Consider the following 72,089-nt stretch of genomic DNA (forward strand, 5'->3'; position numbering starts at 1 on the left):
TCGCATTTTCCTCACTGGGTATTGCGTCCTTAATTAGAAACATGGAAATCTCATCTTCATCTGGTGTAGACAATATTAACTCGAAACTTCTAAAGAACACTAATGATATTTGTGCCGAGTTCTTATGCTTACTTTTTACCCAGTCACTCTCAACAGGACAACTACCGGACGATTGGAAAACTGGAAAGGTCGTTCCAGTCTACAAATCAGGTAACAAAGATTCGCCGTTAAATTACCGACCCATTTCCCTTACTAGTGTGCCCTGCAAACTAATTGAACACGTCATCTATACTCATATTATAAACTTCCTCGACTCGAACAATTTTTTCCATTCGTCTCAACACGGTTTTCGGAAAGGTTTTTCTTGTGAAACGCAGCTAGCCCTATTCATTCTTGATTTACATGCTAATCTCGATTCTAACCTACAGACCGACGCCATTTTCCTGGATTTTGCAAAAGCGTTTGACAAGGTACCTCATAAACGCTTAATCCTAAAACTTTCCCGTTTGAACTTGCCCCCCGACATAGTAAAATGGATAGAAGAATTCCTGACTAATCGCTCACAGTTTGTCGTTGTTAACAATCAAAATTCCAATCCGCTACCAGTAACATCAGGCATCCCTCAAGGTTCTGTACTAGGCCCGCTTCTATTCCTAATTTATATTAATGACTTACCGACCAATGTGTGCTCTAATATTCGCATGTTTGCGTACGACTGCGTCGTTTATCGCACAGTTACTAACGCCTCCGACCCAACATACCTTCAAGATGACCTAAACCGCATACAGGAATGGTGCGACCGTTGGCTAATGGAACTGAACCCTCATAAATGTAAACGTTTGTCCATCCACCGCCGCCGTAACCCGCTCGATTTCCCATATTTAGTCGCTAACGTTCACCTGCAGTCCGTTTCATCATACAAATACCTAGGCGTCACACTGTGTAACAACTTATCATGGGCTACACACGTTACTAACGTCATTTCCTCGGCTAATAAAACTCTCGGATTCTTACGACGTCATCTTCGCCACGCCCCACAACAGGTAAAATTACTAGCATATAAAACTCTTGTCAGGTCAAAGTTAGATTACGCATCGCCAGTTTGGAACCCTCATAAAGTTTACCTTATCAATGCGCTCGAGTCACTTCAAAAAAGAGCAGCCAGATTCATTCATTCCTCCTATTCGTACGATATCAGTGTAACATCTTTAAAAGCGGAATCCAGTTTAGCGCCCCTTTCACTTCGTCGTCGTATTTCTAGCCTCTGCCTATACCATAAATTTTTCCATAGTTCGCTGCGCTGCGCTCCCTACATTTCCCCGCCAGCCGGCATATCCCACCACATTCGTCATCCTTTCCAAGTTTTTCGCCCCCGTGCCCGTACTGTTACCTGTGCCGCTTCTTTTTTTCACCGTGTTTCTGTAGACTGGAATGACCTCTCCAATTACATCGCTACCATCTCATGCTCATCCACATTCGCCGAAGCTGTTACCAACCATTTTTCAACATAACACTTGTTCATTTGACTGTATGTACCCACCCCTTATGTAATACCCCCAGTGGGTCTTTAAGGTATTAAAATGAAATGAAATGAAATGAATGCGGGAAGGTGCACATCGCCAAGAGCACGTGGTCGGAGAACTTACTTCCTCTCCTTCCGTGCGAGGCGGTTGAAGTGGTGGCTCGCCTCTCACGGAAAGATGTGTGATGACTACGAGAAGAAAAAAAAGCACTGCTTAGAAAGTACTGGCTTCCTGCTGAGGCCTTTAGGCAGCGATTCAGGCAGGCAAAGAAAGGCGGAGAGTCGCATACTGACTTCGCGTACCGCCTTAAAGTCAACTTAAACGAGTGGCTTAAGACCGCTGAGGTGCACGGAAGTCATGACAAGGTACTGGAGTGCATCGCCCTAGAGCAGTACTATAGCGCGATTCCTGAAGATCTGAGGATATGGCTGCAAGATAGGCTAACAGATATAGACCTAGACAAAGCGGCACAGCTCGCAGACGAGTATTACGTTCGCTGAAACCTCCAAAGCTAGGAAGGGTACGATAACAAGTTAGGAAAGGGAGAAACCTATTTAAAGAGAATCCCCGACCGAAGGGTGCCACCAGCACGCCAGGATCACCGAGCAGAGGATACGGGATCAAAAGGAGGAGGTAGCAAAAAAAGATTGAGTCACCAAAATCTGCCGATTGGCCGAAACAGCAAGCACCTGGAGTTCGCGCGTTTGAAGCGCGAAAGCCGATTGTCTGCTATAATTGCAACAAGGAGGGTCATATCTGATTGAAGTGTAAACAGCAAAATATGGCGCCCACGTGCATGCGAGAGTCGGATTAAAACGTTCAATTGCTGGAGCCATACATGCGGAACGTGGTGATAAATGGCAAGAAATTCAGAGCACTGCGGAATTCAGCGCTACCATGGATGTTGCTCACCCGTCCTGTGTTTCCTCCACGGACTACACCGGTGAATGCGCCTGGATTACGCAGGTCTCCGAAGAACAGAGTGCATGCTTGCCTATAGCGAAGGTGACTCTAGAGGGGAGTTTTGGCAGGCTAGACGCAGAAGGAGCAGTTGGCGCAAACTTGCCGACACACTTTCCCTGACAGTTTTAGAACAAATCCGAGCAGCTGCTGAAAGAGAAAGGCCTCTCTTTCACCTCTGGGTTGACTTGCATGGCGCTAGCACGTTCTCGAGCGCGAGAGCTCGCAAATGAACTCGACTGCGCTCCGATAAATGAGCAGGTACCGAACCATTCTCCCGAACAGCCGGGGGATGCTTGCAGGAAACCTGATCCGTATAATCCGCATGAGCGTGACCAAGAAGGTGTGCCCGAACCAGTGGTAGCTCATTAAATCTAAGGAACTGCCGATTCCGTAGAGAATGGGCAACAGAAACCAACGCGAAGGGTTCGACATTAACACCTGCTTCGACTTGTTGGGAGGAGTTGACTAAGGTTGGTAGGAAAGCACTGATTGCAGAGCAGAAAAGCGACCCATCGTTAAGAGCTCTAAGCAGTAATGTGAGAAAGGGATTCGCCAGAAAGAACACCAGCTTTTATGAAAATCAGGCCCTCACTACCGGAAATACTGCGACCCAAAGGGACGCGCATATGAGCAACTCCTGGTGCCTGAGAAGTACCGGCGGTAGCTTCTAGAGCTCGCTCCCCGAAATGCATGGGCGGGCCACCTGGGCATAAAGAAAACAAAAGCTAGATTATTCTTCGAATATCACAGGCCTCGCTGCTGGAAAGATGTGGAACAGCTTGTTAGATCTTGCGACACCTGCCAGTGGGTCGGCAAGTCGACGGATAAATGGAAAGCGCTCATGAGACTAGTTCCCATCATTACAGATCCCTTTTCACGTCTTGTAATAGATACTGTCGGCCCACTGCCAGCGTCCATCTTTGGTTGTCGCTACATTCTGACCTCACTGTGCGTGGCAACAGAAGTTCCCGAGGCCATTAGCTTGAAACAGCTAAGTTCGGCATGTGTTGTTGACGCCCTTTATTCAATTTTCCCTCGCGTGGGGTTCCCTGGAGATACAAAGCGATAACGGGAGCGTGTTCACAAGCTGCTTGACAACAACGTTATTTGAACGGTGTGGGATTAAAATAATCTGCAGTTCCATTCACCACCCTCAGTCCAATCCAGTCGAGCATATGCACTCAGTGCTAAAGCGGATACTTAGGTCTCTGTGTTTTGAGCATAAGGGAGATTGGGAAGGCTGTATTCCTGCAGCACTCTTTGTAATGAGATCCGTCCCCCACGAAGGCGCACGATTTAGCCCCGCTGATCTAGTCTACAGGCGTGACTTGAGGACCCCGTTGCGCATGCTGAGGGACTTATGGGAGTGTTACGGACAGGATCCCTGTGTAGTGGAATATGCCCGGAAGCTACTGGAAAGACTTGCGAAAACCAGAGACCTTCTGGAAGCAAACGTCACAGCAGAGCAGTCACTGTCTTAAGTGTACTACGACAAATCGGCGCGCAAGCGCACCTTTCAACCTAGCGACCAGGTGATGTTGCTGCGTCCGTCAGAAAGGAACAAGCTTGAGGTGCAATGGAAAGGGCCAGATAAGGTGGTGTCCAAGCTTTCGGACATCAACTATGAGGTAAAATTTAAGAACAATCACAGTCGGATAATTCACAGTAATTTGATGAAGATTTATGTGCAGTGTCAGGATATGGTTAACATGGCGCTGAACATGCCAGAGGAAGAGATCTCAGACATACCTTATGTCCAACATGAGGGCGAGCAAGCAGCTAATAAGCTGCTAAATTCAATCGACAGAGAGCCATGTTTGATGGAAAGTCAAAGAGGAGACATGAAAAATGTCGCCCGCGACTTTGAGGCGGTGTTTTAAAACAAGAAAGGAAAAAGAACCCTCATCGAACACGACATTCAGCTGTCCAGCGAACAGCCGATCAGGAGCAAACCATGCCCTGTCTTTCCAAGACAAAAGAAAATCGTTGAGACACAGATCCGCCATATGTGCGAACTTGCGTCATAGTGCCCTGAGAATGTAGCTAAACGTCACTAATCCTTATTGTAGAGGTTAAAGGCAAGGAGCCGAGACCTTACGTGGACTACCGGAGACTGAATTCAATCACAGTGGACCAGACCTATTCCATTCCGTACATCGACTAGAGGGTTGAAACAGTCGCTAAATCAGAATATATATCCACACTGGATTTAGTTCGTGGTTACTGGCAGGTGCCACTCACTGAGCGCGCCAGCAGGTACGCAGCATTCGTGCCCCCGCGGGCACGTTTCGCCCTGTAATGTTGAGCATCGGCTTTAAAAATGCTCCGTACTGTTTTTCAAAGTTAATGACCAAGTGCTGCAGCAACTTGCAGACTTCGCTCTCCCCTACCTTGGCGACGTGGCCGTTTCCTAAAAAAACTGGGAGGAGCACATTGAATACCTACGTATTGTGTTGAGCCGACTCCTTGAGGCTGGTTTAACGGTAAGGGCGGGAAAATGCCACCTGGGTTGCGCCGAAGTGAACTATCTTGGGCACGTGGTTGGACGAGGCCAGCACAGACCTGCAGAACTTAAAGTGGCTGCCGTGGTGGAGTACCGTCGCCCAACCACAAAATCGGAGGTCAGAGCTTTTCTTGGCCTGGCAGGCTATTATCAGCATTATGTAAAGGGCTACTCTGATTTAGCCAGCCCCCTGACCGACGCGCTGAGAAAAAGTGAGCCTTCCAATCTTTCTTGTCACCAAAAGAAAGAGAAGGCATTTCAGAGTCTGAAAACGGTCCTAAGCGAGCGCCCAATACTGGCAGCGCCAGATTTCTCGAAAACCTTTATCACACAATGTGATGCCAGCGACCACAGGTTAGGCGCTATTCTTTGCAAGGAAAGCGATGGTTGGCATACACGGCCTGTCCTTTACATGAGCCGCTAGCTCAGCACGCGGGAATAGGCATATAGCACGTCTGAAAAAGAATGCGCATGCCTCGTTTGGGCTAAAGACAAACTGGCATGCTACGTCTCCGGGCCCCGTTTCACAGTAGAAACGAACAATTGCCCTTTGACTTGGCTGCACAATATGTAGCCCAAAAATGGTCGTCTACTGAGGCGGAGCCTGGCACTCCAGCACCACAGCTTCGAAGTTGGCTACAAGAAAGGCAAGCTCCACAGAAATGCCGACGGGCTAAGCCGAGCCCTTTAGCTAATAAAGATTTTACCGAAAAAGGATATGCTCAAAATTTAATTTTGGAGATTTAGTTCATATTCTCTTCCTAATAGAGAGCGTATATCTCCCACTTTCTTTGCAGTAATGTTGTTCATAATCAGGAAACATACACAGGAGTACGTTTTCCATATTTTGGCCAAGGATAAGTAAGAGCGAGTGGTGTAACGTGCCTTGACTGTGAGATATTGGGGGGGGGGGGAATTGAACGCCACGTTGGACAAATCCAGTCACCTATTCCCGTACCGCTTGTCCGCTAAGCACCAACCTGATTTCATTTAGCGAATTTTTTCCCTTCCAAGTGTGCCGCGAGCGGAAGCAATCGCCTTGGGCAGGTGTCCTGTCTAAACTCCTCATCGGGAGACACCATGTGTTCATTCAGGCAGAACATTTGATCTCTTCAAATTTTAGTTGAAGTTTTTTTTTGCTAAGTGCAGCTTTGGCCCTGAGTTTTTGTCTGGCGGGATGAGTGGGCTCTGCGGGTACTTGCTTTTGTCGGGTGTGGTTTGGCGTCTGTGATCCCTTTTGCTAGCATTGCAGAGAATTACCCAAAACGGCCATCTGACGAGGGGAAGCAATGCCGAGCTTCGGCACTGAAGGTCATCCGAAGTCTCCCAGAGAGCATCTGGTTCCTGGCACGACCGGTCATCCGAGCTACGTGTGAGCAGTTCATCTTCCGGGCGTAATATCTGGCAGCGGGGGTGCTGTTGTGCTCGCGCTTCCTTCCTGCTGTTGAGTTCGGCGAATTTGGACATGGGGAGGATTCCCTGAGGATCACCGGGAGGGTAGGTGAGCCCTTTGGGGGAGACGTGGCTGGAATGCCGGAAGCAGCGACGATAACAGCGTCCCCACGTGTTCGTTCTGGTCATCAGACGACGAAGTACAAGATCAGTGTTGCCCTCTTCAGTCACGCTGGGGTTGAACAATTGCCCGAGTGCCGCGCCTTCGAGACAGGTTACGTGTTCCGGTAATCAGTACAAGATCTTTCAAGCCCTTCTGGGAGACAGCCTGCATTCCTGTGTCACGCAGGCGCCTTCCGGGTCCACATGGGCACGGTCTGGACACACGTGCGCGCCCACCTGGAGGCCGCGTGGACGACAACATGACCGGGTCCTGTTCCCTTTCCCTCGACCGTGGTGTGAGAGAACATCAGGACCGCCCTGCCGTGGGTGGTATCATCAGTGCCATCGTGTGATTGGACATCATTCTTCGAACTGTATTCCCCAGCTAGGGATCTGGGGAATACGAAGTTTTTAACGAGCTGCTGTTTTGGTACCAGAAGACAGCCCCCTTCTTGAGAGATAACAGAGACTCCCGACTGCTAAGAAGCTCTCTTTGCTGAGAAGCACGCTCAATTGCCCTACTTGAACATTATGTAAATAGTCTTTGTATAAAGTTTTCCAAGTTTTCTTCCTCCGAACGTTCTCGTCTCTTCTACGGCCCAGTCACGCTACCTAAATCCCAACACCGTGCGTGTGAGCGGCTCCCGCCAGAAGACAAGCGGGTCACAGGAGAACCGCGCGACGGCGCCTTCTCCCGGGATGTGGTGAGAAGGTCTCTCCGTGCTAAGAGGGGAAAGAGGGAAAGTCTCCGCGGCGGCGTCACTTCGGGGCGCGAAAGGAAGCGGGGGCGGCGTGAGTGCACTCTCTCGCAAACCTCCCGAACGGCGCGCGCATAACATCTTGTGATAATTACGCGCGGACGTTACTATGGGACAGGGGATTCGCGTGTATCCCCATAGGTTCGAACCCGACCGCGTCGGCTGAGTTTTTATGGAGTGTCAAGCCCCACTTTTGTCTGCGTCTGAAGCATCCAGCTGCCGGGGCAGTGGCGCATCGCTTAAACGCTGCACTACTGCGCCAGTAGTGAAATGAGGACTTCTCGCGGCCTATGAAAGCGATTGAGAGGGTCGTGACGTTATCAACATCACGTGACCATCAGTGTACCAATGATAGGAGTCCGCCAAATTTGAATACCTGACCCCCAAAATTAGAAGTTGAACCACCCCCTGATTTTCCAAAGAACCCCCAACACTTCGAAAGTAAGCCCACCCCAGCAAATGTATTCAGGTGGATAGGTGGGTTACACTAGAATAATCCGTTATGATAATTCAGCGGAAGGTACTGTAACGTTTTAGAAGGCGATGACTCTTGCATACTAATTACGGACAATAGAACCGGTTTCAGCCGGTGTTTTGGCAGGAAAATCGCTAAAACAATATTAGAGTTCTGTTGCAGAGAACGCAGCGGGCAACCTAAACTCTGTCGCCGTTTCACCTTGAAGAATGTGGTTAAGAAGGCGCCCAATTTTTTCTACTAGCTTCGTTCGTGCGTCGCTTACCAGACTAGCTACGTTTATGACTTCAACACTCATGAAAAAGATGACAAAATACCACGTAATTAGCAAAAAAATTGGCTACAAATTACGGGGATGCCATCAAAAAACAAGGGGGTGTATGCTCCCCACTGAGGAGAGTGCAGGGAACTCAATTAGCCCGCGTTTGATTTGTGACGGCTATCGATGTGGCTCATTTCAGCCTGGGTCATAAAAGCTTGAAAAAGCGCTTTGGCGTGGCAAGCACGGAGGAGACGACGGAAGAAAACTCATCACGAGAGCGTGTTTTCTTCCTTTGAGTCGTAACTATTTACCTCACCGAAACGCTTTCTCAATATGGATCATCTGGCCTACAATAGCTGCTTACAATGCAGAAAGATAGCATACTTCAGCATGAACCCGGGTGTCACGTGCTTGTGGTAGGACAGCCTTCCGCTTCCTTAAAAATTTTTTTCTTCGAGAAACCTGTAAGCACAGACTCGGCATATCCACCTTAGAAGACTACATCCGGCAATGAACACTGGGGTTCCGCGTGGCATTTCACGGTATCATTTATTCCTGATGCATAGACTGTATTTCGACGTCACTTTCACTCCAAGTACTTACACCGAATTGGACTAGCGGACACCCCGGACTGTTCGACTTGCGGCATAGCCTAGACTGTGGAGCATGTATAAGTGGTGTGTCAGCATTTGCGCGCGAAAGGCTAACGTTGGCTGCTTTCTTGAAGCGTTTAGGCAGCACGCCATTCTTGGAAGACTTACTGCCTAGGCGTTTGGCCGCAGATTTGGAAAGCAGTCAAGGCAACGGGGGTGTTTTCACGGTTTTTGAGCGGCGATGTCCTCGAGTCGCGCTTGTGATGCAAACATACGTGCGTGCATACCTTCTCATCTCTTTTCTCACTACATCGTCACCCATCACGACCCTCTTTCTTCATCTCTTCCCCTTCCCAAGCGCAGAGTAGTAGGCTATACATTCCTCTTTCCGGCCGAACTCTTTGCCCTTGTTATCATTAAACTTCTCTCTCTCTCTTTAAGTGCAGCGCCAGGACATGGTCATAGCCGGTACTTTGCACGCTCAGGCAAGTTTCTCATAGAAGGGTAAGAATTCTTTCATGTTTCTCGTGGCGCGAACATAGGCGCGAACCGGCAACAGCAGGCTACACGAGAGAGACGTTTTCATTTTTCACAATGCCAAAATGGCAGCTTCCGAAATGTAGTTCTAAGTGTTTTAAAACGCATATTTTGCTTGAAAAGTGTGTCTGTGAAACTCAAATAATTCCTTTCGATGGTTAGTTATATTTGGCGAGATGAGGAGAATCCCGCTCTCGCCGCAAGCAAATTCGGTACTTGTTTAGACCTGTCTCCTTTTATACTAGTTTATTGCACAGTAGAATATGCCGATTTTATTTGAGGGTATTTTGATTATACAACTTTTCTTCGGAATATTTTTGCGAAAAAATGTATTTCTGTAGCAATGTTTATCTTTTACGCCTAACACTAGCCCAGCGAAATTAAATACCTTGTCCTCCCGGCATTCCCTCGGTGAATGAAGTGTTTTTAAGTGGGGAAACTCGCACAGGCGGTGGCCCCAGCTTTCCCTGTAGTTGAAATTAGATACTCGGTAGGCATCAAGGAAGGCATTGTGTAAGGGGGTTGAATACAGCAGCCTGTGTAAAGTAAGTTAGAAATCAAAGGCATGATGGTAGGTACAGCAAAACAATGGTAGGTGCACAAAACGAGCGAGCTTATGTAATAGATCACAAGATATTACAGTTCACAATATATTTAATGAAGTACAAGACAGCAACTAATCGTCGTAGAACACAGTAGGGGAAATGCAGAAAGTATTGTACACACGCAAAAAAAATTGACCGATGATTAAGGTGCTCCACAATGCGATATTTTTACGCAGCTCTTGTTTTAGTATTTATTCATCTTCGTAATCTCCTCCTTCCAAACTTACCTGCGTGACTGGTGTTTTCTGCACGCATGGGTCTAAGAATGTATACGCAAATAAATTTCTGCGTTAAAGTTACATGGGTGCACAAGCACTACCGAACTGTTGGCAGCATCTTTCCTTGCCAACACGCAAAAAGAACAAGATGCAGGAGACAAGAAAGAAAATTCAGTGGTCTTCGTTTTCGTCCACTCCGCTGGACATCGAATGAGCGCCATGTTCAAGTGTCCTTTCTGGAGACATCGCGCGGTCATGCGCGTTCCCCCAGACTATTCCGACGAACCCGACGAGCACATCCTCAGTATTTTCTCCCGACGCCAAAGCGGTTTGAGAAGCATGCACGAACATGGAGGCGGCTGTGGTGAGTGCTGCCGGCATAGCAGTACCTCGGCCAAGGGACCATATGGACAGCCAGCGATCGCGAAGCTTGGTGAGCGCTTCGCAACCTCGATACAAAACCGCAACAGCATCCACGGAACGTAACCCGTCCGTGACTACCTGCTCCTCCATGGTCAGGGCCATGGAGCGCTCAAGCTCGGTAAAGCACCCACAAGGCATCACACACTTCCGGGCACAGCCGCCAGCCGTCCTTCCAGCGTCCTGCAAGGTAGCTTTGCTTCTAAATCTTACCCGCAAAATCCTCAAGACGCAGAGCCTTGATTTTGTAAATACCTTTCCTTCATCTTCTGTTCAAGATATTCCGTCAATGAGCGAGTTTGGAAAGATTCTGCCTGCTCTCCGGCCAGGTTATGCGCAGCAATAGTCCGAAAGCAACCAGACTTTAATGCATCAGTGGGATGCCCTGGCGAGGCAATGCCAAATATCTTACTGCGTTTTGTGCTCGACCCTCTCTTCTCGGTTCCAATGAGTGCTTGGTGAATGCACTGACATGGGTGGAACATGGTTTGATGTAGAGGAAAACTTCGTGGCTTATTGAGTTCTGAAGACGTGCGGGTGAAGGCAGCGACCGACCCATAAGTACAAAGAAGAGGAAAGTCGCCTCCCTCGGGATTTTATGCGAAGAACAAATTTCAAGCAGTTGAGTTTGCAACGCGAAATTTATAATCGTAATTTTTGGTAGTGTGACGACAAAAATTGCGGCATTCTCTCACAATATTTCTTGTACACTGGAACATGGGTGGGAACATATTTGGTGGCAAGCTGGTGTAATACATTTCTGAGCAGTAATTATTGTTGCTTAAAATATTTAGCATAATTATACCGAAAGCTTAAATTTTGTTACTAATCAGGAAGCAAAGTCTTAGAGTTTTGCATTAACTATTTTTAACTTAGAAAGTGACAATTACATTTCACTACACTCTGCTTGTGGTATGCACTTGTGTGTCCTAGCAAAGGATAAAACTTCAATTTTTTTATTGAGATGTAAGCGAGACCACAGCGTTCGTTTCACCCAAGTTCTCAATTTTGAAAGAAAAATGTACTCCGTTACTCTCATAGTGAATTACTTCTCCGAGCTGTCAGTGTCGGAGTCTGTGAGATAACATATTTAATGCCATTAAATGCACAATCCAATGTGTTCAAAGAAATAACCGAAGGTGTAGTGATTATAATACAGTTATTACTTATTAGCTTCCTCCTTATAGCAGACATCAGGCTACAAAAAAAGCTGTAGCGTGTCCTTCGCAGCTAAAAACTTCTTCGCATTCTGGAACTCGAAGAGGGGAGCACTGCTTTCTGGGGCATTTTATCTGCCAACTAAGTTAAAAAGGCGGCTAGCATTTGGCAGGGCAATGCCGAATCGATTAACGTCTCTAAGCGGCAGCGGTGTTAGCTTGATGCTGAGGTGGACACTAAAGATCTCACTTTTTGAAATGTACTGAAACAAAGATAACCGCGAAGTCATTGAAGAATTTGCTGGATATGCAGACTGCTGTTTTACTCAGATGCACCCGCTCGCACCCACAAGGGTGACAGATGGCTCCGCGCAACTATATGCGCCGAGCCAATGCGGGCAGTAGGACTCGCAAGGCCCATGACCAGACAATTAGATTCCAGGATATATATTTCGCTTTTTTCTGTGCTGGACAGCTGTATTCACATAAATACGTTCCCGTTAACTTAACATCGTTCCCGTTAAGACTTAATGATGAAATCAGCCTCGCCGTGCTACCTGCTAGCCCTCCTGGTTTGTTTAGTTTAGATGGGCGACTGCCCAGAAAAGCGGTGGTTCTGGGTTCACGGCCAGAACCAGCGCGAAAACTCATTCAACTGCAAAATTTATGAAGAAGCTACAAACTTCCTTTTTTTCTATATACATGCGCAGAGGTAGATTTTAGACAGTAGTTACTCTTTTAAGTGTAAAACCTTCAGTAATTATTCTTCATAGAAAACTGACAAGAATGGTGTGTACGTCCTTCTTAGCGCTGTTATTTGGAACCCTTTAGTATAGAAGAATGCATCCTGCTTTTACGAACTTAAAAAAATTTCTTCGTTTTTTCGCATGAATATGTACTACATCACACCTCATGACGTCTCAGGTACTTCCAACGACGTATCGCTGGCAACTGGTGTCAGTAGTGGAGGACTTGCCCCTAGCTGTACTCTTGCCCACCTGAGTGGTGGTGCCTCCGCAGGCGGCTTTAGGAGCGACCATCGCCACCGCTATGGCAATGAGCTGCTGCGGCATCGCAATTGACTGTCAACTGTGCGGTGACGCAGCGAGGAGACTCTCAGATGATTCAGTAAGTGATAGGCGGAAGCTCTCTGCTTGCCTTTACACCGTTCCCCGCAAAGACGCGGACTAAATTATTTTAAGAGAGGCAAGTGGAAGCCAAGGTGCTGCGCAGCTGCAGCACTGGTTGGGGCACTACAGGATTTCTGGCGGCGTGGGGGGGGGTCTCGACTGCATTGAATCGACTGGGCCGCAGAAAAAATGGCGCTGTCAGCCACTTCAGCCGCAGAAAACGCAAGACCACATTGTCGACAATCGCAGAAGCACGTTTCACTTATAACATTCCTTGCCTAGGCGTTTTCGACGTAACCCAGTTACCTGACGCTCGTCACACGTGGCTTCAAGAGAGCGCGGAAGCTCGTGCCCATTAGCGCAGGCAGGTGTCGTAGAAAAGCCCTACTGGTTCCACAGGTGGCCTAAAAACGCTTCCTCTTCTCTCTAGGCTTTGCGTCATGGTGCTACGATTTAAACTGCGATCGGCACGGCAAACGGCATCGCTGGCTTTTTATTGACGTCTTGATTTTCTGTGACGGAAGGGGTTCGGTGAACGAGTGTAAAAATTGGCGATTTTGGTGATGGTTGAAAAGGTCGGGGAAACTAACGCGTTCAACATAAATTTTATTTTGCAAATGTTTAATGGCAAGTGCCAAATGTCACAATTCTCACACAATGCTAAAAAGCACCAAAATCTCGCAATGCAAAAAGAAATGCCCTCCAGTGCAGTCGAGCATATCTACTCGGCAGTTCTACTTTGTTTTCTGAGTTGCAAACTAAAAACTGCTCTTTCTTGTTTATTCACACTGCTATTGTGCACGCGGCTAGATATTTGCACACATATTGAGTTGAGTTTTGTTTAGCGGCTAGCCCGTACTAAATAATCGCATTTAAAGCATTTCGTGGAATGTGCGAAGACCACCACGCAAGTTGGGAGGGCTACAATGAGTACAAGCAGAAACTCACAGATGATAGAATAATTCCTTAGCAAAATAAACCCTGCAAATTGAAACCTCTAGGGGACACTTGGCCACTAAATGTTACAAGTTACACGTCCTTTCCGCCTAGTTATCGCGTAAAGCTCGACAGCCCGGCTTGCACCAGGATCGTCTGAGCGGCTTCCTGCAGAGCGGTTGGAGGCAGTACCTTCCGGAAGATTGACGGGGCAACATCTTGGTGAGAAGCCCCGGGGGCCAAAGTCCAAGTGAGGCGATGCCCTTGTGCGAGGCCTCGGAGTCAAGGCTCCACGTCAGCGCTGACACCGCGAGAGAAGCGAACCGACGGAGCGGAGCACGGCGACTTCGGTGGCATCTGTGGCTGGCGACTTCATCGGCCTGGAGGACATGACGGGCACCGCAGTGAGCACCGGTGGAACTCCCACCCCTTCCGCCAACAGCTGAACGTGGACAGCGGAAAGACAATACCGCCCCAGCGCAGCACGAACAAGAAGTCTGCAGAAGACAGGTGGGTCATTTCCCGTTTTCTCCGGGAACGCGATGTCAGTCACTACCCGAGCACAGAAGCTGCGCGTGGGAAGTCAAAACACTGGTGACACGGACTCTGACGAGGAAGACACGGAGAACGTGACGATTATGGATGGGCAGAGCGCTAACACCCCGGCGAGTGACAGCAGCCAGGGTTTCACGCGCTTGAGGGAGCAGGAGCTCGAGATTGAAGCTTAGGCTAAAAATCCAGCTCCGGACGCTGATTCAGAAAGATCAGGGCACCTCGGGAAATGGCAGCAGAAGGAAAAAATTGGGTCGGCACGCGGATGATCTAAGGGCAGTCCTCGCGTAAATGCCACAGTAGGAACACCTCACTACTGCATGGTTCAAAAGCGCCGAAAATATGATAAGGGCCTGCGAGATGATGAATGACGTCGCGAGGCCAATTATAATGCCCTTCCTGAATGAAAAAACTCGGCCACACGTGGCTAACCAGTCGGTCGACACGGTAATGAGTTTTGAGAAAATTCGGGAGCTAGTACTCGCGGAGCTCAGATTAATTGCTGAAGAATACAAGCGGAGGTTCTACACTTGTAGAAAGGATGCCGAAAGCTGTTGTCAGTTTGTCACCAAATTGGACGTAACGCTGAGTTACTACTTGCAAAGTAGGAAAGTTAGAACATTAGAGGACGTTCGGGCCTTGATGGTGGCAGACCGTGCTAAGCAGACTCTGCAGGACAAAATGCGCGAGTATGTTCTCCAACAGGAGACAGATAAGTGTTTGAAACCCAAGGAGCTTGCTCAACTTGCCGTACAATATGAAGACAGTAGGCGTGGGCGCCGTTAAAGGGCTGCAGAGGGGCCGAAAAAGTATGAGGCAAAGCCGCGCGAGCCACGGAACCAAGGAAATAGATCGAAGGACGAGCACAGGGAACCGACAAAATGATATGGCTGTGGATCGAATTCTTGGGACGAGTGCGCCGAGTCTCAAGCTCGGCCGTTTTTAACAGCCTTTTTTTATCAGCCTTTTTTTAAACTGCCCGTTTTAAACTGCATTTTGCTCGGCTGCCTTTTTATGTCAGTGCCGTCTTTAATAAATACGTTTTGTCATAAGAAGTTCGAATTGCTGCCCCAACCGGCAACATGTCGCTAGACGAGCGGACGAAGACCCGAAGTGCTCTTCGTACCGCTAACCGCCGTAGATTCGATCACCGGCCAGCGTGCCATCATCATTCACCGCTCGCGAGGAGCAACCGACTAGCCCAATCCGGCCATCCTATCAGTAAAAGGACAAGAAGTTAACTGGTTTGCCATGAAACTGCGTTAAAGACGGATAGTTGAACTGTCTGTCGCCTTTTTAAGGAATGCCAGAAACACGTCTTAGGGTGCAACTGAATGGCAGATGCCATATCCATGGGACATATCCTCTTTTTGGCTCGCGCAATCTCTCAAGCTACAACAATCTCATGCATTTGAAGAAATCGCATTTTCTGCGCTGAAATGAACCAAACTGCTTACCTTAGTCGCGGGGTGCAGCCGATTGGTACTAACGGCAAGTGAGGCCGCTGTTACAGTACTCGGCTACTGACTATACTACGCTGCCAAGCGTATGGTGCTTTTGATTACGCGAGTGCTTTTGCGTGTTCTTGCTACCGGCTGTAACAGAGCCGCCGGAATATGATTGAGTGGGGTGCGCAGATTTTTGTCCTGCAACTCATCCTTTTCTAGAAAATTGGGCTCTTTTTTCAAAGCCTTTGTTTGGTCTCCCAATATTGTCGGCTTCTCACGACATTTATTAAATGTGCACCTCTCATTCCGGCTAAAGTTGCGCCAAAAATAAACAAACAAGTGAACTTGCTTGTGCCCTTCGAAATACTTGTACTACGTGCCAATGTTAGCACAGTATGAAATGTCGCAGAGTTTGGCTGGTGAAAACAGTTCCATTGCCGCAATACGGAGGAGGTTAGCCACAAACTAGCCGCCGGCGTTTCTCAGGCCATCTCTTTCTGACGGTGCCTGTACTTCCGTGTCTCGCTTTGGATAAATTTACATGGGTTTGAAACGTCGCCGATAAAATATTTCTTGTTTTATACACTATTTTTGAGTCACTGCAGTGTTGTCCACCCAGGCTGACTCACCACCTTCGTTCATTTCTTTCTCGTTTTTCCAGAATACCCAGCTTAAGGTCCCTGGCCTCCCTGGGTGCACGCGATGGATTTTCAGCAGCCGCGATGAGAGCTGGCGGGAGCTTCGATTTTTATAGGTGTGGCACTTTTCGTACAATAGCGAACTGGATGGAGTTGGGGATAGTGATGTAATTTATTAAACATAAAAATGCATGAGCCGTCTCTTCCTTCGCCTCCACCTTAGCAGAACTATGACAACTTATGCACCGTTAACTGATTTTTCAGAATAGGTTGAAACAGACAGCACCGCTTTGTTTTTTAGTTTCATTGAAAGATGCTGTCAGCCCCTAATTAGAACTGTTACAGGAGTGGGTTGATGTACAGGAGTCGAATACAAAGAGACATACGAGCACAATCAGAGCAAGGAAATAAAAACAAAAGGGAAATCACCTGGCAATCTTATACAGACAAATTCAAAGGCACGATAGCAAACAATGCAATCAGTTTTGGCTAGTTGATAGCATAGCTATCACGGTAAATTATACAAAATTTTCAGTGAAGGCTGTGAAGTAACCAACTTTAGACAGTTCCATTCGCGTATTGCCCGCAGGAAGAAGAAAAGTATTGCACATTTTTAGCACAAGTGTACTCCTCAAGCGTGAATTCGTGCTTGAATGGTTGAAAGGGACATATGTATTATTGCATGTCAAAGGCTTTGTATAAGAATTAGAAAGTGCAAGGTTGCACGGCTTGCTAGCGTAGCTAGGTGGGCTCGGAGAAGCAGTTATAAAGTACACTCAATAGGGATTGATAACATCACTCGAGGTGCTCGAGGCAGGAAAATTAATGGATTCCGTGTGGGACAAGAAGAGTCATCATTGACAGCTTCGAGCATGGCCGTTATCGCGTGGTTACCGAACCTTCAACTCCGGCTGGCGATTACAGCTCCAAAAGGGGCAGCCAGCAGTCTCAACCCTTATAAAAACAGTCTATAGACATTTGTAAGAATCCATTGCCATTCTATAGACATTTGCTTTTGTTGGTAGACAATCTATAGACTAAAGACTATAAGAGCCTTAATGACCTTTTTCAATTGATGTTTACACACTAAAGTGTATAAGACTAGAACTCTAAGAGCCTTATTATCTTTGTTATATGACTATCTACAGAGGGAAGTGTACAACACCTTTAATTTTCTTTGTCTATAAACTACCTCAAAACCAGCCGGGAGCAGCTTCAATTTCCTTTCTATATAGAAGATCTATAGACTTTTTTTGGCCTAAAATCTACAATTTCAATTTTCTTTTGTCTATAAACGGTGTAAAGACTGCCTTTTAAATAAAATCCACAATTTCATTTTTTTTCGTACTTTCAAGGTCTACGGTACTACATAGACTCAAGTTGATAAGAAAGCCGGTTGGCAGAACCACTGGTGATGTCTGTTGGAGCTGTTATGGATAATGTACTACGGCTGCATTCTGCAGCCATATTGAAGTAAGACGTGATGTTGGGCTAGACGGTTCATAGGGAACGCCAAAAAAGACTGCGGGAAGACGACGGGTGTTGTGCTCGCGCTTCCTTCCTGCTGTGGAATTCGGCGAAGTTGGGCATGGGGAGGATTTCCTGAAGACCACCGCGTGGGTGGGTGAGCCCGCTCGGGGAGATGTGACTGCAGGACTGCCAAAGGGAACGACGACAATAGCGTCCCCACGTGTTCGAACAGGAATGCCGGAAGCAGCGACGATAGCGTCCCCACGTGTTCAACAGGAATGCCAGCGACGACCATAAGCATATTCGTTCCGGTCCTCGCCACGACGAAGTGCGGTATCAGTGTGGTCCCCTTCAGTCACGCTGGATTTGAACAATTGCCCGAGTGCCGCACCTTCGACAGAGCTTCCGTGTTCCGGTCACCAGTGCAGGATCTTTCGACATCTGCTGGGAGACAGCCTGCATTCCTGTGTCACGCAGGTGCCTTCCGGGTCCACATGGGAGCGGTCCGCACCCACGTGCGCGGCCACCTGGAGGCCGCGAGGACGACAACGTGACCGGGTCCTGTTCTCTTTCTCTCGACCGAGCTGCGAAGAAACATCAGGACCGCCCTGCCGTGGGTGGTATCATCAGTGCCATCGTGTGATTGGTCATCATTCTTCCAACTGTATTCCCCAGCTATGGATCTGGGGAATACGAAGAGTATTTAAGGAGCTGCTGGTTTGATCCCAGGAGGGAGCCCCCTTCTTGAGAGGTACCAGAGACTCCCGACTCCTAAGAAGCTCTCTTTACTGAGAAGCACTCACAGTTGCCCGTACTTGTACATAATGTAAATTGTTCTTGTATAAAGTTTTCCAAGTTTTCTTCCTCCGATCATCCTCATCTCTTCTCCGGCCCAGTCACGCTACCTGAATCCCAACAACTGGTGGCAGCGGTGGGGTGCTGCTACCTGAATTCCAACTACTGGTGGCAGCGGTGGGACGCTGCTACCTGAATCCCAACAACTGGTGGCAGCGGTGGGGTGCTGCTACTTGAATTCCAACAACTGGTGGCAGCGGTGGGACGCTGCTACCTGAATTCCAACAACTGGATGTCAGCTGTGGGACGTCCACTAGAAGTTACCGGCTCCAACGGACCTCGGCAGCTACAGGACTGACAGGCATCAGCATACCTTGGCAGGGTGAGTGCCCAATGCTTTCCGTTCATTTCGCCAGACCGTACTAGCACAGGCAGATGCTAGGTGCGGATTCCTGTTGTCTGGAAAATTGATATAAGGAAACTGCTTTGTCCACTTCAAGGTAGGGCTTTTGTTTAGTGGGCTTGCTAACGCATGGTGGAACTCACGATGGAGAAGAGTAAAGTGCAGGAACTGCTCAAAATTTGCCAGGAGGTGGGGATTTCGCTATGTTCAGTGAAAAGAAAAAAAGAAATTCTCGAGGTTATGCGGCAGGAGGAGGTGACTACTCAGGAGGTCGACGAAGCTTTGGAAACGGTTGTTGGACGCAAGAAAGAAAACGAAGAGCTTCGGTTGCCTCAAGAAAGACGGTAATTGTGCGAGCAGAAAGAAAAAGAAGAGCTTCGGTTGGCTCAAGAAAGACGGGAATTGTGCGAGCGAGAAAGAAAAAGAAGAACTTCGGTTGGCTCAAGAGAGACGGGAGGTCCGTGAGGCAGAGGAAGAAGCGAGAGAACATGCTCGAAAAATGAAGGAGCTCGAAATCGCGTCGAACGGAGGGAATATGGCGCGTCTTAGCCCTGTAGCTTCGGTAGAGGAGCAAGAGAGGCAGAGATTGCAGGATCTCGTCTCACCATACCACGTAGGAGGCAATATTGCACTATTTTTGGTAAATTTCGAACGCGCAAGCGGGAAGGTGTACATCGACAAGAGCGCTTGGTCTGAAAAGTTACTTCCTCTCCTTCCGTGCGAGGCGGCCGAAGTGGTGGCTCGCCTCTCACGGGAAGAGAGTGATGACTACGAGAAGGTAAAGAGCGCACTGCTTAGAAAGTACCGGCTTTCTGCTGAAGCCTTTAGGCAGGAATTCAGGCAGGCAAAGAAAGGCAGAGAGTCGCATACTGACTTCGCGTACCGGCTGGCTTAAATATACTTAAACGAGTGGCTTAAGACCACTGAGGTGCACGGAAGTCATGACAAGGTACTGGAGTGCATTGCACTAGAGCAGTAGTATAGCGCGATTCCTGAAGATTTGAGGATATGGCTGCAAGATAGGCTAAGAGATAGAGACCTAGACAAAACAGCACAGCTCGCAGACGAGTATTACGTTTGCCGAAACCTCTAAGCCAAGGCAGGGTACGATAAAACGTTAAGAAAGTGAGAAGAACCTATTTAAAGCGAATCCCCGACCGAAGGGGGCCACCAGCACGCGGAGATCACCTAACAGAGGAAGCGGGATCAAAAGGAGGAGGTAGCTAAAACAACATGGAGTCACCCAAATCTGCCGATTCGCGGAAACAGCAGGCACCTGGAGCTCGCGCGTTTGAGGCGCGAAAGCCCATTGTCTGCTATAATTGCAACCAGGAGGGTCACATCTCAGTGAACTGCAAACAGCAAAAGATGGCGTTCGCGTGCATGCGAGAGTCGGAGGAAAACCTTAAATTGCTGGAGCCAGACGTGCGGGACGGGGTTATAAATGGCAAGAAATTCAGGGCACAGCGGGATTCAGCGGCTACCATGGATGTTACTCACCCGTCCTGTGTTTCCTCCATGGACTACACAGGCGAATGCGCCTGGATTAAGCAAGTTGCCGAAGGACAGAGTGCATGCTTGCCTATAGCGAAGGTGACCCTAAAGGGGACTTTTGGCAGGCTAGACACAGAAGCGGCAGTTAGCGCAAACTTGTCGACACACTTGCCCTACCGGTTTTCGAACCAATCCGAGCAGCTGCTGAAAGAGAAACGTCTCTCTTTCACCTAGGACTTGGCTTGCATGGCGCTAACACGTTCTTGAGCGCGAAACCTCGCAAAGAAACTCGACTGCCCTCCGATAAACGAGCAGTCACCTAACCACTGTCCCGACCAGCCGCAGAAAAACTGATCCGTCTAAACCGCATGAGCATGACCATGAAGGGGTTCCCGAAAAAGCGGTAGCTCATGAAATCCAAGGAACTGCCGATTCCGTAGAGAATGGGGCAACAGGAACCAACGCGAAGGGTTCGATATTAACACCTGCTGCGACTTGTTGGGAGGAGTTGACTAAGGTTGATAGGGAAGCACTCATTGCAGCACAGAAAAGCGACCCATCGTTAAGAGCTCTAAGCAATAATGTGAGAGAGGGATTCGCCAGAAACAACATCAGGTTCCATGATAAATCAGGCCTTCAGTATCGGAAATAATGCGACTCAAAGGGACGCGCATATGAGCAACTACTACTGCCTGAAAAGTACCGGCGGCAGCTTCTAGAGGTCGTACACGAAAATGCATGGGCGGGCCGCCTGGGCATAAAGAAAACAAAAGCTAGATTAACCCTCGAATATTACTGACCTCGCTGCTGGGAAGATGTGTAACAGCTTGTTAGATCTTGCGACACCTGCCAACGGGTCGGAAAGTCGACGGATAAATGGAAAGCGCCCATGGAGACTAGTTCCCATCATTACAGAGCCCTTTCGGCGTCTTGTAATAGATACTGTCGGCCCACTGCCAGCGTCCAACTCTGGTTGTCGCTACATTCTGACCTCACTGCGCGTGGCAGCCAAGTTTCACGAGGCCATTCCCTTGAAGGAGCTAAGTTCCGGATGTGTTCTAGACGCCCTTTTGTCAATTTTCTCTCCCGTGGTGTTCCCTGCAGAGATACAAAGCGATAACGGGAGCGTGTTCACAAGCTGCTTGACAACAACGTTCTTTGAACGGTGTGGGATTAAAATAATCCTCAGTTCCATTTACCACCCTCAGTCAAATCCAGTCGAGCGTATGCACTCATTGCTAAAGCGGATACTTAGGTCTGTGTTTTGGCCTTAAGAGAGATTGGGAAGGCGGCTGCATTCCAGCAGCATTCTTTGCAATGTGATCCGTCCCCCAGGAAAGCACAGAATTTAGCCCCGCTGAAGTAGTCTACGGGCGTGATTTGAGGACCCCATTGCGCATGCTAAGTGAGTCATGCGAGGGTTACGGAGAGGATCCCTGTGTAGTGGAATACGTCCTGAAACTACTGGAAAGACTTGCGAAAACCAGAGACCTCGTGGAAGCAAATATCAGAGCAGCGCAGTCACTGTCTAAAGTGTATTACGACAAATCGGCACGCAAGCGCACCTTTCAACCTGGTGACCAGGTGATGTTGCTGCGTCCGTCAAAAAGGAACAAGCTTGAGGTGCAATGGGAAGGGCCAGCTAAGGTGGTGTCCAAGCTTTCGGACATCAACTATGAGGTCAAATTTAAGAACATCGGATAATCCACAGTAATTTGATGAAGCCTTATGTGCAGCGTCAGGCCATGGTTAACATGGCGCTGAACATGCCAGAGGAAGAGATCTCATAGATACCTTATGTCATACATGAGGACGAGAAGGCAGCGAATCAGCTGCTAAATTCAATCGACAGAAAGCCACGTTTGTCGGAAAATCAACGAGGAGACATGAAAAATGTCGTCCGCGACTTTGAGGCGGTGTTTTTAAACAAGCCAGGAAACACAACCCTCGTCGAACACGACATTCAGCTGTCCAGCGAACAGCCAAACAGGAGCAAACCATACCGTGTCTCTCCAAGACAAAAAGAAATCATTGAGACGGAGATCCGCCGCATGTGTGAACTTGGCGTCATAGTGCCCTGTGAAAGTGACTATACGTCCCCAATCATTATTGTAGAGGTTCCAGGGAGAACCTTTCGAATGTTCGTAGAGAGCGGACGTGCGTTCGATGGGCTCCGTCGACTTCGGCCGCTCGAGCACAAGTTGAATTCGACGGATCTTGGATTTTAGCTGAATCGACGACACCACGGATAACGATTTTCCCAAGGTGGGCCCACGCTTTCCTCATTTTTTTGGATCTTGTGGTCTTCGACGAGCCACATGGTGAGCTAAGCCTATGGCTAGACCTAGCGGCGAGACGCCACCGGCGGCAGCTCCGCTCGAAGACAGTATCAGCCATGATGGAGACCATAGATGGTGCGGACTTACATCCAGAAGAATTGAACGTGCCGGGACAATGGTACGTCAGAAAGAAGAGAGGTAAAGCGGCCCCCCTGGTGAACAACGAGGTACGCCATGTTGAACGGCAGCGAGCCACCGAGAAGCTCGCAGGGAGGAAGATGGCGGCACAGTCGGTTGAAAGGCAATTTGCCCGAATCCCGGACGGCGCCGAGAAAATAGTCATGAGACCGCACGGCGGTCTCGTACGTCTGATGGAATATGGAAATGCGTACTTGGCTGACGCTATACTTCGGGCGGCTGGCGTCAGCACAGACGCGGCCGGAGAGGATGTCATCTTGAGGAATGTGAAGCAACATTCCATTCTCGTCGTCACCGTCAGCGCGGAAAGGAAGATAAAATACGCCCACTTGAAGCTCCTCGAGTTCGAGGGTGAAAAGATCGAAATGACTATGTACGCAGCTATGCCGCAGGACTGCGGGAAAGGCGTCGTGCATGAAGCCGTTTTGTCCTTCTCGGACGTAGCTATTTTGAAAAGGCTGCAAATCTACGGAAATCCTCCGGTTCTGGGAGTGCGAAGGCTCGGAAGAGAATCGAGGAGAGATTTAATACTGTTCGAAGACATGTAAAGCGGTAGGTGAGACTCACACCCACGGCGCAACGCTGCGCACTCTACCGTAAAAAATACGAAGTTTGCAACGCCTGCGGCCGGCTCGGGCTCCGCGAAGACGTGTGCCTGGACCCTGAGAATGTGAAATGCCGTGGCTGTGGCATGTAACGACCTCCACAAGGCCATTTATGTGAGCCCAGGTGCCAACTGTATGGGAAAGGACACCCGCTCGGTGACAGAAAATGTAGACAACTCTACCGTGTTCCTTACGAGGTGAAAAATATACTATGGGAACGCAAGATCAACATGCAACAGCATCAGGAACTTCAGGAGCAGCAAGCCGGAGCGACCGCCGAGGGGAATCCCCGGAGCTGTTTCAAGGTCAGCCGCGGAAACGAGGACTTTCACGCCAGAAACGACTCCTTCCCGAGGCTGGAGGAGCCCACCGAAGGGCAGCAGCAGCGTGGCCGCTCGAGCTCCCGCACCAGGGGGCGCCTCGGATCCACACCCAGGGGGAGATCGAGTTCCAGGGACCCGGCAAATCCGTGGACTCAAGCGGAATCCGAGCGGGGATCGAAAAAGTGCAAGCTTTGGCAGTGGCGTTTCCCAGCCAGAAGATAAGAAAGACGAGGGGATCGATAAATTAAGGAAAGAGGTTAGGGAGCTTAAAGAGATAATTAATAAGCTCACTCAAGAGCTAGGTACACCAAAAGTGGAGGCGCGTACGGGGTCCCCCTCTCTCCACAGTGCGCAACCAAACTTGGTATCAAAACCAACCCCCCCCCCCCCCCCCTCGGCCCCTAGGGCTGCGACTCCCACGCAGCCTGCGGCACCGGAGGAGGAAAAGATGATTGTAGAATTGGCTAGACCGCCCTCAATGAAACGCAAAGGAGAAGACGCTGATCCGTTGGTGGAACTAGAGAAAAGATTAGAAGCCAAAATCGAAGCTAAATTCGATTCTTTCATGGCCCAAATTATGGGCGCAATAAATCAGACTCAGAGCCAGATCCAAGCCCTTACGGGCGAAGTACAAAGACAAAGGGCACACTTAGTTGCCATCTGAGAATGGCAACAAAAAGCTGAAGAAATTATCAACCAGCTCCAAAATGGCCAGAGACGCACCAACTGGCAGTGGAACGGTCACGGCTTCCAACGCAAGCGGGCGTTAGTGCAACATTACTTGACGCTATTATATGAGAAACCGTTAGCTATAGCCTTGCAGGAGACTGGCAAAGCAGCAGAACTATCGGGATACCAAGCTTTTCCAAGTGACAGAGGTGAGAAATCTAGCGTCACAACTTTGATTAAGAGGAACATTGCGGCAATCAAGCACGAAATCAACTCGAGAGAAATTGAGACAGTGCTATTAGAAATTCTTACGGGGCGAAAAGAGGAACCGAGCGTGTTCCTGTTAAATTTGTACAGTACCCCGAAGCAGAGAAAGATGAGGTTCATGGTCCTCTTTCGCAAATCGATTAAGACAGCCGGAACTGACCCCCCGCTAATAGTCGGTGACTTTAATGCTGCGCACCCAGAATGGGGTTACGCTAAACAAGACCCTAAAGGCAGGCAGCTATGGGAGGACGCGCACGAGCTGGGACTCACCCTACACGCGGACCCTAGTAGTCCATCCAGGGTGGCTAACAGCGTCTGCACAGACACCTCTCCTGACCTGACCTTCTCCAAAAATGTGACAGATCTGAACTGACAAACTACGGAACAAAATGTGGGCAGCGATCATTTCATTCTGGCCTCGATCCTTAAAAAAGGAGTGAAGACGCGTCGTGCGCGTCAACCGAGGGTTACGGAATGGGAATTATTTAGGGAGAAGCGAGAGAAAGCTACCACAGGGAGGATCACAAACATAGAGAAATGAACGGAGGCCTTCAAGCTTCACGTTGGAGAGGCAACAAAGACGCTTGAAGGGGACGACGCCCCGGAGATAGTCGATAGCAGACTGCTTCACTTGTGGGAGGCAAAGCATGGTATGGAGCGCAGACTGAAGAAGGATAAATGGAACCGAAATCTTAGATGGAGGATCGCTAGACACAACAAAAAAATTGAAAATTATGCGATCAAATTGTGCGAACAGAATTGGTGTAGCAGATGCGATGAGATGGAGAGGGGCATGAGCCTTTCCAAAACGTGGGGTCTGCTGAACACCTATTAGACCCGACCAACTTGAAAACCCAATCGGGAATTAGATTATCAAAAGCTAGGCACGCGTTTGATGGTACAGACGCGGAATTTATGGACAAACTCATCAACATGTACATTGGCGATACCCATAGTACCCCCTTCTCAGCATCCGACGGAACTCCCAACGAGGAGCTCGACGCACCCATCACGGAGGCGGACGTCAGGGCTGAAATATTGGGACTAAAAACGAAATCGGCCCCGGGCCCTGACGGGATAACTAACAGAATTTTAAAAAACCTGGGCGATGACTCCATCAGCGCTCTGACGGAGTATATGCAAGAATTTGGGCCAAAGGCCACCTGCCTCCGCAGTGGAAGGCGGCCAACGTAATTCTAATCCCAAAGCCTGGCAAACCCCATAAACTACAAAATCTAAGACAAATTTCCCTAACCTCATGCATGGGGAAATTGTTGGAGCGCGTAGTCCAGACAAGACTGACGCGCTTTATGAAGCAAAACGGCCTGTGGCCGCACGAGATGGTCGGCTTCCGACCGGGCTTGTGCACGCAGGACGTGATGCTCCGACTCCAACATGACATAATCGACTCGCGTTCTAGAGACACCAAAGTAATTCTCGGCTTGGGCTTGACAAATGGTTTTGATAATGTTACACACGAAGCGATATTCCGCGGTCTCCAGGATATCGGAGTAGGCGCGCGAACATACGACTACATCAAGGACTTTCTGTCAGACAGAACTGCCTGCGTGAGGTTCCAAGACATTGAGTCTCCCACACTGAACTTAGGGAGCAGGGGCACGCCACAGTGCTCGGTTCTCTCCCCGTTCCTCTTTAACGTGGCGATGCGGAACCTCCCTGAAGCCCTGAGGAGCATAGAGGGGCTAAAATTCAGTATGTATGCGGTCAAGCCTCCAGGAGGCTTTTTGCCTGCCATCCTCGACATTATAACTGTATGGTGTAATGTTGGAATAAATATTTGAAATTTGATGACATCAACCTCTGGATTAACCAGGGGAGCGATGTGAGCATCGAGGAACGCCTGCAGGCGGCGGCGGACACTGTCGTAGACTATGCTGCCAGTAGGGGTCTCTCATGCTCTCCGCAAAAATCGGAATTACTCGTCTATAACCCAACATCGCTCCGATGAAAGCGCAGCTGGGAATTTAACATTAAAGTAGAGGGGAAGCCAGTTCCCGAGGTAGATAAAATCAGAATCTTAGGACTATTCATTCAGAAGAATGGATATAATGATGGGGCAATCAAAAAGCTAGAGGGATTTGCACCCAAGCCCTTGGCAATTTTAGAAGGGTCGCGCTGAAAGAACGAGGTCTGAAGGAAAGAAGCTTGCTTAAACTAACCCAAGCATACGTAATAAGCCGCGTGAGCTTTGCCACGCCTTACTTAAAAATCAGGTCGGAGGAGAGGAGGAAATTAGACTCTCCTTCGGCGGTGCATAAAGAGGGCCCTGGGCTTACCAATTAGCACCCCCACAGTGAAGCTGCTCTCTATGGGAGTGCACAATACCTGGGACGAAATAGCGGAGGCTGTCAGAATTTCGCAGCTCGAAAGATTAAGCCGAACGACCACGGGCAGAGCTATCCTCGAAATGGTTGGCCTGCAAGCAGATAGGGGCTACGAGGCAAATCGAGCATCCCGCAGGACTGCCGAGCAAATCTAATCATTTCCCCCCCTCCCTCGTAACATGCATCCCATATTCAACACGAGAGGAGGGAGAAGAGAGCAGAAGCACTAATCAGACGCTTCGATTCGATGGACAGCAAGTCGGTTGCGTACGTGGACGCGGCAAGCGGCAAGTCGGGTGCGGCGGTCGCCTCGGTGGTCGACGGCCGAGGTGCCCCCGTATCGGCTGCCACCATAAGAACCCGAAACACGGAAACGGCGGAAGAAGTTGCGATAGCGCTCGCTTGCGTTGGAACGGAAGCCAATTTCATAATCAGCAATAGGAAAACAGCCATCTGGAGTTTTGGAAAGGGTATGATCACGCCAGAAGCAGCGAGGATTCTGGCCGGTAGACGCCTCAACAGAAAAATCATCTAATTTGGACCCCTGCACACGCCTCCGTTCCTGGCAACGAGGCGGCCCACGAGTTAGCCCGAGCTCTCTACTTCCAGCTGGCCGTGGAGCTGCCAGAATGCCGGAATATGGAGGGCATCTGCAAAATTACACGGAGATTATTGAAAATATAGGTTATGCAGGAGACTGGTGCCACCACCGGACAAAAATCTAAACAATAGGGAAGCATTCGCATGGCGGCGCCTTCAAGCTGGGAACTTCGTAAACCCGGTCTGGGTTTATGTTATTCAGACTGGAGATAGAAAAAACGATAAGTGCAAGCACTGTGGGGAGAGCGGGACCCTCGACCATATAATCTGGGAATGCGCTAGCTCCCCATGGGCTAAAGCAAACATAAATTGTGGAGAAGCCTGGGAAGCCCTGCTGCGGAGCGAGGTCTCTGCTCAACAGCAACAAGCTATCCGCCTGGCGACAGAAGCCGCGAAGAGTCAAGACCTCTTTGTCTGCTTGTGATCGCGGAGGTCCCCGCCCCCCGGTCGGAGAATAGGGGGTCTTCTTATCTGGTGGAATATTAAAGTTGTTATCATCATCATGTAGAGGTTCCAGGCAAGGATCCTAGACCTTGCGTGGACTACCGGAGACTGAATTCAATCACAGTGGACCAGACCTACCCCATTCCGAACATCGAGGACAGGGTTGAAACAGTTCCTAAATCAGAATATATATCCACACCGGATTTAGTTCGTGGTTACTGGCAGGTGCCACTCACTGAGCGCACCAGCAGGTACGCAGCATTCGTGTCCCCCGCGGGCATGTTTCGCCCTGTAATGTTGAGCTTCGGCTTGAAAAATGCTCCGTACTGTTTTTCGAAGTTGATGACCAAGTGCTGCAGCAACTTGCAGATTTCGCTCTCCCCTACCTTGACGACGTGGCCGTTTTCTCACAAAACTGGGAGGAGCACATTGAACACCTGCGTATTGTGTTGAGCCGACTGCTTGAGGCTGGTTTAACGGTAAGGGCGGGAAAATGCCACCTGGGGTGCGCCGAAGAGAACTATCTTGAGCACGTGGTTGGACGAGGCCAACGCGGACCTGCAGAACTTAAAGTGGCTGCCGTGGTGGAGTACCGTCGCCCAACCACAAAATCGAAACTCAGGGCTTTTCTTGGCCTAGCAGGCTATTATCAGCATTACGTAAATGGCTACTCTGATTTAGTCAGCCCCCTGACCGACGTGCTGAGAAAAAGTGAGCCTGCCAATCTTTATTTGGACAAAAAGAAAGAGAAGGCAATTCAGAGTCTGAAAACGGCCCTAAGGGAGCGCCCAATACTGGCAGCGCCAGATTTCTCGAAACCCTTTATCATACAATGTGATGCCAGCGACCGCGGGTTAGGCGCTATTCTTTGCCAGGAAAGCTATGGCAGGCACACACGGTCTGTCCTTTAGTTGAGCCGCAAGCTCAGGACGCGGGAACAGGCGTATAGCACGTCTGAAAAAGAATGCGCATGCCTCGTTTGGGCGATAGACAAACTGGCATGCTTCGTCTCCGGGTCCCGTTTCACAGTAGAAACGGATCATTGCCCTTTGACTTGGCTGCACAATTGTCGCCCAAAAATGGTCATCTACTCAGATGGAGCCTGGCACACCAGCACCACCGCTTGGAGTTCGCTACAAGAAAGGCAAACTCCACACAAACGCCGACGGGCGAAGGCTAGCCTTTTAGCTAGTAAAGATTTTACAAAAGAGGATGTCCCCCAAATTTCTTGTTTTGGAGGTTTATTTTATATTCTCTTCCTAATCGAGAGCGCATATCTCCCACTTTCTTCGCAGTAATGTTGTTCATAATCAGGTAACATACCTAGGAGTACGTTTCCTTATTTCGGCCAAGGATAAGTAAGAGCGAGTGGTGCAACGTACCTTGACTCTAGATATTGGGGCGGGAAAAATTGAATGCCACGTCGGCCAAATCAAGTCACCTATTACGGTACCGCATGCCCTCTAATCACGAACCTGGTTTCATTTAGCGATTTTTTTTCCTATCTAAGTCGGCCTCGAGCGGGACCACACGCCTTGGACAGGTGTCCTGTCAATACTACTCGTCGGGAGACACCATGTGTTCCATCACGCAAAACATTTGATCTCTTCAAGTTTTAGTTGAAATTTTTTGATAAGTGCAGTTTTAGCCCTGAGTTTTGGTCTGGCGGGATGACTGGTTTCTGAGGGCACGTGCTTTTGTCAGGTGTGGTTTGGCGTCTGTGATCCCTTTTGGCTAGCATTGCAGAGAATTTCCCAAAACGGCCATCTGACGAGGGGAAGCGATGCCGAGCTTCGGCACTGAAGGTCATTAGAAGACTCCCAAAGATCATCCGGTTCCTGGCACGCCCAGTCAGCCGAGCTACGTGCGAGCAGTTCATCTTCCGGGCGCATTATCTGGCGGCAGGGGTGCTGTTGTGCTCGCGCTTCCTTCCTGCTGTGGAATTCGGCGAAGTTGGGCATGGGAGAATTCCCTGAAGACCACCGCGAGGGTGCCTGAGCCCTCTGGGGGAGATGTGACTGCAGGACTGCCAGAGGGAACGACGACAATAGCGTCCCCACGTGTTCGAACAGGAATGCCGGAAGCAGCGACGATAACGTCCTCACGTGTTCAACAGGAATGCCAGCGACGACCATAAGCGTATTCGTTCCGGTCCTTGCCATGACGAAGTGCGGTATCAGTGGGGTCCCCTTCAGTCATGCTGGATTTGAAAAATTGCCCGAGTGCCGCACCTTCGACAGAGCTTCCGCGTTCCGGTCACCAGTGCAGGAGCTTGCGACACCTGCTGGGAGACACCCTGCATTCCTGTGTCATGCAGGTGCCCCCCAGTTCAACATGGGCGCGGTCCGGACGCACGTGCGCGGCCACCTGGAGGCCGCGGGGACGACAACTTGACCGGGTCCTGTTTCCTTTCCCTCGACCGAGCTGCGAGAGAACATCAGTACCGCCCTGCCGTGGGTGGTACCATCAGTGCCATCGTGTGATTGGACGTCATTCTTCGAACTGTATTCCCCAGCTAGGGATCTGGGGAATACGAAGAGTATTTAACGAGCTGCTGGTTCGGAACCAGAAGACAGCCCCCTCTTGAGAGATACCAGAGACTCCCGACTGCTAAGAAGCTCTCTTTACTGAGAAGCATTCTCAACTGCCCTACGTGAACATTATATAAATAGTCTTTATATGTTTTCCAAGTTTTCTTCCTCCGAACGTTCTCGTCTCTTCTCCGGCCCAGTCACGCTACCTGAATCCCAACACGGGACAAGCCGAGGCACAAAGGCGCACACACAAAGCAATCTGAGCATCTGCTCGGCCAATGATTAAAAAGATTCAAAAAAACGATTTACTGCCACATGTAATAAAAAAGATGCCATTTGTTAGCCAGGGTGATTGGTTAATTGGCCAGCTTGGTAACGCTTATTTACTTGTGTCGGATTATGTTTTGACAGCGCGGGGAACTCTGCTTAGCATCTTTAAAAACGTTTTTGGCGAGGCTCGGAAGATCCAGCGCAACATTTTGTCTCGCATCTGTGAACGTGCTTCTTTCTTCAAGTGTTCAAAGATTGAATACGAAGCAATCAACAATGCCGGCAGAGAGCAGGTCTGCAGCGGGTAACCGCAGAAATGGCTAGATCCCTCCGCTTCAATCGCTACTTCGGGAATTAAAAAAACATATTGGGAGAAATTAATAAAACGTCCTCCAGCATGCTGTTTTCAAAAAGCCTTCAATCCTTTTTGTTATATAGTGATGCATGCAGCACAAATGAAGAGAATTTTATTATAACAGTTAAAGCGAGAAAAGGCTGTCATTTATGAAGTCAGTGTGGTTTCAAACTATGCGGCATAAAATAAAAACTCTCTCTCTCTTAACAAGGATCACTCCAGGAAATTTATTCCATCTTTCGATTTCTCTATGTTAGCCGATAGAAGCACAAGTTTACGCATTAATTTCATGGATTGGCCTAAATAAATTATTTCAGCCACTATACCGGCTACGTTGGCTGCATTATTTGGAAGAATACGAATACGAATTGAGATACGCACTATGTACGTATCGCGGCCAAAAAAATCTGGACTACGTTTTTACCACGCGAAAATTAATGGATGTTTCATACAATACAAGTAAACGTTACTTTTGTGCATGCACATAAATGTAGCAAACTTTCCTTTTTCCGTTAAGCAGCTAGGCAAACCGTTCTTTCACTGAAACGTGGTCCATATTATTCTGGTTGCGACAGTGCGTGGTTATTGATGATTTGCTCGCTTCGTAAGCTGATGGGGAGTGTCAATGAATTGCACGGAACCCCAATCAAATGCAACCGATCCACCGCACCAAACTGCTCACCAACAACAAAGAATTAATCTGACAGCCCGGGCCTTCATTCTTTGTATCCGCGTTAATCCCCGCAAAATTTGTCGAAGGAAAATCACGGCCTCTACTGGGCGACATTTTGCAGACATCGCTGGCATGGCCGAACATGGGCTCCCTGAGCATACTGAGCCGATGAGTGGACGAACTTCGCTGCAAGGAAGCGTGCAAGATGGACGAATGAATGAAAGACACAAGTATCCTCTTTGAAACAAGGTGGTGGCCGTTAATTGCCGCCGTGGTCGGCTTTTTTATTTTTTTTAACCATGTTAAACAAAATTGCGAAGGGGGCTGCAGCTCCGCCTGCCGGTATCCGTGCAAACGGCCTCGCTCCCACCGCTCGCCCTCAACCAAAAACCCCTCTTTAATTCCTTATAGCGTGATGGTGCACGAATTCGCCGGTGTTTTCGTCGTGGATTGAGCTTCGAACGAAATACAACTAAATCGTGCATTCACGCTAGTGCACACAAGGATTTTTTATTGATTTGATCCCCTAAACCACTATAAGCAGAGATGTGGGTGTAGAACAGATTACTTGAGCAGCGACATACTTTCTACCCCCGTTTGTAAACGGTATTAGATTGGTTTGGTTTATGGGGTTTAACGACTCAAGCTATGAGAGACGCCGTAGTAAAGGGCTCCGGAAATTTCTACCACCTGGGGTTCTTTAACGTGCACTGACATCGCACAGCACACGGGCCTCCATCGAAATTCGACCACCGCGGCCGGGATCGAACCCGCGTCTTTCGGGCCAGCAGCCGAGCGCCATAACCACACAGCCACCGCGGTGGATTAAACGGTATTAGATGGAACGGAAATGATTGTGGTCTGCACTAACGCTTATGTCTCTGCTGCAGTGTTCTTAGCGCGCCGAAAAGCCAGTCGATGAGAAACCCGTGATTATAAAGGGCTCCTCACGAGCTGTGTGCTTGCTTTTTTGTGTTGCAATGTAGGAACACGGGCAGAAATATCGCTGAACCCGCGAATGATGGCCGAAATGGAACTATGCGCTAGTTGGCGCCATGTGAGCTCGATTTATATTGCGTGTGCAGATGCGCACTCTCTCCTTTTTGACTGCATTTGTTTTTAAAAACTTTGTGTTATTGCCTGTACGGACCATAAAGCGCTGTTTCGAGAAATACTGAGAGGTGTGCATCACTGCTTTAGTGTGAAGCTCGCATGTTGCGTGTCATGGACAGCGCCGTTCGTACTAAAGCTGTTTTGTAACGCTACAAAATGGAGCAGGAGATGTGTTCGAAGTTGCAGTCTTGCAGCGCTGGAGGAATCTTAACATTGCGAAGGTTGAATGAAAGCCGGCGCTTACGGCCAACGTTTACAAACACCGTATAGAGCCTACGAGCTGGAACTCTTCTCTCCTTTTCTTCACACCTGTGCACTTGTCCATCAATGCTATCGTAGCTGCTGCCCGCAGTCATTGTCCTGCGCGCTGTTTATTTTAAACCTGAGCGAAGGTCGCCTCAAAAAAGACGGTTTACTTTTCGCACCGAAAGCCTCCTTCATGAAGCCCTGTCACATGTCCACAAATTTCTCCAACAGTGTTTGTCGGAAATGCAGATTATGCGTTTCTGATCTGCGACTGCTACATTACGGAGGCGCCACAGCATTCAACTAGGCGCTTATTTGAACAAAGAGATGCAACCCAGCTCAACTGTGTTAATATGTCTGCGCATGTTTTTGAAGGCGTGCATAGTTCCATTGGAATAGTTCCATTTGGAGTGCGTTCGTCGCTTTTTCTAACATTCCTAGCAGCCCTACGTGTTTCAACATCAAGTATTCAACCTTGGGAGGGATTCCGTACTCTGCTAACCAGAATGCATGCCTTCGCTAGCCCCACCCGTGTGGTTTCAGACAACTAAAGAGCGTAAATAACCGCATATATTTCCCAGACCGGAATCTCCCGGAAGTACCTCGCCCTCAGAAGAACACGTTTACTGGGCGAATTAAGGCATTGCTCAGTTGCGATTCACCGCCGACAAGCCCACGGAGCCGAACCTCTGAGCTTTAGCAGAGAAAGCCTGACGACTGACTGTGCAGTGGGGCCCTTGCAAGAGTAGGGTGCCATCGACTCTGCGCTGCTTGTCGGTGGTTACTACTCACTCTTGAGACATTCCCAAGCTACTATCACGCTGGCAAATGCTGCGAAATCTAATAAGAATGTTTCTACGCAATGAGAACATGTGACTCGCAAACGACCGACAGCGCATAGTGTCGACTGATTCGTTTGGCCATGCAGCGCTCAGAGGGATGATTCGCTTCTGTGCCGGGATAGCGGCATGCTTATAACTGGCGACCCATGTTTTGAACGAAGAAAAGTATTAAACGATGTGCACAATCTTTTTGGTTCATTCAAATTAAACGAATGTTAATACGGCTTAATACGCACGGGCATCAAATCAGAATGCATATTCTTACGCTATGGGGAGGTTTTAAGGGCGGTGGGCGGTAGGCGGAGAGCCTCCTCTACTCATCGCAGGAGAAATTTTCTAGAGAAAAACCGTATTATTTCTTACTTTTTCTGATAAAGAAAGACCAAGGAATGCATTTTGCGAAGTTTCATTGCAAAGCGCTTATCCTTTCCAAGATATTTTTTTTATTATGGCGCACGAGTATGAGTTTTCGTGTCATGTAAAATTTACCACTCTCCCTTCTCGGTATTACAGCAAAACGCTATACGGAGAGGCTGAAAACAAAAGTCATAATTGGTCTCGCGGCAATTTTGCATGGCATTCCCGAAGAATCTAGAACCATAGCCTGCTCTATTTCCCATGCGTTGGCATCGACTCAAAAGCGGCCTTTAAGCAAAATCGAAGCTACCAGCGCTCCTTACGGGTGAACTGTGAGGAGGTCTGGAGAGGGATCCACTACCTCCCAATGCGCGCATGCTGCTTGTTCGCGCGAACTTCAATATCTCTGCCGCGAGCGGGTTGTCATTGTGTTGTCTGCGATGTAAGCGCCTCATCATGGCCAGTGGCAGAACTATGCGCGCCGCGATGAACCGGACGATGAACGCGGTTTTAGGTATTCCCCAAAGCGAGCGCCTCGTCATAGGAACCGCCTCATTCATCACCGCACACCTGGTTTTGCCGATCGCCGAGAAGCGGCACTCGCTGCCTAGAGGAGATAAAGCCCCTCGATGAGGGGCTTTACGACGAGAACTACAACGATCGGCGTCCCCTTGGCGTCAATGACCAGGCATCGAGAATAAGAGAGGCTATGCCTCAAGACATGCAAGCAATAGGACGACAGCGATGTGATCTCACCGGGAAATTAAGCACCACGATTGAACCCTTAAAGCAAGAGTGGTGAACAAACTCTCTTTTCTGTAAATACTGGCTGGCCGGAACAAAGATTAAGGGGTTGCGATCGGACAATGAGGCGTTGCAAGCGTACTTGCCTCGAGCGAATGGCGTGTAGGCTTCATCACTGAAACTACAGAAGCTGTCGTAATACCAAGGTCAGCAAAAAAGAAAAAAATAGTGGGTACATAAGCTCCGCCTTCAAGTGCATGAAGCGATAGCGTTAATAGCTCTCTCCAGCGGTTTCTCTTCAAACACAGTTCTGTTCTTTGCACACATTCACTCATTTATCACAAGACAGTTTCAACATTCCTATCTTTGGACTCTTCCACACTGCAGTGTACGCACATATTGCCGCTCCTAATCACATCATTAATTAGCACGTCTCTGGTCCAATCCACTTAGTTCAATCCACTAACTGCCATTTTACTAAGCTTCAAATGCAGCAAAAATCATCATCACTACCCCTCCCCCCTCTTATCATTCATATTACAAATTCTCTTTCCAATTATTTTCGTTCCAGACATATACGCGTGACGTGGGTTTCTCGACACAATGCAGCCTCCGGGTCGACGCCAGGTTTTCCGCTGAACGGGAGCCTTAACGCTCTCGCGTGAAATCTGGCGAAACATATTCTGAATCAGCATATAGGAATTCCGAGCTTGTTACCGGTCATATTCGTCATTTTACGAACGGCATCAAAGCTTACATTCACTTCAGCGCCATTTAGTCATTAGCGCGCGGACAATAGTTTCAACGATAACGTCTGTAACGACACAACTAAGTCACCCACTGTACTGCGTTCGCACGTGCTGTGCAGTTTCTGCTCCTGTTTTCAATTAAAAGGCAGCTCGAAATTGGCTTTTAAAAGCGGTTTACTGAAGCCTAGAAAGGGATGTATGCGAACTATGTGGTTAACAGCTCAAACCGTTAAAAAAGAAAACAGGTGGAGCTGGCCTATAAGCTTTCGAAATTAATCACTTGAGAGAATTTCTTTTATTTCTACCAGTGATTGCACCTGTGTCCGCAAGTTCTCCGCTTGGTACGACCAAAGGGCGCGGCGACGGTCGGTTCAGTTGCCCAGCCAGTCACGGAACGCCTGAACGCCCCTCTCCTGCACCACCTTCTTGCCGTTGGCGCAGACCATGGTGCCGTCCGCCTTCATCACGAGCAGCGTCGGCACCCCGACCACTTTGAAGCGTTCCTCCACTTCACTGCAATATGGAGCGCCGGAAAGCAAGAAAGAGAAGGATTATCTGGAAGAACTTGCGGTGTGTTATATCCCTCTAGCGAAGAGCTGCGTCATGCTAATAAAACGAATGATAGGCCTAGTAACAACTATATTAAGTTCAGTACTTCATTCGCAAGTACGCACACAGGCAATCTGACGCTCACCTAATGCTCCAGTGACTGACGCACCACCCAGTACAGGATCAATTGTCAGCACGCCTTGTCATTACTGAAATCCTCTTTTTAGAGCGCATCTCTTTGGCGCCTTTTCTTTTCTTGCGAGTCTCCGTTGCTGTCAGAGCAAAAGGGCCAATTAATAGCAAAGCGAGGAGAACGGCGAAGGATGTAATTAGGGTGATAATGAAGGGACGACGAGAATTGCGAGAATGAAGAGGGGTTGCGGTATAAGAAAAGTGGAAGTGCCAGGTGGAAAGTGGAGGAGGAGGGTACGGTGGGGCAGGTGAGAAGGATCGCGCTCAGTTTGCGCCGGCTGTTGCATAACGGCTCCCTAAACGCGTTTACAGACAACCGTCATGCTTAGAACGCGCAGCGCGACCACCTGCGCAAAAGGGTTAGATGCGTTAGCAGGCAGATATTCCAGCAACCGCTCCGTTTCAGACAGCAGGCATGGGGAGGGTTTGTGAAAAACGACGCGCTGCAATGCACAAGGAAGGCGATCCCTTGCGCAAAGACTGCAGGCCCTTTAATTGTCGCACAGGTGGTGGCTGATTATGCTTCTATAAGAGTAAGATTTACCACAAAAGTGCTACTGGCAACTTCAGTCAGCCGCGAATCGGCAGTCGAACCGCCAACCAGCACATGCATGGGCGTTTGTGGAGTCCACACCGTTGACCACGGGAACGAACACGCACTACACTGAATGTGCCGGCCACGCGCCTCGTGTCCCGCTCCAAACAAAGACGGGTCCTTTATGGCTTCAGCGTGCTCGCAGGGATCAGCCAACGCGGGAGAGGACGCCGCAACCGGCCAAGGGCTGCACCGCGCTGCTCTGCACCACTGAGGAGCGTTAGTTCAATGCGAAGGTTTACAGGCCTTTCGCGACGGCAATGCTTGGTATTGTATGCTCTTCAGGGTAGCTTAAGCGTCGTCAAGTTTCCGTTTCATATATCGCAATATCAAACTGCCCTTAAGTTTCCCATTACAGAGTACCGTGGTGGTCGGTCAATTTTCTTTTTGTTTCCACCAGTGGGTGGCGATGGCGCTAAAGAGTAGGATAAGAGGGACGGCCGATCGAACAGGCCACACTGGTCGCCGATCGCCCAGCCAGCCCTGCCATAACTGTTTTGAAGTGTATATATTTTCTATATGCATAGCTTGATGTGGGTATCTAAAGTTACGACGTTTCTTGGGCGCGCAAGACCTGCACCCACGGCTTGCACCTGTCCTTGAGTTAGCTGCAGGGACCACCTTCTTAGGAGCTACAGAGAGCTCAAAATTTTTCTGAAGCGCTTGTCTACTGGGGCTTCAAGCGAACGTCAAATTCGTATTGAGGCACATACCTCATTACGAATTGCATTGTAGCAGCGGTGTATTTTGCGAGCCCCTCCATGCCCTCAAACTTCTCATCAGTGCACCCCTTTCAAGGCGACGTGACCAAGTTGAGCATATTGTCATGAGCGCCCACTGGACCTTCACTGGCCAGCATTCTGAAGATCGATTCGCAATACTTGGCGCCAGATGAACGCTGAAAGCAGTGCTAGAATATAGCCGTTGTCCCAGCTTACCCCTGAAGTGGGTCGTCGAAAGGCAGCCCGTACCAGTCGCCGTGGGAGGTCTTCATGTAGTTAAGCATGTCGTTCTTGTTCCGGTCAGCGGAGATGAATATGACCTGCGCATGTCAGAATCCAGGGACGATGAACAGGTATTCACAGAAAATCGGGATTCGACTCCCTATGGCTACACCACCGAGCATAACACCCGTCTTCTTCTTTTGTTACGCATCGAGCGCAGTGCTTAAAAAGTTTGCGCAAAGCCTTCTTGCATAGCTGAGCCAGGATACTTTGATGCTTTCGTACTGTTCATAGATTTAGAGCTAAACCCTGTTGAAGAGCTTCATATCCAGCTTAGATTGACCGCTTCGATCCCACAGCCTTTCCATTTGAAGAAATAGTGGCGCTTTTCACTGGACGCGCAGCCTGCGACATGGTAGATTTTTCCTTGACCTATAAAAACAAGCGAAAGTAACAAGGAAGCATAGAGCTTGTACCTAAATTAGGCACTTTATTTTCGACGAAAAAATGAGTCAGGTGTACTTTGTGACTGTATTTCATTCTGTCCTTAAAGGGGCCATCAGTTAATAGTCTTGCAATTTCGTTCCCCGGACTTGAGTGCCCTGGGCGCGCTGTATATTTTAAAAATAGCGATCGACATTAGTACGGCAAAGCTCCTCCGACCGACATCGACCGCCATATTCAAATGCTCGTGCGCCATCAAAAGCGCATGCCCGCCGTCGTGTCGTCTGTTATGCGGACTACAATATCAGCGGACATGACTTCTGTTTTGCGGACAGGCACGCAAGAAGCAGCGTTATTTACATATGAATACAAATATGCTTCTGTATAACAAGTCATTGAAAGAAGGTGTAAAGAGTTACGTATGTTTTAGTCGATATCCTTAAAATACGAATAAAAAACTCAGGTACTGCGATGAACAGTTAGATAAGTGCGGCTTGGTTCTTCGCTCGCAAACAAAATGTTCAAAGAGTGCAGGTGCGCTGTCTTTGCGAACCACGGACGTGGCAACGACCGCGCGAAACGGAAGAAGCTACACGCATATTCAGAATCTGATAAAGATTAAAAGGCAAGAACACCGTTGTATTACGCTACTTGTTCTGCGTTGTTTCTGTCGATTGTTCTGCAATATTTCGTCAGAAGTGCTTTGCTGGCGCGTAGGCCGACTGCGAAGCTGTGTGCCTTAAAGAGGCTCTGTAAAGGGCTCTAATAAAGTTGTGGTATGTCTCGAATGTGAAAGCACGCCGCTTCACGAATAACGTCCAGGAAGAATTCTTTTAATGCGCTTTTTAGAAACAGAGTTATCTTTGGTAAAAATTTGGATTTCAGCGTCGTCGCGGCTTTCCCTCTCCTCTCGCCACATTTTGCACGCTGGAAGGTCGGCGCTCCTCCACCGGCCTCACCTCCGGGGGGAGCTTCCTGACACTCCGGAGCTACGCGGCTTATTGGCCGCGGCCATGGTAGCTGCCTGACATCTGAAAGAATGTAACCAATAGCCATCTCTCAACTTGAATAAGTAAATGCGAGCGACGGAGGACGGTGTGAGCATGAAAAAGTCGCCGGGAAGGGCTCGCCAACTTTCGCGTGTGATTGTGGGTTCTGTGCTGCTTGTATGAGTCTATTATATGGCTCAGGTGTTCATGACAACCCAATGCAGTGATTGAACAAGTTGATGTCCTCTCCTCGGAAGGTGTCTTACAGTGCCTTTATTAGGCGGCAGATAACATTGAGCACCAGGTCACTACGAGAGCAGCTTCAGTGTTTTAGCAACAATATTCATCCAGGCCATTACACTGCGCGTGCAGATATAGAATGTCCTAGGTAACACAATGGCAAGCGCATGTGAAAAATCCACGCCTGAAGAACCAGAGGATAATTGCAGCGAGAACTAGGGTATTATTTTGGATCCCATATGGCTCTTTTTCGCGTTTTCTTTGATTTTTTAAAACAGAAATGTCCGCATGTCATTCCTATTTCTGACGTAATTTTTTTCCGGACTTGATTTTTCCTACCATCAACCGGTACCCAGCGTTTCAAAATACCACTACTCAAGGTTTGCAGGTGAGGCCACAGGTGTCGCATCTTTGAAAGGGGACCCTAGCTTACATTGCGGATCGGAGCAGGCGGCAACAATGACGGGCAAACCATTGTTATGAACGGTGACAGCCAGACTGGATTAGCAACGGCGACTGCAAGTCTCGCTTGCTGGCAGCCAACACTTATCTTTATCCATACTGGGTGGCTCCGGGCAGCTAAATGGTGATTTCGCCCAGGTTTTCCGCCAAGGGCCACTGCGGAATGGACCCAGGTGTCAGCTGGGTCGAATTAGCAAGCTTCTCCCGGTCGGCAGGTGGGACCCGAAAGAGCCGAGGCCGGAAGGATGAGAAAGCGGACGTTATCTTCCCCAATCGCCGTGACTATGTTGGGGAACACAAGAGCCTCGTTTCCGGAGCCTCGTCTGCGTTGGGAGTACAGCGGCGGGCTGGCGGTCATCGTCCGCAATCTTCGCAAGCATATCAACGGACAAAAGACCCATTTCGGCTTCTCTACCCGACCTTGCGTCCTGGCCTTGCACGTCGGCTATCATCTTAAGAAGAACTGGTGACAGCAGCGCGTGGGAACCTTTGGATGGCCAGTTGACGTCAGCTATCGCAGTCGCCATGACCCCGATGTCATCCTTCTGTCTCTCGGGCTCGACATGCGACGGGGGGTGTTCATATGTGCGGTGGTGTGCGTTTGTGCACTTGAGTGAAAGTTTCAGGCCACTCCCACCCCGGCGAGGGCGTCTTTAACCTGTGGAATCTAGGGATGACGAAGGATATAAAACTCGACAGCGAGTGGAGCTCCAGACACTAACTTTGGATTCTCATGCTTGTAAAAATTTAAATAAACCCTACTGTAGAGTTCTCCTTAACAGAGTCCGACAATGCCCTTCGGAAACGGGACCTGCGGGGCTGAACAAGTCAGCCTACACAAGGGCCCCACCGTCTCCAACTCTGGTGGCACCGGTGGCGTTGAAGCAAAAGCCCCAACACTGGTGGGTGGCCTGCGATGGGGTTGAAGCCCCCTCCCCAACAACTGGATGGCAGCGGTGGGATGAACCGGGTGTCATGTTGCTGCATTTGGGGGTCAGTGTTTGGTATTTGCTTTCGACCCTCCGGGCTTGAAATTCTGGGTTAACAATTTTAGCTGCTGGTTGATCTGGTGTTTGTCTGCAGCACAGGTTTGTTGCTCAGAATCGCCATGAGCGAGCAAAGCCAATATTTAAAAGTAGCGACCATAGACCTACTGAGATTGTCGAAGTCAGACTTGCTGTTGATATGAGAGAAATTGTCGGTAGAAGTGCGGAGCAAAAACAAATGAACGATGTAAGATCATTCCTCAGTACGTCGAGAATAACGATCAGCTTGTAGATAAGTGGAACTTGGTACAGGAGGAAAAAGCACGTAAAGAGAAAGTCGACCAGGAGAAGAAGCACGCAATAAGGAGGAAGCTGATCGGGAGTGGGAAGAAGAGAAGTAACGTCATAGGTACGAAGCTGAAAACGAAGAAAAGGAACTAAAGCGATGGAAGCCTGCACTTGAGATTCGTCGAAGCGTAGTGCAGAATGAAGGAGGCGGAACTTCGACAAAGATAGAGCTACAGGAGCATAAAAGTGCTCAGGAAGAAGCTATGAAGAAACTAGCAGCGGAGCTACAGAAGAGCTTAACCTTGAGGCCGAGAAAAGACGGCTCGCAAAGCTCAACGGGTTTGATGGGGACGAAGTACCGAAGAGCGAGGTTATGTCCGTCCAGATAGAGCCCTTAACGGTCCAGTCTTCCGGCGAGTTGGACAGACTTGACGCCGTAAGACAGGATTGCGAAATGACTCACAACCGGCATGGATGGTACACGACAAAGCGAGGCCAAACGAAAATGGTTACAGAGGCCGTCGCTGAGTTAGGTAGGTGCGTCTCCGCGACAGCTCGTTCAGAAAACGTGAGGAAAGGGCACGAATGGAGTCGGAAAAAGCCGAGCCAAGAGAGACTTCCCAATGTAGCCAAACAAACCGACCACCAGTTAGGTATTCGCAAACTTGCGATTAGGTGCCCAGAAAAGGATTCTAACCGGCACGGACAGTTTAGAAAAAAAAATCTCCGAACAAACGCTGTGCAGTGAAAATGGGAACCGTCGCCGAGTTGGTTAAGCGTGACGACGCTAGAAAGGGGCCTGTATCGGCCCGGGTGTGAACGGGATAATTTCCCCAAAGGTAGAGGTTTCACAATGGGGAGCCCTTCAAAGAGCGTGAATAGTGACGACTGAGAGTTAAGGCGTAACTGTGGTGTCAGTGATCACTGCAGAATTATGGCTACCTCAGCGAAGCTGGCACATGAAGATTGCGGAGCTGTAGTTATATGGAAGCGCAGTACTGAAAGCAACGCTGAGACAGAGGACGAAAGCTTAATTGTAGGTGAGCAGTGGGTGTGAGGAGAAAGCGCTTAGGACGATAAGCGGGCGGTGGAGGACTACCTTCAGGGAAGCGAATTGCCCAACTCGGGGGCAGCAGAATGTCCGTCAGTCAGCTGTGTGGAGCTGACACTCTGCTGCGAAGGCAAGAAGGCCAGCTTTGGATTGGAGGAAGGTTCCCGAGGTGCGACTGAAAAACTAGAGGAAGCTAGTTTTGATCAGGAAACGAGCACGGAACAGTGTAGGCGAAAAAAAGGAAAAGGGCAAGAAGGAAGAAAAAACGGATGAAATGTCAAACCCTTAATTCAGGCCCGCAGACAGGTGCTAAAGTTAGCACATATAAAAATGCGGCAGAAGAGAAAGCAAAACCTTCCCGTATTGACTCTCGTAAATTTGCGGCTTAAGTTACTGGTCAGGTGGCACGCGCATGTGCTTCTAAAGGAGACCGCATAAATGGAAAGGGAAGAGTGCGTTTTCCGACCAGAACAGGTGCAAAATGCTTTAAGGTGCATCGGCGTGCCAGAAGACTCATGTCGCGCACGACTATCAAAAACGCGATAAAAGAGCAGGCAAAGCGACCCGAGAGGTGAGAAGGTGGTGGGTTGCGCGACACTCTGCGCATGCCAGTGTAGGGACCCTGCAACAGGGACCACACATACAGGCTTGTCTGGCGCGCGCTCTTGAAATGAAATATGGATCCTTGACTTTCGACGCTGTATTCCAGGAAGCGCGCAGGGCGAAAGGGCAGCCAAACGTCAGGCTTTAGGCGAAAACAGAGAGCAGCTTCTCGCGCTGGTCACAGCCTGTTGCCCGGTCTCAGTTATCTACTATGCGTGCTCTATAAAGGCCTTCTGAGCGCGTCGAAGGGCTGTGGAGATGACAGTGGCTGTCAGGAATGGGTTTTTTCAGTAGCTTTTTGTCAAGCGTTGAGAGCAGGACAATCAGTCAGAACTCAACCCCGGCGGGCGCGTCTAAAAGACTATTAATCCTTTCAGCGCGGGGTGGTGAGTCAGCTTTCACCCCGCGTATTCATTCGAAGTGGCTGTTCTTTTAATTCCTCTTTTTTCCGTTTGTGAAATCGGGGACGGGAACGGTACTTTGTTTAAGGCTAAAGATTTGGAGTTGATCAGGTGTCTTTCTTAACTTTGATAAAGGTTATTTTCCCAATAAGGTAGAAAAGAGTGCAAGTTTCCGTGCTACCAAACGATAAGGGCATACACAAAAGTTCAGCTAAAAGCCGCGTTGACGGGGCGTTGATTCCTTAATTAGAACCGTTCGGGGCAGAGGTTTTTTGTCTCTGAATTTTGGCACATGTTTGAGTTTGTGTGTTCAGTATATTCGTTCGTGTCAAACTTGGTTGAGACACCAAGATTGCTACATTATCACCAGAGTAGCTAATGAATTGCGGAGGCAAAGAATGTACGGGTATTTCTTCCCATTTGCGTACCGTGTTTAACGGGGTGGTTAGTTAGCGGTTTGAGATATTCGGGGACTAACCGAATGAAGTGAGGCTTCAGAATTTTGTGGAAAACAGCTGTAGCAGTTTTGGGTACATGTTATGGGGACGAGGTGCAGCATTGACTCAATGACTTTAAGAGAAGCATTTCGCGAGTACGGGAATGGGTTAGGATTGTGATGCGCAGTCACATATTTGAGAGTTCAGCTGGGACCATTGATTCCCAGTCTCGAGCGTTCGATGAGAAGAACTGTAGATTAATCGGAGTGTGGGCCAAATTTTAAGAAGGCTTTCGATATTCGGGTGGTATATGGGGATCACAACTTTGTTTGATAAGAAATGGAGTTTCTTTTCGAAATTCGTAGGGTTTGACACTCCACCGCTTATCGTACAGCATGGCAGTCTGTCTTCGGCGATCTCAGATTGGACGCGGAAGCTCGCTCTGACCCTAAATTCGGGCAAAATTGAGAGGTCAATATTCTGGAGCAGGATTTTGCTTGGCACTAGATAGAAGCCAGGTGGGTCCTGAGTAAATTCCGAGCACTTACGTGTAGTGCAGTGCTTTGTTTTTTGGAACATCCCACCTTTGATTTCCTGTGTTCGTAGGTTGGTGCTTTCGGTATTGCCCCGGGAGTTGATGTTGCAGTCGAAGAAAACAACGCGGACGCAAGCCCATCTCTTCCTGCCCGGCGGTAGGGAAAGCTGGCCAGTCAAGATTTTTGGGGCCGCAGAGGAGCTGTTACGAACGGCAGCGAGAATGGATTAGCAACGGTGACAGCAAGTCGCGCCTGCTGGCAGCCAACACTTATGCTTCTACTGAGTGGCTCCGGGCACCTCGATGGTGATCGCTCTCAAGCCTGCCGCCAAGGGCCGCGCGGAATGGACCCAGGCGTCAGCTGTCTTCAATTAGCAAGCCTCGCCCTGTCGTAGTATAGGACCTGAAAGAGCGGAGGCCTGAAGGACGAGCAAGCAGAGGTTATCTTCCCCAATCGCCGTGACTATGTTGGGGAACCCAAGAGCCTCGTTTCCGGTGGCTCGTCGGCGTTGGGGACACAGCGGCGGGCTGGTGGTCATCTTCCGCAATCTTCGCAAGCATCTCAACAGACAAACGACCCCTGTCGGCTTCTCACCCGACCATGCGTCCTGGCCTTCCGCGTCGGCGGTCATCTGATAAAGAACAGGTGTCATCAACGCGTGGGAACCTTTGGCTGGCCAGTTGACTTCACCAACCGCAGTCGACATGACCCTGACGGAATCCTTCTCTCTCTCGGGCTCGACATGTGACGGGGACGTGTCCCAATTTGCGGTGGCGTGAGTTTGTGCGCGTGAGTGAAAGTTTGAGGCCACTGCCACGACGGCGAGGACGTCCTCAACCTGTGGAATCTAGGGATGACGAAGGATATAAAACTCGACAGCGAGTGGAGCTCAAGACACCCACTTTGGATTCTCATGCTTGCAAAATTTTAATAAACCCCACTGTACAGTTTACCTCATTAACGGAGTCCGACAACATCATTCGAAGACGGGATCGGCGGGGCTGAACGAGACAGCCTACTCAAGGGCCCCACCGTCTCCAACTCTGGTGGCACCGGTGGCGTTGAAGCGAAATCCCCAACACTGGTGGCCTGCGATGGGGTTGGAGCCCGATCGCAGACACTATGTATAGAGCTCTACCAGCCAAAAAGAATACACATACACACGAAACTTCTAAAGCATGCGTTTATCGACGAAGACATCACATAAGATGATTTCCTCGGCTTCTTTCAGGCTGCAAAAGTGACTCTACAGTGCTGTCGCGTGCGGGTTTTAATCATTACGCCGACGAAGTTTCCGGCGACAATAGTTATCTTAGGACAAGGCAACGCCACCGCGACGCTCTACGAGGTGCACACTGGTGCTTTACATATGATGGAGTTGTTGGCTTTTAAGAAGCTGCTACTTTCGTCACACATGAATATCGTACAGATAAATGTGTCATATAAAAATAGCATTGCCCGGTGATTTCTACCTGCTTTCTTTGACCACAGGTGTAACTGTCCCATTTATGCATTAGTGCGATTACCTATCATTATTTCGCAAAATTATTCAACAAGGAATGTCGTATCAATAATTTAATTTCAAAAACCATTTGCCACTCCTAGGCACAATTTAATAAGCGCCAAATGTTTGAAAAATACGAGCTGTTAATTTATTTTTCTTACAGTGATTTTCCAGCAGTTGCTCACAAAGTTTTTCTGTCTGTAGACCAAGAGGTCGCGAAGTGAATCGCACTCTATTTCATTTCATTTCACTTTATTTAATTTATCGTTTATTAAGTGCTCGAAGGCATTACATAAGAAGGTGTACGTATTGCTTTTCATACAGCAAATTGCGGCAAAAGTATGGATAACGAGAGAGACTCACATGAAGTTAAAAAGAACTTAAAGACACAGGAACTGAAAAAGAACTACAAAAACAGCTATCGTAATGAAGCCAGTGAAATCAGTACTCCACACAGAATGCATGTTAATCATTACAGAAATCAAGATAACGAAACCTGGCGGTAGGTACTGTACGCACGAAGCGGTGGATGTTATAAAAGATGAGTTTTTCGTTTCTCGCGGAATGCTTTTTGATTTGTCTATGAAGCAACGTCTTCAGGTAAGGAATTATAAAGTGCTATTGCGCTGGGGAAAAACGACTTGTGCGTCCCATTATGCCGGCTCTCGGGTTATCGTTGTTGAGGCGGGAGGACAGGGTGGTTAGCAAAGAACATCTTGATTTGGTTTTGTGATAGACTGCATGAAGTATGCTTAGGCGCGAAATAACACGGTGTGATTCAAGAGTAGGGAGTAGGAGGGACTGCTTCAGGGCGGTGGCATTGGTGGTTCTTGATAAACAAGAGGGGAAGAACTGAGCTGCACGATTTTGGATTGATTCCAATTCGATGGATAGGTACGATTGCCATGGGTGCCAGATGGATGATGCGTATTCTAATTTGGGGTGTAAAAATGATTCGTGCGCTAGCTTCTTTATGCCAGGGGCGAAGATTTGGCCGCAGGTTACCAAGTTAGTGTGAAGCGCAAAGAAAACAGTTTGAATGTGGGTGACCCGTCAAAGTGATGTGGACAGATGTAGAGCTAGCTATTTATACGATTGCGCTGCGTTGATAGGGACTAACCAGATATAACTGCCGCAATTTTACCTGCAATGGGATTCAATGTAAAATTCTAGAACATATACTTGCCTAAAATGTTGCTAGGCTGCTCAAGTCCTATTCACCTTATAAATATTCCGTGTAAAGAGTCTAGAATAAACGCTTGTCTCAAATACAGCTAGATTTCTTGAAACTAATTTATTTTTTCACTATCGCAACATATCTTCCGCAAAACATGTTCATGTGGAACACGATTAGTATTATTTACTCATAATCGGATGTTATATCATTGATCGCTCTAAATTTTCCGCCTCCATATTTTTATATTTTTTCAAAGCATTTTATAATGTATGCCATATCTATTAATACGTGAGTTACATTTACCACTGGCCCTAACCTGCTTCCTTGGCTCGAGTGCTTTCTTATGAGCCGTTCACAATTCGTTTCTGCTAATCACTCGAACTCGCTGCCAAGAGGAGTACACTCCTCAAGAATCCTTTCCTCTTTTTTTTTTTAATTTACACTTGCTGCTTCTCCTCCAACATTGACTTATTTGGAGGTTATTTCGTAATCTTAGGGGAAATAATACGTGGCCCTGACATGTCGACACTTCAAACTGGTCTTTACTCTTTTTCTTTTTGGTGACAAATATAGTCATTGGAACTAAAGATCAACAAATGTAAATTTCTCCGTGTAACTATTTACCTTCTTACTACTTTAATAATATCCTTCTAGGTCCTGTTGCATCTTACGTATATCTTGGCATCCATATTACTGCCAACCTTCATTGGTCCGTCCACACGTATTATGCGACGAATAATGCCAATCACACGTTGTCATAACTAAAACGCAATTTTTCTGAGGCGCCTTATTCTTTGAAACTGTTATTGTACAGGGCAATGAAACTTAGTATTTACATGTTTCTTAAAATAAGATAAACGCGCTCCTAAATTATGCGGCGAGAGGTACGTGAAATCCACCTCTACACGCAAGTTTCGCGGCAAGGAGGACACGAAGTGAGATTATAATTGTCACCGTCAGGAACCTAACTAAATATAATCGAATAATGAACTTTTAGTTACAGGTTTTGGGGGGCATGTTTATATCAAAAACTTAAAGACCCTCATATTCAAAAAATTTGTTTTTGAGGAAACGAAATGGCAGAGTATCTGTCTCACATCTCGGCGGACACCTAAGCCGCGCCGTAAAAGTAGGAATAAAGGAGGGAATGAGAGAAGAAAGAAGAACGAGGTGCCGTAGTGGAGGGCAACATAATAATTTCGATCTCCTCGGGATCTTGGAGGTGCACCGACATCGCAAAGCACACGGGCGCCTTTTGCCTTTCGCCTCTATCGAAACGCGGCCGCCATGGCCGGGTTCGAACCCGGGAATTCCAGCTCAGTAGCCAAGTGCCCTAAGTACTGAGCCGTCCCTCGCCTCCTCATATTCCTACGAAATTTAATTTCGCAGAATTCTCCAAGCACGCGTGTGTTTTCATCTCTATCCGCGTAATCGCGCATTCAAGGCGGTGACGATCGGCACGAAATACCTCCAGATTTGACGCGGCATTTCGTCTGTCACTGGTGTAGACGATCGCACAGCTATTTACTAAGTTCGTTTCATTATCGAATATCAAAATGGAAGAAACGGTTTACGCAACAGCTGCGTCACACTAGAAAAAAGGTGCGCGTGGACTCCCACCGACTTGCACGCGTAATTGCCCCAAAAAGTGGGAATTTATAGTGAATATTTAGAAACACGCGAGCTCTAGAAGCATTCTGCCAAATTGAGAAGGCTATAAATGCGACATCATCTATGTTTCCAATATAAACATTCACCTAAGCCTCAGCGGCTAAGCAGCTCACTATTATATTTTACTTTATGTGGTGCCTGACGGTGGTAATTGCAATCTCACTTGGTGCCCTCCTGGCTGCATGATTTAGGCCGGAGGTGGGTTTTACGTACCTCAGCAACTAATTTTTTTTTCACCTTAATTTTGATAATCCTGTCTAAATCCCTAGTTAGGTAAGAGATTGAATATGCTGCTGCAGTTTGGAAGCCCATTGATAAAACCTAATTTACTCATTGGAAATGGCATTGTACAATACTGCTCGTTTTATTACAAATTACAACCACACTGCCACCAGCATTTCTAGAAAGAATTTAGACCTCAACCTGCAATCCTTAACATCTCGTCATAAAGCCCTTGCCTTTCTCTTTTTGACAAGGTATTTCATCGCCCCTCGCTTTGTGAAAAAAACATCTCAAACTCCCCCCCCCCCTCCACCCCAATGCATTTCCTCAAAGTAAAATCAAAATAACAAAGTCGATATTTCATTATGCACAACCGATTTCTCCTTTCAATCATTCCCTTTCGCACGTATTTTGTGTGGAATTACCTTCCCGCATCAACAGCTACTTCTGTTCACAACGAGATCTTCAAGACAGCATTAGACAACATTGTATAACAAGGAGCCACCCATTTTTTTTTACTACCAGTTGCTATACTGTATGTGTTCTACTTTATGCAATGTGTTGTATAAGGGTCGGTCAAAGAGTAACGCAGAATCTTCTGTATCTCGGTAATGGTAAGAACTACTGAAATAAAATTTTTTTGGCAGAATAATTGCCATTTTACACCCAGGCACTTAGTTAAATTTGTTTCTTGGTCTTTCAGGTAAGTCACCATGGATTATCAACGTGAGCCTATACTAAGCCATCATACATTGATCGAATTGCTTTGCCAATCCGTCGATAACTTAGCAACAGCAATTCACTGTAAGCTGTTGGTAGCCTAAGGGGGATAACACATTTAATCGAAGTAGTATGTTTCGAAGGCTTGAGATGTTAAGGCGTGGTGATTACGGCATCCAGGTCCCGCCACGTTCAACCAGGTCGTCAAGCGTTCCAACCAATGTAAATATATGAGTAATTCACAAACTAACACAATATTGCAGTTGCATCATCTTCACTCCGATCATGGAACAAACAAGTATATCAAAACGATCCACCTTAATGCTAATTAAACAACTGGGATGCAGAAAAAATTGTGCTTGCTGGGTTCCACGGCTCTTGAAAACGGAGTGATGCAAGTCAGGAACAATCCGCATGCATGAGGATTATCTGCAAAGTCTCTTTCAGGGTGGTCCACAATGCTTTCGTGAACCATTCGTTCATGACGCGCTATCGGATTTTTATAAAAAAAGGTATGTTCATCTGTGTGGCAAAAAATTCGTGATGACGACTTCACTGCACGTGTGAAACGGTGGTGTAATAGCCAACCACTAGTGTTTTACTATTGTGCTTTTGTGTCTTGGCAAAAAAAGATGGCTGCAGTGCAGTGATACAGGCGAGTCGAAAATTCAAAGACAGTTCCGAGGGATCGAATCTTCAACGCTTATATCTAAAATATTTCTCTTACTTTGTTCTTACTTTTACCAAGCTACAGTGGAATGGTAATTACTTTTTGACTGACATTTGCACATTATATAACCAGCACTTCAAGAAAGCATTGGACAACATTGTGAAACTAGGAGCCATCTATTTCTGTACTACCGATTACTTTCGCGTCACTTTGCGTTTACAAGATTCCTTTTTGTAACCACTCCTCTCTATAATACCTCTTGGCTTGGAAGTCTACGAAACAAGTAAATAAACCTAAAAACGGGCACTGCTAACATACCCACTTCCACAAAGGATTTCACTAAGGTCGCATACCACGCTCAAAGTTCCTAGAAAAAAGGAAAATGACTTTCATTTCGCTAAACTATACGTTAGAGCGGCCGCCATCCACGTCCTGCCAGCAAGTCAACGCAGAGAACAGCGCGCAGCAGACGACGCGCGGCGTGTATGGCGGCTGGGTGCGCCCTTCTCGAAAGCGAATTAAAGTTGCCAGACAAGCAAGCTGTTGTAAAAAGAAAGGAAGAAAACTCAATGTAAAAATATTTATTGCCACGAATAACCTGCAATTTCTGGAAGCCGCAGTTTGACGTGTGGGGAATAAAATGTAATAACCGCTTCATGTTTCATATTGATGTCTCATAGCCTCTTCAAGTTTATTAAGCTAGCACTTCCTTTACGACACCCCTAACCAAGCAATCTCTCTCCAAGTGCAAGGATTCATTCATGCAGTACGGCAGCTTGCTACCCTGCACGCGACTGCTGCCTTGCTAACATGCCCGCATCACCCTACCTCGATGGCCAGGTTGTCCCCCTTGGCGACCTTGTAGACGTTGGCCAGGACCGGAGTAAACATGCGACATGGCGGGCACCAATGGGCGGCGAAGTAGAGGCATATGAGCTGCTTGTCACGCAGCGCCTCGTCAGCAGGGTACAACTTGCCGTCCTTCTTGATGAGCATCTTGCCGCTGAATATGCTGGCCATGGAGGCTGCGTCACTATTTTGGATATCTTCCTGGTCCTGGAACTGGTTCAAATTGGAGGTGGTCGGAGGGGATCAGAAGGCGCCGCTCCAGTGTGTATGCGTTCGATGGCTTATGACCACGCCATGCGCCGAATATGGCTTCTGTCTGAAGGTATGATGATGATGATGATGCAGATGGCCAAAAATGATCATCGCGTGCAGAATGCAGAAACAGCCGTCGTCGTTTTCTTTTTGCTAAGACAAACGCGCTCCGTATGCTGGTACCAATATGCTGGCGCAGTGTCATTGCTCTCGAATACGAAACGTTTTTTAAGCCCCTTCAGTTATAAACATAAAAATAAAGTAGCATAGGACCACTGGACTGGGCATGGTAGCATCGACAGAATGCGGAGCACTAATCCGTTTGTCTTTCTTGTGCAGCTATGTGGCCTTCTTGGATATTTCATCGTTGGCTGTCCGGACATCAGCGTGCTGAACCTCTCTGCGCATGTCCATCTTTCAATGCATCAAGACATCGATCAAGAAATACGCCCACCAGCATTGGAATCTTGGCATCCGTATCATCATTCTTCGGCAACACGTTCTGATTGCCAGGAACCTGGACTGCAGGGGGCATCACTGTGCACTCAAGCTATAAAAGGGACTCACGCTCGTTTTGCAACCACTGGGCATGGTAGCATCGACAGAATGCGGAGCACTAATCCGTTTGTCTTCCTTGTGCAGCTATGTGGCCTTCTTGGATATTTCATCATTGGCTGTCCGGACATCAGAGTGCTGAACCTCTCTGCGCATGTCCATCTTTCAATGCATCAAGACATCGATCAATAAATACGCCCACCAGCATTGGAATCTTGGCATCCGTATCATCATTCTTCGGCAACACGTTCTGATTGCCAGGAACCTGGACTGCAGGGGGCATCACTGTGCACTCAAGCTATAAAAGGGACTCACGCTCGTTTTGCAACCACTGGGCATGGTAGCATCGACAGAATGCGGAGCACTAATCCGTTTGTCTTCCTTGTGCAGGTGAGCAAAAAGTATGGAAAATGTTTTCGTTCTAATGACCTATTCCTGTTGGTGCTGTCGTGCCCTCGGCTTTGTTGCTTGCTACAGGTTTTCACATTTTGTCTGAGGAAATTATTATTGTTAGCCGGTGACATTGAATTCAACCCAGGCCCTGACATGACCCGAATTTTATAACAGCTTAATGATATTGCAGTTGACATAAAAGACATGAAAGAGAACAGATTAGTGAACATAGAGAACAAATTAGATGCCCTGTCCAGGCTTGAGAACCGAGTAATGTCCTGCCATGAACAGGTTAGTTGTATGAGTACAACGGTTGAAAGGCTTGAAGCAAGACTTGAGCAGCTTGAAAATTATAGCAGGAGGTCAAATTTGATCATATATGGCATCCCAGAAACTGAAGAGGAAACAAATGAAACGCTTGAAAAAACCGTAAACAAAGATATTTTTCATGATATTTTAGGACTCGACCCTATCCCTATTGAGCGGATACATAGGTTAGGTAAACCGGCAATTGACAAAACACGTCCTGTAATCCTAAAACATTTAGACAGTAGGCATAAAACTGTGATACTCAAGAACGGAAAGAAACTAAAGGGAAAAGATTATTCAATTGGCGAAGACTTTTCAAAGAACGTTCGTGAACTAAGAAAGAAACTATGGGATAGCGCGAAGCCGAACCGAGATAAAAAAGAAAGTGTTTCCTTGGTGTTTGATAAGTTATATATCTATAATATTCCTTACGTTTGGGACTACGAAAAAAAATGATAAAGTGAAGGTTCAAAAAAAACGACGGTATCGGCGCAAGTCGGCCCGTGACGCGAAGTTGTACGCAGTTGCGAAACCGCTCACCGATAAAATGAGTGGTTCATATACCTCAGCTTCTTTCTTCACTAAGATAGATTGTCTTGCCATAGTAACACGGGCCAATCTAGTATAAAAAGCTTGAGAACAGTTAACATTAACGCACGCAGCGTTGCAAACAAGAAAGACTCTCTTGAACTTAAACTGCTGGAGTTCGACCCACACATATCAGTCCTGACGGAAACTTGGTTACATGACGACTTAGCAGATGACCTGGTATTTCCTCCTCATTATAAAGTCGTTCGCAAGGACAGGACCTCAAGGGGTGGCGGAGTAGCCATTCTCTTAAAAGACTCTGTAAAATCACCGATTCCCCCACTGACCTCATGGCGGCTAATAATATTGAAACACTTGAAACGCGAAGAGGAAAATATCGCCTTGAGTTTCTTTATTCTTTACTTAACCATAAGTTTGCTTTGGATCCTTCACAGTACATATCCCCCTTAACCACACGTTATACCCGACATCATCACATTCACTCAATGACACCGTATTTTGCGAAAACTGACTGTTTTAAATATTCGTTTTTTCCGCGGACAATATCCGATTGGAACCATGTTATGACATCGTAATAGTTTGCAAAATTTGTCTCCTCAATTTTATGTATATTTTTTTTCATTGTGTTCTGTATCTTTTGAGTTTTAAGAATATATGCCTGTCCTGCTTGGACCCTGAAAAGGGTCTGCAGTATGTACTAAATAAATGAATAAATAAATAAATAAAATACAAATTAAATAGCGATAAGGAAACTCTGCAATCCATTACACTTAATCAGTTGGTACTGAGAAGAAGACAGGGACTACATCCAGAAAATGTCACGTCTGAGCAACACGGAAAAGAACCTACCGCGAAACAAATACCAACAGAAATATCGTTAACGCGACATTGAGCAGCTTGGGTTGAGAAGCCCAAAGGGGGCCTGACATTCACGTTGTCATCATGGTTGTATATCAATCTTTCTTCTTCTAATTCTCTCGCCATATACGCAAAATCTCAGCATATCATGAAAGGCTGAAAATCGGCATCCATCACTGGACAGGGCTCATGGATTCCCGAACGTTCACTGAGACTGCCAAACACTGTGCACTTGCCATACACCTTAGACGACTGCATCTTTATGCAAGGCCAATAGCCTAGGACAAATAAGATTTGCACTCAGATGTCCCCGAGACGGTCGGACATTGGAGGAAAAGGACGACGCTAAAAATGGCCTGCATTCCTGTTTCTGCGAACGCACAAGGGTGCTTTGGTGCTAGAAGACAACGGCCACAGGCGGGCGTGGTCTCACTGGGCGGTGACTGTTCGTATCACTATCTTCTGATTGCTTGATTGTCTTTCGCTTTTGCAGGGCGCTTGCAGGTCGCTAGGGGCGCATGTCGACGTCCTCTCCTGGCCAGGGGAACTCCCCCTGGTCGGCCAGCCTCCCCCCTAAACAACTCCCCCTGGACAACTTCTTTCGTGGTGGCGTCGGCACTATTCCCGTGGCCTTGGTTCCATCGGATGGTGGCGCCATTCGACTCAATAACCCGGATGCGGTTCAGACTGCGCTACAGGCGATTACGCCTCACTTATTTATTTATTTATTCAAAATACCCCCAAAGGCCCTCATTTGAGGGTATTACATGGGGGGGGGGGGGGAGTAAGTACAAAGCATTGTTATAAGGTTAAAGATATTGCACTAAAATAAAATAGAAATCACAAAATATTAATCATAAATAGGCATTCACAGAAAGGGTCGCAACAATGCACATAACAGCAAAATTTGAGAATAAATAACAGCACCGCTAGAAAAAGAAAAAGACAACACTGGAAAAGATGCGCTGAAGTACAAAAAAAAATAAAAAGAAGACAAGGCGGAAGAAAAGAACGCTCAAAAAATACCTTTTTAGTTGTTGAAACATGAGTGCATAAGATGTTGGAATTTATTTAGATCAGATTCAGTGGCAATTTCTGATGGCAAAGCGTTCCATTCGGTTATTGTGCGTGGTAAAAAAGAATAGGCATAATGGAATGACTGGCAGTTAATGCGTTTAACTTTGTAAGGATGATCGCGACGTGGAAAGATAACTGGCGGTGGCTGAAAGAATTCATCATGAAGGGAAGGATGGTGATAAAGCTTGTGGAAAAGTGACAGACGGGAAATTTTTCGGCGCAGTGCTAAGTTATCTAACTCGGCTTTAGTCTTCAATGAGGTGACGCTGGTGTAACATGAATAATCAGAAAAGATGAATCGCGCAGCACGGTTTTGCAGGGCTTCGATGTTACTGATGATATAATTCTGATGGGGATCCCAAATGGCAGACGCGTATTCGAGTTTCGGACGGATTAATGTGGTGTACGCTAGTTTTTTTACATGTGTCGCGGCCTCTTTTAAATTATGTTTGAGAAGTCCGAAAGTACGGTTAGCGGAGGCAAGAGTGAGATTAATATGATGATTCTATGATAAGTCGGATTGTAGGTTAATGCCAAGATACTTGTAACTTGTGGTGAATTCTACACTATTGTTATCAAGAAAGTAGGCGGTAGGAATACGTGGCTTGTTAGTGAAAGACATGAGCTTAGTTTTGGAAAGATTTAAAGGCATTAACCAATTAGAACACCATGTGCTTATCGCTTCAAGATCAGACTGCAGTGGCTGGCTGTCAGTGTTACAGGTTATATGTCGATAAAGCACACAATCGTCAGCAAATAGTCTGATTCTGGACGTCACGCAATTGGGTAAGTCATTAATATAGATAAGGAAAAGTAAAGGTCCCAGTACACTGCCTTGTGGAACTCCAGACGTAACATTAGCGTAACATGAGTTAGAGTTGTTAACTGATGTGAACTGAATTCTAGATGAGAGAAAATCTGCTATCCATGCAATAATATTAGGGTGAATGTTCAGTTGGGAAAGTTTAAGCAACAACCTTTGGTGTGGAACGCGATCAAATGCTTTAGAAAAATCTAAAAATATTGCGTCAACTTGGAAACCAGCGTCAATCAGTGCATGAATATCGTTAATAAAACCGGCAAGTTGGGTGTCGCATGAGCAGCCCTTGCGAAAACCGTGCTGATGATCGAAGATAATGTTATGATCTTCAAGGTAGTTGATGACCTGAGTATGTATAATATGCTCGAGTAATTTACAAACTGTACTTGTTAAGGAGATGGGACGATAGTTAAGCGGAGAAGCACGATCACCTGATTTGGAAATGGGTATTATCTTAGCTATGCGCCAGTCGTTAGGAATGGTGTCAGTTGATAGCGACTGGGAAAAAAATGCGGTTAACATGGAACAAATGCTATGTGATGTATTCCTTAAAATTTTATTATTGAAGCCCATATGATCAGCGCTAAAAGATGTTTTGAGATTGTTTAGTAGAGATAAAACACCAGGCTCACTGATGACTATCTCGTCCATAGTTAGTTCCACTAGTGCGCTTAATGTAGGTAAGGATGTAATGTCTTCATCTGTGAACACAGTTACAAACGCATCGTTAAGAAGTTGAGCGCACTCTGAATCAGGGATGGGAACACCAACAGAATCTGTAAGAGTGATGTCAGGTCGAATTACTGGGTTTACCACACGCCAAAAACGGCGAATATTATTTTTCAGCATGGAAGACAAGTCATGAGAAAAAAAGTTGCGCCGAGTAGATTTTAATAGTGCCTTATAATCCTTTTCACATGCTCTGTATTTGTCATGTGAACTCACAAGACCATTCAGTTTTGCCTGTCTGTATAGTTTTTTCTTTTTGTTGTTCAGCCGCCGAAGACGGTTGGTAAACCAAGGAGAACTGCTATCAAAGGTAATGGTTAACATGGGAATGAACTGGTCGATGAGATCATTGAGGGCAGTTTTAAAAAGGATCCAGTTCTGCTCTATAGAGCGAGAGCAGAAATCATGCAAAAATTTATCAGAAAACATTAATAATTCTGCGTTAATTGCATCAAAATTTGCTTTGCCGTAACATCTTATGTTCTTTTTAGTAGTTATCTTTTTACTAGTGCGAAATTTAATGTACCCAGTGATAACATCGTGGTCAGAGATGCGTTCCTCATGAGTTATGCCTGAAAATATATCAGGTTTGTTTGTGAGAACTAAGTCAAGTACATTGGAAGAGGCTTTAGTTGATCGTGTTGGTTGGTTAATGAGTTGTGTTAGTGAAAAATCAAGGCAAGTGCTGAGAAAAGAATGTGCTTCTGCATCTGTGTCCACTACGGAAAGTGTTGACCAATTATTTCTTGGAAAATTGAAATCTCCAAATATAATAACAGCGGAATTGGGAAAACGCGCATACATTTCACTGAGCACCCGATGATATTCATCTGAAAACGCACCAGACATGTCGGGAGGACGGTAGAAAACGCCGATGATGACACGACATGCACCATCATTCAAAGAAACCCAAACACATTCAAGGAAAGAATCGATAACGATAGGTGTGGCAATGAAATCCTCCTTTATCGCGATGAGAACACCGCCCCCCCCTTCGCAATTGTCTATCGCAGCGAAAAAATTTGAAGTTGCATGCACTGGTAAAGATGTTGACATCATGAATAGTGTCGTTCAGCCACGTCTCAGTTAGTACCACTAAAGAAGCTTGACATGAATCGATGAAAGATGATAGTGCAATACCGTTAGCTACAACACTTCTAATGTTGGTGTACAAAAACAGCCATTCGTTATCATTACCACAATGTAATTTGGCAGGTGAGGTGGTCGATGAACGCAGGTTAACGGAAACGGAGGGAGGACGTCATTCGCCATCCTCGCGCCCTTAAAAATCTGTAAAGTCCGGCAGTACGGCAGAGGAGGCGTGGTGTGCAGGTCGGCCTACCAGGCCTGCATCATGGATTTGTTAACGTGCACAGCTTTTGGAAGCCAGTCGGTAAGCGCATTTATACCTCCGCACTTGGCGTGCTCTAAAGGTCTGGTGCGAGGGGTTGACCCACGCCTTAGCCCTAAGGAAACGCTAGAGAAACTCTCCTCCGCAGGGGTGATTTCTGTACATCGGTGCACTCGGGTCGTCGAGAAAACAAAACTTCCAACTGAAGCGGTAATTGCCACTTTTGCGGGTCTCTCCTGTCCATCTGAGTTGAAGGTGTGGCCCCTGGTTTTCAGGGTCGATCCGTATTCATCAAGGTCACTTCAATGCCGCAACTGCTGGAGGTTTGGCCACAGCGCGAACGCCTGCAAGTCGAGCTCAAGGTGCAGTGTGTGTGGTGGTAATCATGACCGTGAAGGAAGGTGTTCAAAAGATGAGATGTGTTGCTTGTGCAGCGGTAGTCACTCCGCCACATATTCTAATTGTCCTGCAAGGGCTGAGGAGGTTAAGGAGCTGGAAGTGTTAGAAAAGCGCCGGTGCTCAAGGCGCGAGGCTAAGGCTATTGTTAAGGAAAGGACGTACGCGTACTGAAGTGTGGCAGCACGGCAGACGACTGCGGTCGTGTATTCAAGCCTGTCAGATGCGATTGCTACAGCGGTTGAAAAGGCAATGGCCAAGGTCATGGATCGGCTAGTGAATTCAGTAACAGAGTGCATATCGCAAGTCATGGTGGCGCAAATGACCTCTTCAATAATGACCTCCAATGCTGCGTTGAAGTCATCCGTGGATCCTGCAGTACCTACTGAACTTAGTGCGGAGACGCCTTCCCTTGTTTGAATGCAGCCGCAAAAAGAGCGCACGCCTCCAACTCATGTACCTGAAGTCACGACCGGAGCAATTGATGGGTGTGTTGAGCTGATGGAGCTTGATGCTCGAGCTCAGAAACGTAGCCGGTCTCCTTTGGCCGTTGCTGGTCCGTCTAGCTCCCCTCAATCCAAAACAAAAAGAGTAATTCAGGAAAAACTGGTCACCACAGCATTTTGGAAAAGGCAGTTGCTGCTGCAGATCTCTCGGCAGAATAGGGTCTCTGAGAGTGCTGCAGTGGAACTGCCGTTCCATTCAATCAGCCTTCACTGATTTAGTAACTCTTTCAAATCGATTTTCTCCTCATGTCATTGCGCTTCAAGAAACCTGGTTGTCGAAAGAGTTTTTATTTCAAATGGAACATTATCGAATTTATAGAATGGACCGCCCATCAAGGGGGGCGGTTTGCTTCTGCTGGTTTCATCCAGATTCTGTCACAAGGCACGATTGGTGTTTCAGCGTGTGGACGTCCATTGCGAAATTCAGGCAGTGGATCTTTCAGTTCCTGGTTTCCATCCCATTACTGTCGCAGATGTATATTTTCCATCTGGGGTTCATGAAACACGGCCATTAGATTCCTTACTCTCTGTCAGCAGATCACATGTGTTGCTTGTTGGGGATTTCAATTCCCATCACTTGACATGGGTTTATCGAACAGACCAGTGCGGTTTGCGTTTATGAGATTGGGCTTGTGTGAATAACCTAAACTGTCATACCTTGGGGTTTCCGACCTTTCTCCGTGGGCACTCCCGATCAGCATTGGATTTAACGTTTTCAACCCCAGGGGTAGCAGTTTCCTCCTGGACTCCGGTTGACTCTGCAACAAACAGTGACCATTTCCCACTCACTTTTGACATTGTGTGTCCGATGACTTCTATCGGCGGATTCAGTTGCACCCTAGTCGATTACAACAAGTTCAGAAGTTCACTCAGTTCAGAACTACACTCTTTGCCGAATTTGTCTCAGGAAAGCAGGGTGTTAGGTTTATGCTCTATTTTAGATCGGGTACGGAGGCAATCAGAGTTTACAGTGTGCGATAGCCTAGGCACTTCCCTGAGCCCTTGGTGGAATGCAGAATGTTCAAAGGATTATAGGCGGCGCAAGGCAGCCTGGAAGAAACTTATCCGTAATCAATGTCCCGGAATTGGATCGATTATAAGTTTCTTGCAGCTACCTTCAAGCGCACAGTCGCTAGGGCAAAAGAAAAATATGATGAAGAGAATTATGACCATCTATCCAAATCTAATAACAGAGAAGCCTTGTTTCGCTTTCTGAGGTCAAGGAACAGGCTGCCACCGCCTCACAACATTCCCTCTAATGTGCTGACTCCAGTAGAGCTTGCCAGGTCATTAGAAGAAATTGGCAAAGGGTTGGAACACCGTTTTTCGGCTGCGCTCTCTCGCTCACAACTGCTTGGGAATCACTATGATGATTTCCTTAATGTCTCGGTTTCCGAGCTCTCCCAGGTGATAAATCGGTTACCTTCTGCAGCTCCTGGTCCTGACCGTGTCACCTCTGCGATGATTAAAATACTGTTCGACGAATCCTCCAATGCTATATTGGAGCTGGTAAATTACTCTATTAGAACCCCATAGATCCCGGATGTATGGCGTGTTTCCAAAATTATCCCGGTGCATCAAAAGCCAGGCGAAGGGTTGGTCTTAGACAACATTCGACCAATTTCATTGACATCGAATCTGGTGAAATTGGTTGAACGCGTGCTGTATGGACGAATCATGCACATTATTACTGAAAAGTGACTACTTAACCCCTGTCAGATTGGTTTCAAGCCTGGGTGCTCTATATGGTGAGCGCATACTGACCTCGAAAGCCGTGTCCGACTAGCGCGCCGGCGTCGACAGTATGCTGCGCTGGTAACTCTAGACATCTCGAAAGCATATGACAGTGTCGAACATGGGCCTCTGATGTACAGACTACGGGCTCTGGGCTTGCCAAGTTATTTTGTGGAATGGGTGTCAGCTTTCCTGGCTGACAGAGAATTTTATTGTTGTCAACGCCGAGTTTCTACAAGGAAATTTCATCAATCTAGAGGTGTGCCTCAAGGTGCAGTTCTCTCCCCTGTTCTATTCAACCTCTTACTCAGTTCGATTCCGACTTCCCCTGACGTGACTACGTACGTGTATGCAGACGATATAGCTTTCTTTGCTGCTGCGAGTGATTTACATTCTGTGTATATGGTTTTACAGTCATATTTAAATTCCCTTGACCGATGGTTATCTGAATTACACTTAAGTCTTAATGTAAACAAGTGCGCTTTGTTACCTTTTCCGGTTACTCAACAGGTACACATTTCATTGTCTTATCGTCATCATGTCATTCCTCAGGTATGTTCCCTAAAGTATCTCGGGGTAACTTATGACTCCTCTCTCTCTTGGCGGTCACATATAAATCAGGTTGCTGAGAAAGGGATTCGGGTGGTAGGCCTTCTGCGAAGGATGAGTAGCCCTCACTGCGGTACGCGCAGACATGCTCTTCTGCTGATTTACAAAATGTATATCCGACCAATCTTGGAATTCGGTTGCGTTTTGTTTTCTGGAGCAGCTGCATACAAACTGCGCCCACTTCTGCTCTTAGAGCGAGAAGCTCTGCGCCTGTGTTTGGGTCTCCCTAAATACGTGGCAAACAATGTTTTGTATCTGGAAGCGCGGGTGCCGTCTCATACTGCAAGGTTTCGCCTTTTGACAGTACAAACGTTTTTAAAGTTTTGCGACTCGGAGCAGCATGCATTCGAGTTGATCTTCCTAGGGCAGCGAGCGGAGTTCTTGGGTGTCGGATGGTCTCGCCTTCAAACTCCCCAAATCTGTTTCGTTGAATCTTTGCTGGGCCCACTCAACGTGCGAATACCTGAAATTGTTCCAGTGCGGTCCATCCCCACAACTGTGTCTATCATCTACGATGGCATTTATCCATTTAATGCAAAATTACTGCCTTTCTCATGGTTAAATGGTATGTTGCAGGGTTATTTGTCGACCTTCAGCTCACATGTTGCAATTGCGACTGATGGCTCGGTGTGTGCAGAAAAGGCAGGTGTAGGTATTTACTCCCAGTCCCTTGACTGGTCTTTTTCTCTCCGTCTCCAAGATTTCACTCCTATCTATCTGGCTGAGTTTCTAGCAGTGGTTCTCGCTCTCCGCAAGGCACCGATTTCTTTATCAGCAGTAATAATAATTACGGACTCGTTATCTTTCTGCACTTCCCTCTCGGCGTCCACTGAATCGCAGCTCTTTCGGATACTAAAATTCCTGATCCCTCCACACATCACATCAATTCGATTTCTTTGGTTTCCTGGACACAGGGGTCTTCTATTAAATGAATCAGCTGATGCTTTAGCGAAGGCAGCCCTGAGTGGACCGATTGTTGACCCGCTTCCAACAACTGCTTACATCACGGCGATACGCTTTCGACGGTACCCTGCAATGAACGAATTGGGCGCAGCAGCGCTTACTTTCTTGGACAACTTCCAGCAGCTAATGTTCCCTTGGAGAAGCACAGACTGGCGATCGCGCAATCTTGAAGTTTCCTTCACGAGGCTTCGTTGCCGGGTGCCGCAACTAAATTTTTACCTCTACAGGCCTGGTCTGGCGAACTCCCCATTGTGTCCGTATTGTGCGGAGCCGGAAACAATAGAGCACTTTCTTCTTTTTTGCCGTCGCTACTCATCGATTAGGAGGCGACTATTAGAAGTTCCAAAACAGAATCTCAGTTTGCGCCTGTCTTCTGCGGTTGTTCTGTCCCTTGGCGCTTCTATGCTTGGCCATACCAATGGGAATGTTTGCTCTGCCGTTCAAAATTATCTCCTAGAATCAAAACGTCTACCATCATGAGCTTTCGTCCTGGCCATCCCATTATCAGCTTCTGTATTTCGGTTTTTACAACCACTTATAGTAATCCCTACCCCTTCTTTGCCTAAATTTTAGTTTGTATGACCCCCCTAACCTCCTGCAACCACCTCGGCTACAGAAACTGTGCGATCCAAATTTTGTAGGTCATCCCATGCTTGCCACATGCAACTCGTCATTTAAATAGTCACCGCCTGGTTATGGCCAATCCCCCTTGTGGGTATGTGCCATTGTGTGAGGTCAACAACAACAACAACAACAATTACCGCGAGTGTCATGTGGGTACCATTCCCACCGGGGGCACATGGTTATTTTTTCTTCTACTTTGTAATCAATCATCGTTCAACCATACAGAAGATACGCTATTAATTTCCCATTGGTCAACCGCAAGTTAAAATAAGAAAAAAAGTAGAAACAATGCCCAATGCTTTGCTTGGTTTCGGTGATTGTTGGATTTCTTCATTTGTATGAGCCCTCGATTCCCTACCCTTATCTGCTCCCCAGTGTTGGTTAAGTGGCCTCAAGGTAGTGTTGGTGGTGGTGGCGTTAAGCAGAAGCCCTATTTAATATGAATTACTGTGTCGAAGTGAATTACGTGAGCATTCATGAACATCATCAGTCTGACTACGCCCACTGCAGGACAAAGGCCTCTCCCATATCTCTTCATTTAACCCTCTCCAGAGCATTGAACGCATAACCTGCATCAATGTGAGCATTAAAAGCATAAAAAACGGCTTGGCACGTACAAAGGGGCCCTACATGGAGGTGGTGAAAGTGAGCTTCGCAGCTGGATATGTCTCTGTAGCTGAGCATAACAAAGCAAATTTTACGTACTCTGTCTCGGTCTGTATGCCTAAGAATGCAGAAGCAGTTACTCCCATTTAAGCGGCTTCGCTTGTAAGAAAAAAAAGAAATGGTTTCCCTAGCTTCTGCAGACCGAACAATTCATCTTATTTTGCTGCAAACACTACTTATACACGGTATACCTTCTCGAAATGTATTTGCTAAGTTCACATAGGTGATCTAAATTTGAAAATTTCCCGCTGCATTAAACCATCCGTTAAAGGCTTCCAGCCGCTGCGTGCCTGCTAAGTGTGCCCTAAAAAGGCCCTTAGCATCTCATCTGTCCATCATCGAAAGTGACGGGTCATGTGACTTCCCTGTCTCTGGTGACCGTGAAAAAGTCAGTGCACTCTGATACGAGCCACGCGTGAACCCATGCGATTCGTATTCTTCATTCATCGCCGTTAAGGTGATCGAAATTTTAGCTCCATCGTGTCACTTCGCACAGGTAAATAGCAACACAGATGCATAGACCGTCCGTAGAAAACAATAAGGAACAATCGCATCACTTCAATCTGGGTCACACGGATCACGATTTTTGTCACCTGACCCTTGGTTAGGTGACATCTTTCGATTGGCATTAGACGATGAGCAAATGATGAGCATGAACAAACATCGGTCGAGGACAAATGAAGAGAGAACACACACACACGCACTAGATAAATAACGCACAAACTACTATATCAGAGCATGCGGGTAGAGTAGGGACGACGTTGTCTCTTGAAGCCTTCGAGGTGGATGTGTTTAAACGTATCATAGCCGCTTCTCCGAACTCACGAGGCCGGTATCAGCGCCGTCGCAGAACAAAGGAATAATGGGCGATTGACGGGCTTTGTCAACCGCTTCTTAGTTCTTGAGCGTAGCAAAACCACACAGACCGACCCGGTATAATGCAACGATTGATTCCCTGAGATTATATTCTGTTCTTATCACCCGCATTGCCCAGTGGCTGATAGTGCAGATTGGTAGCGCGTGTCGGCGACTGGGCTGGCGATGATTGGTGAAAAAGAACGGGTTTGGTGAGTAATACTTAATTCCGGCCCCATACCACGCTTCTCAAGAAGATACTCTCACGCGAAAAAAACGACATTGACAATACAGTGGAACTGGAAAGATGAGGTGGACAGCAGTCGTCCTGCCCATCAGCTTAGCGCTACTCGTCGCGAATTGTACGTACGAACTGGTTATGGTACGAACGCACGAACTGTGTAGACCTAGTGTTGCCATCGGCACAAAACGTTAGAGCACATTTATTGAGGCTTTGTTAAAACGCTACGTCTAAATTCCCCCTGACTCAACCTCTGACTCATTACGTGGCTCCATCTCGCGTGTGGCTTGTAATGCCTAAATGCGTCCTGCGGCTAGCGCGTGAGATCTTTTTGGACACAATTTCCTGTCCACGCTGCAGAACTCAAATTGGTAACGTTCAAAACCACCTATGTCTCTATTCATGGCCAGGGAGGTAGTTGCGCAGAACAGCAACAGCGTGGGCTTTTATGAACAATCGAAAATGCATTTCTGAGACCGTTGCATCCAGTTTTTCGCGCAAATATTATTTTTATTAGTTATTTATTAGTTACCTGCATCGCCCCGCAGGGCATTACAGCAGGGGGGTACAGACTTCATTTATAGGTATAAAGCAATTATTGCAGTGCATGCAAAAATGCTTCGTTAGATGTAATACATACAATGCTCGATGGCAAACTGTTCCAGTCCCGAACAGTTCTAACAAAAAAAGAATAACGCAAGACGTCACCCTTGCAAGAAAATTCTCTGACCTTCAAGCAGTGGTCCAGTCGCTTTGATATATAATGAGGTGCCTGGATATATTGTTCGCGGTTTATGCCAGTTTTTGAATAATAAATCTCATGGAAAAATTTCAATCTGATGTACCTTCTACCGTCCTTCAACTCTTGCCAGTTAAGTTTTCGTTTGCTTTCCGTCATACTAACTTGCCAATTATAATTACCAAGAACAAATCTAACTGCCCTATTCTGAATTTTCTCTTATTTTCCTACACACTCAGATGTGTGTATATATTAATATATTAATATATTGATATACATATTAATAATATTATTATTATATTAATATTAATAATAATATATTAGTATATATTAATTTGTACTTGAGTGGAGCCAACGGGCAGGTCTAAGGCGAATAAGCCGGCCGGCAAGCTAATTACACTGGGGGTTCACCTAACACTGCCAGGTCTTTTGAAAAATAATTTTTCTTAGTTAGACGGTCCCTTTCTTCGCCATAGCACTGTTGGCGGTGGTGTGCATTAGAATACAGCTATGTCGAGTTAACTAGTAGGCTGGTTAACTAATTTTTAATGGTTAACTGTTACAGTTAGGCTTGTCATTTATTAAGAGGTTTGTAGGCCCACCGTCACGAGTGTCCATATCAGTGTTTAGATTTTTTAAATTGCCATTCTCGCCGCTTCGGCAGCTCAAGGAATTCAGGGGCCGCACACGGGGCAAAGCGAAACCCAGCGGCCAGACCGAGCTCTATCCACACCTAGGAGGTGCGTCACAAAGACGGACGTCTCTCATGTGCGTTCTGCTACTCGCCCCTCCTAGCCGCGCACTGCGAAAGGGAATGTGACATCCACGCCACGGTGTGAGGGCTGCTTGTAGACGTGGCTATCGCTCTTTCTGGCTGCGCGGTTTCGCTTTCCTTGGTGTACGGTCCCCAAAATTTATTGAGCTGCAGCGGCGGCGAGAATGGCAATTACGAAAATCCAAAAACTGATATGGACATTCGTTACGGTGAGTTGCAAACCTCTAAGTGAATTACGAGCCTAACTGTAAAAGTTGAACTGTTAACTTTTGGTAGTTAACCAACAAGCTATTTACCCCGTCTCAGGTGTATATGATGCACACCATCAATGACAATGCTATGCCAAAGAAAGCAGTCTTCCAATTAAAAAATGCTTTTTAAAAAATTTTTCGATGTGTTAAGTGAAACACGCCGCAGGGTTAATTTGTTAGCCTGTACGTGACACGTAGGGTGTACTTCAAGTTCTTCGACGACGTTTCAATGTTCGCTTTTATCCGCTGATGGGGCGTGTAGCCGAATCAGAATTTAGTGTGTGCTGCAAAAAATTACCAAAGTCTGACCTTCGCAGTGCTTCCGTGGGAGGTGCGGTATTCGTTTGTCGCAGATGTGAACTACTGCACGAAAATTTCCACGTGAACAACTCTGAGCATGCATTGAAACACAGAGAAAGAGGAAAAAAATGACAGACGATTTATGCGATTGTTACGGCAGAGTGTGCATTAGTATTAGCCGCTGCTGCTGACGGAAAAAAAAGACATACGATTTATGCGATTGTTGCGGCAGAGTGTGCATTAGCATTAGCCGCTGCTGCTGACGGCTCCAGACCATTGGAGCAGAGGCCTAAGGGTTAGAGAACCTATACCATATCCGGCAGGTGCTGGGCTAATGCGTCAGTGCATTTTACCAGTGTGTGCCTGAAGGTTGGCTTAGAGACACCTACGCCAACAGTGCAAAACTGAGCAAAAGCTAAGAACCGCTAACGCTGTAACCAAAAGGCCACGAAGCGGGGTCCTAGGGGTTTGCGCATTTGCCTCGTATTGAAGAGGTGTTGCGCTCGATGAAGGGATATGCATTTTTACCGGCGATGGGTTGTGGGGACGGTACTGCCAACTCCACATTTTTGAAGAAAGAGCAATTAACATCTCACGCTGTAAACATGTCAATGTCCGGGTCACTGGTTAAACAGTTGGTTTTAGGCGTGGGCTCAATAGAGTATGACAGCTATTAGAGCCTTCAATATTCGATCGGGCATGGGGAGAGTGGTGTCGATTACCGACGATGGTAACTCTTTTTCTGACCAAGGCGAATGCGTCGTCGCCCTGCCAATACGTTTCACGACGCCTGTGATCCGCACATGAGAGAAAGTTACCGATGTCCATAGGGCATTGTATCATTCACGCCCAACAGCTGTGTGTCTGTCTGCTGTCAAGAATTGTTCCCAGAAGTTAACACAACACTTCCCCAGGTAGTGGCCTAGTAACGAGATCTTTCGCTGATTTTCCGCGGCGGGATTGAGACGTGTGCAGGCCAAAGCAGCATGAAGAGGTGCGCCTAACTGTGACGTGATCGACTGCACATCACCTTGTAAGAACGTGACTCAACTTTCCTGTCTTTTATCAGGTACATTTTCTGGAAAAACTTCCGCCCAAGCAACTTCTTGTAATTCAAAGCAGAAGTAAATACAAATGAGGTTCTTGACTGAGAACTAAGCGTTTCCTTTCATATAAGAAATGCACAGGGGATCATGCGTTCCGATGTGATAAACTTGTGTTAGCAATATTACTTGTACATTTCGCATTTACGTTTCTTGCCATTAGGTCCTTGACTCTTCTTTCGCTGTGGGCTTATTGTTAACGTAAGGTTCTAGAGGGTGGATGTGTGTGGTTGGCTGGTGGAGACACGGTAGGTTGAAGGTGCATTTTTACTTGTGGGTGCCCGGATGTGCATCTAGAGAAGACACCTTACGGGCTGCTCAGAGGTTATTTTAAAGGTGTCGCTTCAGACAGAGGAAAGGCACAGGCAGGCACAGGCAGGCAGGTGCATGTTCAGGCATGTCTGGCATTTGTTGTCTTCCTTGATAAGTAATTTTCTGTGATGCTCACAGCTAATAAATGAAGTCGAATTTGCTCAAGTTCATTGCCACACGGAACACGTTACAGCCAGAGCTGGGGAGAAATGTTACGGCGATCTTCGCTGCCTGGAGCTTGATGAGCCGTTCTACGACCCCGTGCACCGGGCCGTGTTCTACACCACCACCGACCGGAACGAGGTGGACACGAGATTCCTCCTATACACACGGTGCAGCGACCCCCGATAATACACGGAGCTGCGGTGAGATTCCTATCTGGACGAGATCTGCGCTGTGCCCTAAAATGCATCCAGGGAGACCAAGTTTCTCGTGCACGGCTACATGGACAGGGCCTTTTTCGGGGCCTGGATTAACGTTAGTATATCCACGTGCTAATATCATCGCCATCAACAAGACCGCTAGCATCATCATCGTAATCACCATCGACCCGAGCCAGGTTTAAGTCTACCGTAATGCAAAAAGCTCCCTTCCAGTGATCTGTCCTGCAGGTTACCCACAGAGGCAACAACCTAAAAGGAATAACGACACACGTGGTCACTAAACCAAGGCGTGTTTCTATTTGCGATTTTCGCTATTTAGAGGTGGCGCCACAATTGATCCAACATGGCGGTGCTTCTTGGGAGCGAGTTAGAAGCGCTCTTGATTCAAAATTTCATGATAAATTCGCGCTTGTTGTTAATGACCACCTTTTGTGATTCAAACATTCTCATTTCTGGACTGTGTTAAAGGATAAACCAGGGATAAAAAGGAAGTCACTATCTGGTGCTTGAAATAATCCGGTGTTTAAGCGGAACAGCAGCCAAACGACGCACCTTGGAAAGATTTGAGAAATATGGCAATTGCAGTGAAGACAACGTGAAATGACAAAACTAGCAGTGAAATTCGTTCAGTTAAGCATTAAAGGCAAGTAAGACCTACCGCAGCGATTGTCATGCTGCTTTCCAGAAAATATATTACAAAAGCTGCTCAGTGGCTGTTGCGCCAGTTTTAATTGATAAAGCTGCAGCCTTGTTCATTTTTGGGGCGAGCAATGTTTTTAACCACGTGTTGCTTTAAATATGAATATAAATGCCAAATCGCGGTAACAGTGAAGAGATCAATCAGGTCGCCATTTCCGGCGGGCTCTTTTCATGAAGAGTCCTTGAAATTTCCACAGGTTTTTGTTTATGGAGCCGATGGATAGTCTATAGACATATCCTATAGAGTCTAGACACTCTATTTACCATCTTTATATTTATGGCCACAAAGTTTTATCAGACTTTTATCTCTAAAACTCTGTGTGGTAGGAACAACCCAGACACAAACCGAAGGTGTCTGGTGTCCACAAATTCATTAAGAGGGCTCATTTTGCCCGGAGGTAGCAGAGCCACCGGCAAGCCGAGAAGGCGCAGCGCCGAGATCCGATCGCGTAGCCATCGAATTCTGATCTGCGCGTGCGCGACGAGCCTGCTGGGTTATATCGTCTTCATCTGGAACCGGGCACAACGCTGCACGCTACAACTGTAAAGAAGAATTTCTCTACAAGGAGTAAACGGTCCTCTTATGCGCTGTCTAATAAGGTTAGCGGGATTCCTATCCCCTGTTGTCGGTTTTTATCACTAAAAATACGTAGTACTTGGGGATAACCACAGAAGGAGGTTCCCTTTTCATAACACGCGAAGTTCTTAGATTTGTTTTTGACCGAGTTTTCAATCATCTCGGATTGCTAACCTGAAGACCTCGGTGCAGCGTTTAAAAGTTTTCTTCATTTGTTAACAGCACCGAGTTACTATGCTTTGAAGTCTTGCCAACAGTAAGTATTCCTTATATTTAGTGATCGAAATCTAAACCGCGACTCGAGCACATACCCAGCCCCTAAAAAGAAGTGCGCTAGAGGACTGTCTACTCTATTTATACTGCCTCATAGAGTATTTCTTTGTTTGCAGAGTCTAAATAAGTCAATAGACAGATTATGTATAAATCATATAAGTGTAATGCAATTGTATTTGTTCCATTCTATTTGATTGATACTATCTGCCCCTGTCCAGTAATAGATAGCGAGGCAATGGGGCAAAAAGCAAGTTCTAAACAAATTAGAGTGAAATTGAATCGGAATGGAGTTATATCGCCCCTCGATCTCCGCGGGTAACAACGCACCAGATCACCACACACGCATGATGTAATAAGGCCTACCATTGCAGATACAGTCAGGCACAAATCTCTTCACGCTTGAAATTGGCGCTTTAGTCGTATGTGCTCAGAGACGTTTCTTAACAAATAGTGCCTTGTATCTTGTTAGGTTGAAGTAGGGAGATAAATACGTTCTCCCCCTTAATCGCTTCTGACACAGTTCAAAGCCGCCAGACCCCGCCCCGTGACCGCGTGCGCTACCGAGTGCTCGCCGACCACGGCGGGCCTTGCTCTGAGGGACAAAGGAACGCCACATTTGCTGACATAAACAGGCATTTATTTTTACAACAATAACTCCAGCTAGCAACAAAACACGCTAAGGAATTGAGGTCGTCCGACTCACCAGCAAGGTTACGAGCGAATGTTCGCCCACGTTATGGCAAGAGATACTCCATGGCCGGACGGGACAAGATACGGGAGCCAGTCCTCCCGCCGCTTCCTCGCACTGCTGGCGAAGATCGGAGCCGCTCGCGCCGATGATCCTAGCCGAAGAGGGTCATCCTCTGTCCCGCGCGCTAGCTCCAAGCCGTCTCTCGCGCTGCGAAGCCGGCGCACTCTCTTGAAACTTGTGCGTAAAAATGAGGCTTCCGGGAGCTATTTCTTCTCGCATTGTTCGGGAAGAGAAACATGGGTCTGACAAGCACTACCAGGGGCTGTGCTTGCGACGGCCACCTACCTGCCGATGATGTGGCGTATCGCTTGACTTCTGCGCCATTGCGCCGGTGGTGGTACGAGGACTCGCAGAGATCTAAGAAAGCGACGCGTTTTGCGTTGTCGGAAATAGAGAAAAACCCCACAATTTCAGTACATCGGAGCGCAAAAAACAGTTGACTCAGAATCGGTATAAAGCCTTAATATCAACAGATGGGCGAGTGAAAGAATAATGCTGTCGAATTTCTCTTGCATCAATCTAATTGATCTCCCGTAAATTTCTTTCTTGGCTCTTGCCTAGCCTGCAAGGCTCGTCATTTAAAGCCCTCGAGGTCGTCCTTGCTTGATCGGAAGCGGTGGTCGCATGAAAGGTGGGTGCTTCTCGTTTACAGGAGACCTTCGGAGGCGACCCTAAGTCCATGCACATCATCGGCCACAGCCTGTTTGCTCACGTGGCCGGCTATGCGGGAGCCAACATCAGTAGCCTCGGCAGAATCACGGGTCAGTATAAATACAGTACGCCGCGCACTATCAGCGCATCACCACGGAATACCCTTTAGGTTTACCTGGTGTTTCAGGGAAGTCTTTACTTATTTTCAAAA

The 72,089-nt window shown here is 47.5% G+C and overlaps 2 protein-coding genes across 2 annotated transcripts in view; one reads left to right on the forward strand and one right to left on the reverse strand.

Annotated features, from left to right (window-relative positions):
• Nucleotides 1–36,354: 36,354 nt before the first annotated feature.
• LOC144103321 (nucleoredoxin-like protein 2) lies at nt 36,355–51,892 on the reverse strand. The gene is made up of 3 exons (XM_077636075.1): nt 51,557–51,892; nt 38,322–38,425; nt 36,355–36,560 (listed from the first exon to the last, which is right to left on the reverse strand). The coding sequence occupies exons 1-3, from the start codon at nt 51,746–51,748 to the stop codon at nt 36,419–36,421; spliced, it is 438 nt and encodes a 145-aa protein (XP_077492201.1). The 5' UTR covers nt 51,749–51,892; the 3' UTR covers nt 36,355–36,418.
• Nucleotides 51,893–63,932: 12,040 nt separating this feature from the next.
• Nucleotides 63,933–72,089, forward strand: part of LOC144124580 (pancreatic triacylglycerol lipase-like) — a 15,519-nt gene continuing 7,362 nt past the window's right edge. Inside the window, 2 exon segments of the mRNA XM_077657340.1 lie at nt 63,933–63,947; nt 71,859–71,988. Coding sequence (XP_077513466.1) covers nt 63,933–63,947; nt 71,859–71,988 — 145 coding nt within the window.

The sequence above is a fragment of the Amblyomma americanum genome, chromosome 1 (assembly GCF_052857255.1).
Source record: "Amblyomma americanum isolate KBUSLIRL-KWMA chromosome 1, ASM5285725v1, whole genome shotgun sequence".
In the NCBI taxonomy this organism is placed as follows: Eukaryota; Metazoa; Arthropoda; class Arachnida; order Ixodida; family Ixodidae; genus Amblyomma; species Amblyomma americanum.

Bases quoted from the DNA above. Each gene is read 5' to 3' on its own strand.
- LOC144103321 (XM_077636075.1), bottom strand. From the start codon at position 51,748: ATGGCCAGCATATTCAGCGGCAAGATGCTCATCAAGAAGGACGGCAAG. The intron at 38,426-51,556 runs GTAGGGTGATGC...TGACATGCGCAG, and splicing joins GGGACAACCTGGCCATCGAG to GTCATATTCATCTCCGCTGA. The intron at 36,561-38,321 runs GTAAGCTGGGAC...TCCATATTGCAG, and splicing joins TTCGACGACCCACTTCAGGG to TGAAGTGGAGGAACGCTTCA.